The 72,089-nt window shown below is 38.6% G+C and overlaps 1 protein-coding gene across 1 annotated transcript; it reads right to left on the bottom strand.

Annotated features, from left to right (window-relative positions):
* Positions 1–31,805: 31,805 nt before the first annotated feature.
* LOC122745802 (leucine-rich repeat-containing protein 14-like) lies at positions 31,806–70,052 on the bottom strand. The gene is made up of 6 exons (XM_043991257.1): positions 69,969–70,052; positions 52,604–52,717; positions 49,385–49,446; positions 41,954–42,361; positions 35,682–36,308; positions 31,806–32,373 (listed from the first exon to the last, which is right to left on the bottom strand). Exons 1-6 carry the CDS (start codon positions 70,050–70,052, stop codon positions 31,806–31,808), a joined length of 1,863 nt encoding a protein of 620 aa, XP_043847192.1.
* Positions 70,053–72,089: the final 2,037 nt, after the last annotated feature.

Raw genomic sequence — 72,089 nt, 5'->3', positions numbered from 1 at the left:
ATAACCATTGGAGAAATGTAATCTTTAACCACTCTCATGTTCTACCTTACATCTATCAGATTTTCAAAGATTACAAAACAGATACTGATGATTGTTGGAGGGGATATGGAAAGAGGAGCTGTGAATTGTTAAGCCATTTCAGGAAAGCATGCTAAAAGTCACTAAACCATATATACTTTGACTCAGTGAGAAGACTGTTAGTCTTATGTACCAAAGAGATCCAAGGAAAAAGGATTCACTTGTATCAAAATATTTATAGTGGTGTTTTTGTTGTACCAAAGATGTGGAAACTAAGGGAGTGTCCATTTGCTGGAGAATGATTGAACAAATTATATTGTATAAAACAATGAAAGAGATTCAGAAAAACCTGGGGAGATTTTTATGAATAGATGCAGAATAAAGAGAAAGTAGAAATGGAACAATACAATGATTAAAACACCATAAAGACTGATTGTGAAAGACTTAAGAACTACATTGGCTAGCAAGCCATCAGGAAGACAGATGCAGAAGCATAGTATTTATACCCTAACAGAGAGGTGATGGGCTTTAGACAATCTTTTTGTTTTGTTTTGTTGTTTTTGCAGGGCAGTGGGGGGTTAAGTGACTTGCCCAGAGTCACACAGCTAGTAAGTATCTAGTGTCTGAGCCCAGATTTGAATTCCGGTACTCCTGAATCCAGGGCTGGTACTTTAAACACTGCACCACCTAGCTGCCCCCTCTTTTGGACATGGTTATATGGATTTGTTTTACTAGACTATGTTTATTTGCCATAAGGGAAGTTGTGGTTTTTTTAAAAAAAATTTTGAGAGGTGAATTTGGGAGGGGTTATTATAATTAGTTGGCCAAGCAAATGAGTAGGAAAAAAAAAATCACAATCCCCATATTATGTAAATCAAAGATACTCTCCTGCCTGTGAATTTCTTTCCTTCTGCCAGAGGGTTGTTATATTCAGAGGGATATTATATTCTGAAGGTATGCAATAACAGATTTTAACTAGATCTTTAAAAGATTGTTTGCTTAATTACAATAATAAATAAGAATAGCAAGTAGCAAGTTTACCTATCCTTGATGACTATCCAGTTGAGACTGCATAGTTAAATAGCACCTCTTCCTGAAGGCCTTTTCTCATCCCTCTAGGTGTGAATACTATCTGATCTAAAGGATGCCAATGGCTATATTTGTTTTGTATGTTCTGATTTACACAGTGCAATTGTAACTCCTTGTCTTGAAGGCAGGGAGAATGATTTTTTCTTTATATTCCCAGCACAGTTCCTGGCACATAGTAAAAAAGATCTTAAACACTTGTTCATAGATTTTGAGAAGTCATTGTAGAGGAAATAACAATTTCAGCCATGGGGACTCTCTATGGACTGAGTTCCTTTGCCCATTGTAGACTTGTATCCATTTCATAAGTGACCTTAACTAAATGCCTTGTTTCCTACAGAATAACAGGATCAGAGAGCTGCAAGGGACTCATATCATTGAGTCCAATGTCCTCATTTTACATATGAGGAAACTGAGACCCAGAGAGGTTAGGTAACTTGCCTACAGGAAGCATCAGAGCTCAAAATTCAAAAACACATCTTGGGTGACTCCTACCCTGACATTATTTCCACTGCTTCCCTGCAATGACTTTAGAGTAGCTGTGGAAATGTGCCTCTCCATTTAGGAATTAAACCTGTTCTGCTTGGCCTAAGGGATGAGATACCACTGAAGAATTTTCTTGTTCTCTTGAAGAGTATTTATACCCTTGCAGAGTGTTTCAGCATGGGGGAGGAGTAGTTTCCCAGACTTTCTTACCTAAGCAGATACTCCAGGTGGTCTGAAAGACGAATGCTGTTGAAGGAGATTTCCCTGAGGTGTCTCAACTTGCTCAATTCAGCAGTAAAAATGTCAAATTTGGCCTGTAGCTCAGACTCTAGCCACCATTCCTCATTGTTATTAAAATGAGGGAATTTTAAGCTTTGAACATTTAGGAAGACGGTGATCTGTGTCATAAGCCACCCAATATCTTTCAGCTTCATAATGGTATAACTTAGGTCCAATCTGCGGAGTGGCAGAGGATCCAAAAGAGCCAGGAATTTCACAGTTTCATTAAGACAGAGGTAGGCATTGTAGAAATCTCGACAGGTCAGCTGGAAAGCACTGTTGGCATTGTCTTGGAGAGCTTCTTCTAGAAGCCTCGCAGAGGCAGAGCTCACCTGGAGGTCCACTAGGAGATTCACACGTGCTTCTTCTGGGAAAGCTGGGGCCCGGGATGGTTCTGCCACCTGGTTGCTCACCTGATTCTGGGAGTCAGATGCCTCCTCCAATAAGGTATAGATTTTGGCTCGGTTTATTGAATTGGCCCACATCCTCATGAGTTTTAAATTCCAAAAAAAAACATTATGAAGTAATCCTGTCATGTCCAACTGCTGTAGCCTCCTGAATCAAGGACAAAAAACATGTCAGAATTTGGCCCAACAATCCCTGTTGGTTTCTGTTTACCCTTAGCCCAGGATGACCAGCTAGGTGAAAAAACAAAATGCCTTCCTCCTTGCACTCGCTCTTCTATCAAGAGGTCAGTAATAAAAAATAAAATAAAAATATTATTATTATTATTATTATTAATAATAATTTTAAAAAGAGGTCAATAAGTAGGAAGACCTGAGTTGAAGTCTGCCTCTGACCCATACTATTATCCTGGGAAAATCGCTTAACCTCTAGGTGCTCTAGCTGTAGTGTTCTAGAGTTAACTCTAAGACTGTTGGTGGCAGAGTAAGGTGCCAACCAGCATTGAATAATTCAGTTTACTTATCCAAGAATTATCTAGGTCAATCCAGTTCTTATCTCCATTGAGATTGCTAAAAGGTGAGGCAACTCATGTCTTCTCCCTAAGCTTCCCAATCTCACCACAGCCCAATAGTCACCCACACTTGCATCTACATGCACAAATGATGATAATGAGAAGCTTCTACCTAAAACCATCAGCAAGCATTATTTGTAATGGGGACAAGCTGGAAGCCTTCCCAGTAAGATTGGGAGTGAAACAAGGATGTCTATTATCACCAATATTATTCAATATTGTATCAGAAATGCTAGCAACAGCCATCAGAGAAGAAAAAGTTGAAGGAATCACAATAGGCAATGTGGTAGTAAAACTATTTTTCCAGATCATATAATATACTTGGAAAATCCTAGAGATTCAACCAAAAAGTTAGTTGAAACAATGAGGGTTTTGGGTTTTTTTTTAGTGAGGCAGTTGGGGTTAAGTGACTTGCCCAGGGTCACACAGCTAGTAAGTGTTAAGTGTCTGAGGCAGGATTTGAACTCAGATACTCCTGACTCCAGGGCCAGTGCTCTATCCACTGCACCACCTAGCTGCCCCACAATGAGTTTTTTTAAAAAGCAAAGTAGCAGGATGTAAAATAAACCCACATAAATCAGGATTTCTATGTATCACCAACAAAATCCTGCAAGAAGACAGTAAGAGATACCCCATTTAAAATAATTGTAGAGAGCATAAAATGCTTGTGAATATACCTGCCAAGACAAACCCAGGAACTACATGAACATAATTATAAGATGCTTTTTATACAAATAAATTCAGATTTAAATAGGAGAAATTAATTATTCCTGGGTGGGCAGAGCCAACAAAAATGACATTTCTACTTAAACTCTTCTACTTATTCAATGGCATCTCAATTAAATTACCAAAAATTATTTAATTAAACTAGAAAAAAATTTGGAAATACAAAAGGTCAAGAATATCAAAGCAATTAATGAAAGAAAAAAGGGTAAAAAAGATTTAGCACTACCAGATCTTAAATTATATTATAAGGTAGTAATCTTCAAAATTAACTGGAACTAAGAAATAGAAAGGTGGATCAGTGGGACAGAGTAGACTTAAAATACATAATAGTAAGTGGTTATAGTACCCTTGTGTTTGACAAATGTAAAGATTTAATTTTGGGGGATAAGAATTCATTATTTGGTAAAAATTGTTGGGAAAATTGGAAAGCAGTCTGACAGAAATATTCTACCATTTACCAAGACAAGATAAAAATGGATGTATGACCTAGATATACAGGGAAAAATCCCAAGTAAATTACAAGAACATGAAACAGATTACCTATCAGAATTATGGATCAGAGAACAATTTGTGGTCAAACAAGAGAGAGAGCATTGTAAGATGTAAAATGGATAATTTTGATTACATTAAATTAAAAAAGGTTTTGTACAAATAGAACCAATGTTGCCAAGATTAGAAGGAAAGCAGAAAAATCAGGGGAAAAAAATCTTTAAATCTTTATTGGATAAAGGTCTCATCTCAAATACATAGCAAACTTTGTCAAATTTATAAGAATATGAGTCATTACCTAATTGACAAAGGCCAAAGGATATAAACAAGCAATTTCTCTCTCTCTCTCAGAGTTAAGAGAATTTGGACCTCAATTCTAAAAAATTAATATTAAAAGTGGATAAAATTTGAAAAGGAAACCCAACACAACCCAGGCACACAAGGAATAGTTTAATGGAGGGGAAAATGGGGAGGGAGAGAGGGAAACATGATATCACTTATCTGTACTGGCTCAAAGAGGGAAGAACACACACACACACACACACACACACACACACACACACACACACACACACACACTTAGGTATTTTATCCAACAGGGAAGTAGGAGGGAAAAAAGATAAGAGAAAGGGAAGGGATAATAAAAAGGGAGGGCAGATTTTGGGAGGCAGTGGTCAGAAGCAAAGCAGACTTTTTTTTTTTTAGTGAGGCAATTGGGGTTAAGTGACTTGCCCAGGGTCACACAGCTAGTAAGTGTTAAGTGTCTGAGGCCTGATTTGAACTCGGGTACTCCTGACTCCAGGGCCAGTGCTCTATCCACTGTGCCATCTAGCTGCCCCAAAGCAGACTTTTGAAGAGGAACAGGGTAAAAAAAAAAACATAAAAGAAGAAAGGTAGAAGAAAATAAGATGAAGGGAAATATAGTTAGCAATCATAACTGAACGGTTTCAACTCATCCACAGCATGGAAATGTATAGCAGAATTGTATTCAAAATCAGAATCTAAACCCAAACACCAGAATATGGTGTTTACAAGAAAATGCTTGAAACAGAAAAACAGAGTTAAAACAAGAGAATGAAGCAGAATCTATAATCCTTCAGTTGAATAAAAAAGACAAGGATAGAAATAATGATCTCAGACAAAACAAAAGCAAGAATAGACCTAATTAAAAGAGGAGGTCAGGGAAACAACATTTTGCTAAAAGGTGCCATAGAGAATGAAATAATAGGGGGGCAGCTAGGTGGTACAGTGGATAAAGCACTGGCCCTGGATTCAGGAGTTCAAATCTGGCCTCAGACACTTGACCCTTACTAGCTGTGTGACCCTGGGCAAGTCATTTAACCCCCATTGCCTCACCAAAAAAAAAAAAAAGAGAGAGAGAGAGAGAGAAGGAGAGAATGAAATAATATAAGTTCTAAACATATATGCACCAAATGAAAGAGCATCCAATTTTTTTTTTAAAGTGAGGCAATGGGGGTTAAGTGACTTGCCCAGGGTCACACAGCTAGTAAGTGTCAAGTGTCTGAGGCTGGATTTGAACTCAGGTACTCCTGATTCCAGGGCCAGTGCTCTATCCACATCCACATTCTTAAAGGAAGAGTTAAATGAATTACAGGAGAAAATAGTAAAATTATATTAGATGGGGACTTCAATTTACTCCTCTCAGAACTCAATAAATTTAGCCATAAAAAAGTAAGAAAAAAGTTGAGAATAGAAGGGGTTTTTTTTGTTTTTTTGTTTTTAATAGAATTTTTTAAAAGTTAAATAATAGGTGTCTGAATGGGAATAGGATGGGAACAGAAAGAAGAAAACTTTTTTCTTATCTCTATAGTATATTCACAAAAATTACCATTAAGTTGTATAAAAACCTCAAAAACAAATGAGGAAAAGCAGAACTACTTAATATACTCTTTTCAGCCCATAATGCTTTAAAAATTACATTCAATGAGGGGCCTTGGAAACATAATTTAAAAAGTAACTGGAAACTAAACAATTCTAAAGAACACATGGGTCAAGGAACAAGTCATATAAACAATCAATAATTCCATTAAAGATAATTATGGGGGCAGCTAGGTGGCACAGTGGATAAAGCACCAACCCTGAATTCAGGAAGACCCGAGTTCAAATCTGGCCTCAGACACTTGACACTTACTAGCTGTATGACCCTGGGCAAATCATTTAAACCTCATTGCCCTGAAAAAAAAAAAAGATAATGACAGCAATGAGACAGCATACTAGAATGGTATGTGGGATGTAGCCAAAGCAGTACTTATAGGGAAATTTATCTCTCTAAGCATTTCCATCAGTAAAATAGAGAAAGAGCAGATCAATGAATTGGACATGTAACTTTAAAAATCTAGAAAAATAATTAATTAAAAATCCTCAATTAAACATCAAAACAAAAATCCTGAAAAAAATCAAAGGACAGATCAATAAAATTGTAATTAAAAAGCCATTGAACCAATACAAAAACTAGGAGATGGTTTTATGGGAAAAAACCCCATTAAAATAGAAAACCATTTCTTAATTTGATTTAAAAAAGAAAACTAATGAAGTCAAGTGGGCCTTAGGAAGCATTGTTAATAATAAGGCTAGTCAAAGTGATGAAATTATACCTGAGATATTTAAAATCCTGAAAGATGATGCTTTTAAAGTCCTGTATTTAATGTGCCACCAGATTGGAAATCATTAGTTTACATCTCAATCCTACTTAAGTACAATGGTAATTTAAACATTTCTTGGCAAACAATCAGGCTCATTTCACACAGCAACAAGGTTATGCTTATGATTCTGTAAGCTAGGCTTTGGCAATATGTGAACCCACAATTACCAGAAGAGCAAGCTGGTTTTGAAGAGGCAAAGGAACTAGAGACCAAATTGCCAACATTTGATGGATTGTGGGAAAAGCAAGGGAGTTCCAGAAAAACCATACACTTGTACTTCATTGATTATAATAAAGCTATAGATTGTATGGATTACAGCAAAATGTGGTAAGTTCTCAAAGAGGAGGAATGTTAGGGTGGAGCCAAGATGGTGGAGGAAAGGCAGTGACTCTCCTGAGCTCTCCCTAAAACCTCTCCAAATACCTTTAAATAATTCCATGAAATAATTCCTGGAGTAGCAGAATCCATTAAAGGACAGGATGAAATAATTGTTCAGACAAAGACATCTTAGAAAATTGGCAGGAGATGTCTGCTGCACCCCAGGAAGAGTGGAACACAGTCCAGTGAAGGCTGCGCCATCACAAATTGGGCTCCAGAAAACCAGGAACAGGCCTTGGGAGCCACTGAATCACCAGTGACATTGACTGCTTCTGGAACTCTCAGACCAAGGATATTACAGGGGTCTCTTTGCTAGCACTGAGGCAGGACTCTGTTGCTTTACCCATACTTGGATTCAGGTTACAGTGTTGGATGGCAGTCCCAGGGTGAGGAGGAACACTAGTGCACTAGAGTTTGTGGCTGCAGTGGAGCTGAGAACCTTCTCACAGTTGCAGGTCAGAAAAGAGGGCTTGTGGTTGCTCATAGACCAGAGTACAGGCCAGAAGAATAAACACACCTCTCCTTAAATCATACCAACATGGAAGAACTGAAATTTTCCAGGTTCCTACAAGTATCTCTGAGAACAGTTGCACAAAAACCCTGAAACTTGGGACGATGTGCCATTGCCCCTGGAAGCAGAGCCATATTTTTTTAAAAGAGTTGGAAGTGGGGCAGCTAGGTGGCACAGTGGTTAGAGCACCGGTCCTGGAGTCAGGAGTACCTGAGTTCAGATCAGGCCTCAGACACTTAACACTTAGTAGCTGTGTGACCCTGGGCAAGTCACTTAACCCCAATTGCCTCACTTAAAAAAAAAAAAGAGTTGGAAGAAATAGGCTGGGAAAGTGAGCAAACAGAAAAAAATTCTGACCATAGAAAGTTACTATGGTGACAAGGAAGATGAAAACACCCTCAGAAGAAGATAACATCAAAGCTCCTACATTCAGGGTCTCCAAGAAAAGTATGAATTGGTCTGAGACCATCAAAGGACTGAAACAAAAACCCAGCCCTTTGAAAAATCAGGAGAGAGAGAGAGAGAGAGAGAGAGAGGAAAAATTGGGAAGAGAAATGAGAGTGATGCAAGAAAATCATGAAAAAAGAATCAGCAGTTTGATAAAGGAGACAAAATTACTGAAGAAAATAACACTTTAAAAATCAAACTAGGACAAATCATAAAAGAGGTAGAAATAGCCAATGAGGAGAAGAATGCCTTGAAAAGCAGGATTGGTCAAATGGAAAAAGAGGCACAAAAATTCACTGAAGAAAAGAATTCCTTAATAATAAGAATTGAGCAAATGGAAGCTAATGACTGAGAAATCAAGAAACAATAAAACAAAACAAAAGAATGAAAAAATAGAAGACAATGTGAAATCTGATTAGAAAAACTGACCTGGAAAATAGATCCAGGAGAGAGAATTTAAAAGTTATTGTACTACCTGAAAGCCATAATCAAAAAAGAACCTAGACATCATCTTTCAAGAAATTATCAAGGAAAACTGCCCTTATATTCTAGAACCAGAGGGTAAAGTAGAAATGGAAAGAATCCAGGGATCACCTCTTGAGAGAGATCCTAAAATCAAGACTCCCAGGAATACTATAGCTAAATTCCAGAGCTCCTAGGTCAAGGAGAAAATATTGCAAGCACCCAGAAAGAAATAATCAAGTAGCATGGAGCCACAGGGAAGATCATACAAGATTTAGCATCTTCTATATTAAAGAATTGGAGGGGGAGAAAAAAATTGGAGGTCTTGAAAACAATATTCTGGGGGGCAAAGGAAGTGGGATTACAACCAAGAATTACCTATCCAGAAAAACTGGGTATAATCCTTGGGGGTGAGTGGTGGCTGGGGAGAGAGGGTAAATAGGCAATAAAAAAAGAGGACTTTCAAGTATTCTTGATAAATTTGACTTTCAAATACAAGACTCAAGAGAAGCATAAAAAGGCAAACAGGACAAAGAAATCATCAGGGATTTTAAAAAGATTAAACTTTTTACATTCCTACATGAGAAGATGATACTTGTGACTCATAAGAACTTTATCATTAATAGGATAGTTAGGAGTGTATGTGAGTGAGTGTGTGTGTGTGTGAGTGTGTGTGTGTGAGTGTGAGTGTGAGTGTGTTGGAATGGGGTAAATTAACTCACATAAAAGAAGCCACATAAAGCTTATACAGTGGAAGGGAAGATAGAGAAGGTGAAGGAGAGTGAGAGAAACTTACTTTCATCAGAATTGTCTCAAAGAGAGAACATACACATTCAGTTGGGTATAGAAATCTATCTTACCCTGCAGGAAAGTAGGAAGGGAGAGGGATAGGAGGGAGTGAGGTGGGTGATAGAAAGGAGGATAGATTCAGGAAAGGGGTAGTTAGAAGCAAAACATTTGAGGGACAGGGTGAAAGGGGAGAGAGAGAGAGAGAGAGAGAGAGAGAGAGAGAGAGAGAGAGAGAGAGAGAGAGAGAAAATAAATGGGGGGGATAGGATGGAGCAAAATACAGTAAGTAAAAGTAATTGTGGAAAAAATTTGAAGCAAGTTTCTCTGATAAAGACCTTATTTCTCTTAGAGAATAGACTCAAATTTATAAAAATAAGAGTCATTCCCCAACTGATGAATTATCAAAAGATATGAATGGTTTTCTGATGAAGTAATCAAAGCTATCTATAGCCATATTAAAAAAATACTTTAACTCACTATTGATTGGAGAAATGCAAATCAAAACAGTTCTGGGCAACTACCTCATACCCATTAGATTGGCTAATAGGATAGAAGAAGGAAATGACAAATATTGAAAGGGATGTGGGGAAAATGAGACATTAATGCACTGTTGGTGGAGTTTTAAACTGATTCAGCCATTTTGTAAACCAATTTGGAATCATGCCCAAAGGGCTATAAACCACACACATTTGACCTAGCAATACCACTACTAGGTTTGCATCCAAAAAGAGAAAAAAAACAAGAAGGAAAAGGACCTATAGGTACAAAATATTTATAGCAGCTCTTTTCTGGTGGCAAAGAAATGGAAATTGAGGGGATATCCATCAATTGGGGAATGGCCGAACAAATTGTGGTATGCGATTATGATGGGATACTAATGTGCTACTAGAGCAGGATGCTCTCATAAAAACCTGGACTTACATGGACTGATGCAAAGTGAAATGTACTGTGTACAAAGTAACAGCAATACTGTAAGATGATCAGCTGTAATGATTTAGCTATTCTCAGCAATACAATGATCCAAGCAAACTCTGAAGGACTTATGAAGAATGCCATCCATCCATACCCAGAGAAAGAACTGATGGTGTCTAAATACAGATTGAAGCATATTTTTTAACTCTGTTTTTCTTGAAGTGTTTTTGCCAGCTTTCTTTCACAACATGACTAATATGGAAATGTTTTGCATGACTACACATATATAACCTATATTGAATTGTTTGCCTTCTCAAAGGTGATGGAGGGAGGAAGGGAGAGAATTTGTAACTCAGTTTTAAAAATAGGTGTTAAAAATGTTTTTACATTTTTACATTAATTGGGGAAAAATAAAATACTAAATAAAATCAAAGAAAAATGTTTTAAAAAGATCTTTAAAGAGATCATGGAAGGGGGAAAGGGACCCACATGTACAAAAATATTTATAGCTGCTCTTTACGTGGTGGCAAAGAATTGGAAGTTGAGGGGGTGTCCATCAATTGGGGAATGGCTGGACAAGTTGTGATATATGAATACAATGGAATACTATTGTGCTATAAGAAATGAGCAGGAGGAGTTCAGAGAAACCTGGAGAGTCTTACGTGGGCTGATGAGTGAGATGAGCAGAACTAGAAGAACATTGTACACAGTAACATCAACATTGAGTGTTGATCTACTGTGATGGACTATATTCTTCTCACCAATGCAATGGCACAGAAGAGTTCCAGGGAACTTGTGATGGAAGAGGATCTCCAAATCCAGGAGAAAAAAAAAAAGAACTGCGGAGTATAGATGCTAAATGAACCATACTATTTCTTTTGTTTTTGATGTTTTTTTTTTCCTATTTTGAGGTTTTCCATCATCGCTCTGATTTTTTTTCTCTTATAACATGACTAATGCAGAAATAGGATTAATGTTATTATGTGTGTGTCTATATATCTATATATATCTATATCTATCTATCTATATATATATATCCTATATCAGATTACCAGCTGACTAGGGAAGGGGGGAGGGAGGGGGAAGGAGGGAGAAAAATCTGAAATTGTAAAGCTTGTATAAACAAAGGTTGAGAACTATCTTTACGTGTAATGGAAAAAAAATACTTTATTAATTAAAAAGATCTTTAAAAAAAGAGACATAGGAGTAGTATATCATCTTACTTGTTTGAGGAACCTGTATGCTGTCCAAGAAGCAAGAATTAGAACCAAAGATGGGACTGTTGATTTAAAATTTCAATATAAGTATATAAGTATATAGTATATAAGGCTGTATACTGTCACTTTCTTTAACTTATATGCAGAGTACACTATGAAATGCTAGACTGGATGAATCAAAAGTCAATTACCTGGGTCAGCTAGGTGATAGAGTGGATAGAGCACTAGCCCTGGATTCAGGAGGACCTGAGTTCAAATCTAGGCTCAGACACTTGACACTTACTAGCTGTGTGACCCTGGGCAAGTTGCTTAACCCCCTTTGCCCCACAAAACAACAACAACAACAACAAACCTTGTTAAAAAAAAAAATCAATTGCCTGCCGGTAAAAAACATTAACATGTCTCTCTCTCTTTTTTTTTTTTTTTGTATTTCTCCCTTGTACACACTTTGTTCCAGTTAACCTGGCCCAGTAGCAGCTGTTCTTTCCTTTCTGAACTCTGAGCTTTTTCCAGAGCTGGTCCCTATGCTTGAAATACACTCCCTTCCTCATGTTTATCTCATCATTGCTAGATTTATTCTAAGTTTCAAAAAGAAAATACTATTTACCACTCAGAAGATGTCCTATTTTTAGCTTTAATTCTCCTAACAACTTGCTCAATTTTATGTTTTCTTTTTTGCTTATCTTTCTGTTAAATTTGTCCAACTCAGAGAAGGATATTAAAATTTCCTATTAATAATTGGTTGCAATTTGTGTTCTTGCAATTGAACTAATTTTTCCTTAGTGAATTTAGGTGTTTAAAGTTTTACTCAAGTGCCAATTCTTGTTTGTGGTCTTTTCCTACCCCATCTAGCTGTCTCTATCTAGAGATTGCTTTGTATCAAAGCATCTGTATACATGCTGTATCCATTTCCCCCTTGAATCCCAGAGTATTCTTGCACATAGCATGTGCTTAGAAAATGTCAGCTGAAATGAATCCAGCAGGGTCTCTTTCCCAGAATGGGATAAGACCTTCTCAGGTACCCCGAGAACAAACCTGTGTGGGAGCCTCTTTGAACCATCGTTGATTATGTTCCTTATATAGCTTATCACTCCCATTATGATTATTTCAAAAGTCTTTCTTCTTGTCCGATTATATGGGAAACTCCACTGACAGTCTGGACAATACATAGAGTAAGTCCATGAACATCTCTGACATGACTTCAGCAGCATCCAGACTTTAAGTTGTGAGAAAGGCCACGTTTTCACCAGCTCATGCAGCAACATTTCCTTCCTATACCTGAAAGCCACCTTGAATAGGATGTTGTACAGGTCTTTGGGAATAGTTTCCAGGACTTCACATATGACTCTCTCATCCTGGACCAGTTGCCGAGCACTCAGGTACATCAGGGAATACATGGCTAAGGGCAGGGAACCTGGGATGCTAACAAAGAATGAGCAGTACCTGCAAACAAGAAAGGTCATAGAGCAGAGAATCAGTTCTAAGAGACTTACAATTCTAGCTTACCTCCATACTCGCACTCATCCAACTCCATGCAACTACAGCATCTGTTCTCTGGTATAATCATCAATCAGTATTCAGTTTCCCAGCCATTTAATGAAAGGCTACGATGTATAGTAAAGTCTTGAGCTAATGTTGTGCTCAGACTTTCCTCCCCCTTATTCTTGCTACTGACGTTGATCTGCGATTGTCCTATCCTAGCCATTTGCTTCATGTACTGTGTACCTCCAGGCTCTTCTTTCAGCCCAATTCCTCCAAGGTAGCAATTACTTTCCTTTTGGTGGGAATGAGCACTCCCACTGGTAGAGCCCATTAACTGCCTCAGCAACTGTATCATAGTTGACACTTATTGAGTAGACCCTTCTACCAGCATCATTTTCAATTTCCAGTGACCTTGATGTCTATCTATCCTGGAATATTCACATAAAAGGGTCAAAAAGTGACTGAGAAGTGAGAAGACTGGTTAGGGTAGCAAGAGAATGTAAGGTGCTTGAGGTTATGGCAAGTCATTCAATAAGCATTTTTTAATGCATCTACTCAGTGCTATGCACTGTGCTAAGCACTGGGGATAGAAAGAAAGGCAAAAGGAGTTCACAATCTAACAGAGAGGCAATATATAAACAATCATGTACAAACAAGTAATATACAAAGTAAATCAGAACAGGGAAAGTACTAGAATTAAGGATATGGAAAGGTTTCCTGTAAAAGGCATTTTAGTTGGGAATTGTAGGAAGGCAGGAAAACTAGGAAGCAGAAATTAACAGGGAGAGCATTTCAGGCATGGTGTATGGTCACTAAAATGCCCAGTATAGAAAACTGGAAAACAGTATGGCAGAAACTGGGAATAGATAAACATTTCATACCACAGACTAAAATAAGGTCAAAATGTGTACATGATTTACACATAAAGGGTGATACCATAAGTAAATTAAGAGAGCATGGAATAGTTTGTCAGATTTTTGACAGGGGAAGAATTAAGGACCAAGGAAGATAGAGAACATTACAAAATGTAAAATATATAATTTTGATTACATAAAGCTAAAAAACTTTTACACAAATATAACCAATGCAACCAAAATTATAAGGAAAGCTTGTTTTTGTTGTTCTTTTCCTTCATTCTCAAAGAGGACCATGACATTGGGAGGAGATGTCAAGATTTGCAGTGAATTGGATTTAAGTGAGGGAGGGCTGTGCAAAGTCAACAACTTCACTCTATTCTGCAGAGCCATCTGGATCCAGAGGCAAGATATATTATCAGGACATCTGGAGATTGACCCAGATATAAGGCAATTGGGGTTAAGTGACTTGTCCATCATCACACAGCTAGTATCTGAGGTGAAATTTGAACTCAGGTCCTCCCAACTTCAGGGCCAGTGTTCTATCCACTCTACCACCTAGCTGCCCCTAAGAAAAGCAGAAAACTGGGAAAGAATTTTTGCAAAAATATCTCTGATAAAGGCTTCATTTCTCAAATATAGAGAACTGAGTCAAATTTATAAAGATAGAAGTTATTACCCATTTGATAAGTGGTCAAAGGATATGAATAGGCAGTTATTAGGAGAAGTAATCAAAGCTATCTATAATCATATGAAAAATGCTCTAAATGATTATTGATCAGAGAAATGCAAATTAAAATAACTGAGGTACCACCTTACACATACCAGAGTGGTAAATATAACAAAAAAGGAAAATATTGGATGTTGGAGGGGATATGGGAAAACTGGGATGCTAATCCATTGTTGGAGTTGTGAACTGATCCAACCATTCTGGAAAGCAATTTAGAAGTATACTTAAAGGGCTATAAAACTGTGGATACCCTTTGATGCAGCAATACCACTGCTGGCTTTATATCCCATAGATATCCTAAAAAAGAGAAAAAGACCTATTTGTACAAAAATATTTATAGTATCTCTTTTTGTGGTGTCTAAGAATCAGAAAACAAAGGAATGCCCATTAATGGGGGAATGGATAAACAAGCTGTGGAAAATGATTGTAATGGAATAGTATAGTGGTATAAGAAATGACAAGCAGGATGATTTCAGAAAGGCCTGGAAAGACATATGAACTGGTGTATAGTGAAGTAAACAGAACCAGGAGAATGTTGTGCACAGTGACAGTAATATTGTTTGATAAAGAATTGTTAATGACTTAACTGTTCTCAGCAATACAGTGATCCAAGACAATCCCAAAGAACTAATGATGAAGCATACTATCCACCTCCAAAGAAAGAACTGATATTGACTGAATACAGGCTGAAGCACACTATTTTTCACTTTCATTTTTTTCTTTTATTCAACTTTTCTTATACAAAATGACTCATGTGACAATGTTTTACATGATTACACATGTATAACCTATATCTGATTGCATATCACCTTAGGGAGGGGGGGAGAGAAGGGAGAAGACTGTTGGAATTTAGAACTCAAAACTTTAAATAAATGTTTATTAAAAAATAAAATTGGGGGGCAGCTAGGTGGCACAGTGGATAGAGCACCGGCCCTGGAGTCAGGAGTACCCAAGTTCAAATCCGGCCTCAGACACTTGATACTTACTAGCTGTGTGACCCTGGGCAAGTCACTTAACCCCAATTGCCTCACTTAAAAAAAATGCCCAGAGTAAAGAGGTGAAGTATCTTTTTTTAAAGAACAGCAGGGAGAGCAATGCCACTGGATTGAAGAACGTGTGGGGAGGTATATGGTGTAAGAAGACTAGAATGTAGGGCATTTCAGGTTATGAATACCTTTGAACAACAGAAGATTTTGTATTTGCTCTTGCAGGTAATAGTGACAGGGGTGGGTAGAGATGGTTGGCAGAGAGGTAAGAACTGGTTAAGTATATGTGAGAGTCATCAGCATAGAGATGATAATTGAAACTAGTAGAACAAATGAGATCACCAAGTAAAATATTATAAAGGGAGAAGAAAAGAAGGCCCAGGACAGAACTCTAAGGGTCACCCACAGTTAGATGACATGACCTGGATGAAGATATATCAATGGGGACTAAGAAGGAGTGGTCAGATAGGTAGGAGGACAACCAGCAGAGGGTATTGTTAAGAATCAAGAGAGAAGAGAGTATCAAGGAGAAAATGGTGTTCTACAGTGTTAAACATTTGCAAAGAGGTAAAATAGGATGAGAACTGAGAAAAGCCTGTTAGATTTTGCAATTAAGAGAACATTGGGGGGAAGCTAGGTGGTACAGTGGATAGAGCACTGGCCTTGGATTCAGGAGTACCTGAGTTCAAATCAGGCCTCAGACACTTAACACTTACTAGCTGTGTGACCTTGGGCAAGTCACTTAACCTCAATTGCCTCACTAAAAAAAAAAGAGAACATTGGTAACAGTGGAGGGAGTTTTTGCTAAATGATTAGGTTAGAAGAAAGACTAGAGAGTTAATATTAGAGAAGAGACATGAGCAAATGGATAGCTGTTCTAGACATTTTTTCTGATCTCCATGACCTTAGTCCTCTCTAAACAGAGATCATATGCCAAAGATGAAACAATGTTGCTTTTTTCATTATGTAGGACATGTAGAATACAAAAGAAGGTAAAAAATTCCTATGAACTGAAGTTACTGACCCTGAAGTAATTTAGCATCCTTCTCTCACTTCTTATTCAATTGGAGTGAGGATGCAATAGCAAACCCAAGAATATAACACAGGCTTATTAAAAAGTAAAAACCCATACCCCATAAACTCCCTTTTCCAGTGCCTTGGAAGACATGGCTCAAGGTTTGGGAAATTTATTGTGGCTATGACAGACTGCCAGGTGGCCACATTACCTCAGGAGCAAAAGCCATTTAAGTCTAGGTAAGAAACAAAGCAAAGAATGGCTTCCTTTACCTAGTCAAAACAAATGAATGAATGTAGAAAGAAAGGAAAAGAGAAAGATCAAGTAAGCAAAAACAAAGAAAACAAAAATGAAACAAAAAACAGAATCAGCAAACAAAGCCTGGACAGTTTATTTCAATCAATGAAAATTATCTAGATCTGTTGAAGCCAGAGCACAAAATGTAAATGGAAAAAAAATCCATTCATTACTCCTTAAAAGAGATCACAGAAGGAAAAATCTTAATAATATCATAGTCAGCTCTAACTTCAAAGGCAAATTACCATAAGGAAATAAAAAGAAGCAATTCAAGTACCAAGCACCCAGGGGTTAGGGTGACACAAAATTGACAGCCTACATCATAAATGAGTGGAAATCTTGGATTACACTTTACAAAAATTAAAAGATAAGGACTTACAAACAAGAATAACTTACCCCACAAAGCTGGGTAGAATTCTATAATGGAAAAAAGGTGGATCTATAATTTAACATTAGACTTTCAAGTGTTCCTGATGAAAAATGCTAGAGCCGAGTTGTAACTTTAAAATACAAATACAAGAGTGAAGTAAATCTGGAAATATAAACTCAACTGAACAATTAGAAGGAGATATATGATGATTTTGTTTTTTGTTTTGTTTTGTTTTTGTGGGGCAATGAGGCTTAAGTGACTTGCCCACAGTCACACAGCTAGTAAGTATCAAGTGTCTGAGGTAGGATTTGAACTCAGGTCCTCCTGAATCCAGGGCTGGTGCTTTATACTGCACCACCTAACTGCCCGTATAATGATGTTGTGATAACATTCAAAGAGGAGAAGTAGAAACATGTCCTTTGAGAATCTCAATGTCTTTGATAGAAAGACAAAAAAAAAAGAAAAAGAAAAGAAAGAAAGAAAGAAAGAATATTTGAGGCAAATTGATTCTATTCTGGGAGTTTTAAGAGTGAAATGTTCAAGGATGGAAAAAGGAATACATTGATTAGAAAAGAGAAAAAAAGGGATTTCAACTTGCAAAATTTGATTAAGCAGGTGGCATGAAGAGATGAGTATGAAAAGAAGAAATGTTTTGGAAGGGGAAATGAACACAAAGCTCACCTTTCTCAAAAGCAAAGAGTGTTGGGGGCACCTAGATGGTGCAGTGGATAAAGCACCAGCCCTGGAGTCAGGAGTAGCTGGGTTCAAATCTGGCCTCAGACACTTAACACTTACTAGCTGTGTGACCCTGGGCAAGTCACTTAACCCCAAATGCCTCACAAAAAAAAAAAAAAAAAGGAAGGAAGAAAGAAAAACTAGAGCCAAAATAATAGAGAAATACTAATTAACAACCTTATAATAAGAAAAATCAATCAGAAAAGATAAAGTATAACAAGGGAAGGAAAGAAAGAAGTGGAAGAAAGAGAGGAAGAGAATTCATTCCTCCTCTTGCCCTCCCAACATCTTTCCCTGATCCTTACCTTCCCTCCCCACTCTCACAGCAATGCCAGCCAAAAGCACGTGGCAATAAGAACATGTGCTTGCCTAGGTGGTTCCAAGTCATCTGATTTTATACTTCTTTACTAGTGGACATGATTTATCTCTTTACTACACTTTTACAATAAACTGCAAGATTTCAAGGTAAGGACCTCTTTCTTCTCTTGTCATCTTTGTATCCCCAGTAGCTGGCACAATGCCTAACACATAGTATGAGCTTTAAAATGTAAGTTGAATTCATCTTAGTACTTCTGTTAACTAGTTACTGTCTCCTCAGGAGACCAATTTTCAGCCCAAACACTTTAAAAGCTATCTCAGAGTCCATTTTTCTATGAAATAAAGACAAGAATACTTCTACTTACTTCACAGAGTTGCTCTAGGAAGGAAATTTCTAAAGTTTAAAGCACTAGATAAATGTATGCTAGTATGATGAATAACTTTGAAATTGGAATAGTCCTCGAAAAGTCAGAAACAAATGATTAGCTTCCTCTTAACCCTTCCCCAAGGGATCCCTTGTGCTCCCAATTATCTTGTTTCCAGTCCCAGCCTTGATCCCTTCTGATAGTGCCAAGCCTAAACTCTCATGGTAACCCAACAACTTTCTATTCTCTTCTTATAGAATCCTAAAGAGTTATAGAATTAGAAAACAACCTAGGGACTATCAAGTCCAAATCATATTTTACTTATGGGGAAAAAGGAAAAATGTTTGCTCAAAGTCACAATGAGTTAGCAAAATAACCACAATAGGAGCTATGGCTTAATACCACCCCTCCATGACTCTCTTTATTTCTGTTACTTCTTTCCATCCCTGACAAAAGCTTCAGCCTCACACACATTAGAGGCTCAATGATTGTACCTGGAGAAATTGGGTGTGGAATAAAGGTACAACCTCCTGAGGAGACCCTCGGAAGGTAAAAGACCCAAGAGTCAAAAAGGCAGCAAAGCTATTCCTTTTCTGATACTGCTTCCACCTAGTATCTGCATTGCTACCCTTGAATACCCATGTCTTATAGTCATTTTATTTGTGGTCTCTTCCAACCACTCACTCACCTGAAGTCTCAGGAAATATTCTGACAATAAAGTGTAATGATCAGATAGTACATATACCGAACCAGGTTCCTCTGGCACTGCTTTAAGATGCAATGAACTCTGCTTGATCTGAGGCCTTCTTAATTTAAAGCCCCTGTATCAACTCTACTCTTCTGTTACATTAAGACACCTGTACCCAACTTCCTTCTTAAGTGTAGATGCTAAAGAGATTACAGCTGGCTTCACTTTAGCTGGAGCTAGTTCAGTTACCTTTCTATTCAGTTAGGGGTCCAGTCCAATTTCTGTCTTGTGAGAAAACTTTATTCAATTGTGGGATTTGGGAAAACAAACTTCATTGCATTGCTACAAAACTCTGTATACCACTTAATCATACAAGTGGTATGCCACTATACCACAACTAGTTCTGTATCCAAAACAGATCAAAGAAAAGGGTAAAAGGATTTATTAATACAAGGATATTTATAGTAGCTCTTTTTGTGGCAGCAAAGAATTAGAAATTGAGGACATCATCAATTGGGGAATTGCTAAAGAAATTGTAGTTTATGATTGTGATGGAATATAATAAGAAATAAGAAATGACAAGCAGGATAGTTTCAGAAAAACCTGGAAAGGCTTAGATAAAAATGAAGTGAGCAGAATCAGAACATTGTTCACAGTAACATAATTATTGTAACAATGATCAGCTGTGAAAAACTTAGCTACCCTGATCAAGAGCAAATTCCAAAAGGCCCATGTTGAAAAATGCTATTCACCTCCAGATAGTGAACTGATGAACTCTGAGTTTTGACTGAAGCATCTTTCTTAATTTTTATTGTTTGTGTATTTTATTTTGAAATATGTATAATATGGAAATATTTTTCATTATTTCATATGTATAATTGATATTATATTGCTTGCCTTATCAAGGGAAGGGAGGGGGCAAAAGGAAGGAAAGAATTTGGAACTCAAAATTTTAAAAAATGAGTTAATTTTAAAAAATGTTATTGGGAAATATTCAATGATATAAATAAAAATACATTTTGAAAAGAGAATATATTGTGGAATATGGTGTAAGGTGTTAGTCTGCACCTAATTTTGGCATCACTGCTTTCAAATTTTCCCAGTAGGTCTTAACAAATAAGGAGTTTTTCCTAGGTGACTTATGTTTTCCATTTTATCAAACACGGGGTTATTGAGTTTTATTGTTTCTGATTCTTACTTTTCTAGTCTGTTTCATTAGTCTATTTCTTTATTTAAAAAAACCATTATCAGATGGTTTTGATGGCTGCTGTTTTATAATACAATTTGAGGCCTAGAGATGCTACCCTCTTTATCGTTAGTTCTTTTCATCATTTTCCTTGATATTCTCGATCTTTTTGATAATATTTTGGTCAATTTCTATAAAATATCCCATGTAATTTGATTGATTAACATTGTAATCTTTTCATTTTTCTTATATTAGCATGGCCTAATAATGAGCACCAAATATTCCACCATATATTTAAATTCTTTATTTGTTTAAGGAGGGGCAGCTAGGTGGCATAGTGGAGCCTGGAGTCAGGAGGACCTTAGTTCAAATCTGACCTCAGACACTTGACACTTACTAGCTGTGTGACCCTGGGCGAGTCACGTAACCCCAATTGTCTCACCAAAAAAAAAAAGTATTTCTTTAAGGAACACTTTGTGATTGAATATATGCATCTTTTGTGTACTTTGGTAGATTGATCCACAGATATTTTATGCATTTTTTAGTTATTTGGAATGGGATTTCCCTTTCTATGATTACTTCTATCATTATGTAGAAATGAAGTTGATTTTAGGGAGTTTATTTTATAGCCTGCAACTTTGCTGAAGCTATTGTCTCGATTAGTATCTTTGCTGATTCCTGAAGATTTTCCAAGAATAACATTGTGAGATGAGCTAATAGGGATAATTTTATCTTCTTCTTGTCTTTTATCTCCTTTTCATACCACTAATATCTTTCTTTTGTCCTAATGCTGGCATTTCTAGAACTGAGTGGACATCCTTGCTTTATTCCTTTATTTGCTGGAAAAAGTTCTACTACATCCCTATTGCATATAATGTTTGCTTTTGGTTTTGGATATATGTATTTCATGATACTATGCCTTTACTAATATTTTTTAGCATATATATGCATTATATTTTCTTAAAGGCCTTTTCTACATCTATTGAGATAATATTAGATATTTTAGTTTTTAATGTGATTAATTATGATGATTGTTTTCATAATGTTTAAATATCCTCGTAAACCTGGTATAAATCCTACATAGTCATCATGAATAATTTCTTGGATAAGTCACTAGTTTGTTTTAAAATTTTGAGTCAATATTCATTTTATTGGCCTAAAATTATTCTTCTTTGTTTTATCTTAGCCTGGTTTAGGCATTAGTACTATATTTGTCTCATGAAAAGATAGGGTATTTTCTTTTTCTAATTGTGAGAATAATTTTTGAAGTATGAGTACTAATTATTTTTTTTTAAGTTTCTTAGAATTCTCCTGTGAATATGTCAGGATCAGAAGTATTTCTCTTTGATAGTTCCTTTTTTTAAAAAAAAAACCTAGTTAAATTTTCTTTTCTGATATTGGGTTATTTAGGCTCTCTATCTGGTCTTCTGATAGTTTATTTTTCATTTTTCATTTTTCAAGGTATTCCTCTATTTCTTTTGTGTTCCCAGTTTTGTTAGCATATAATTGTGCATAATATGTCCTCGTTATTCTTTTAATTTCTTCTGCTTTTGTGGTAACTTCATCTTGCTCATTTGATATTTTTTTTAAACTTTAAACACTATTTGATATTTAATTTAATTTTTTTCTTCTGAATTCTCTCTCTTCCCTTTCTCCCTCCCTCACTGATTGAGAAGTCAAGAAAACCAAAATCCATTGTAAATTTTTGTAGTTTTGCAAAACAATTTTCTGCATTATTAATGTCCAAAACAAACAAAAAAAGAAGACTAAAAGGAAGAATATATGCTTCATTGTGTCCCTTGAGTCCATCAGCTCTCTACCAGGAGGTAGATAGCATGTTTCGTCATTAGTCCTCTGGAATTATGATTGGTTATATGTTGATCAGAGTTATTAAGTCTTTGAAATAGATTATCTTTACAATATTGCTATTATTATATAAATAATTTTCCTGGTTCTTTTCACTTCACTTTGCATCAGCTCATAGAAGTGTTTCCAGGTTTTTCTGAAACAACTCCCTTTATTATTTCTTTTGAAACAATAGTATTCCATGACATTTATATACCATAACCAAATTGATGGGCAATTCATCAGGTTTTAATTTTTTGGTACCAGGAAAAAGGCTTTTATAAATATATTTCTACACATAGGTCCTTTTCCTCTTTATATTCAAAACCATTCAATTTGCTTCCTGTGAGCCTTTCTATCTCTTATTTGGTCATGAACTCTTCCCCTACTCATAGATGACAGGTAATTTCTTCCATACTCTACTAATTTGCTTATTATGTCTTTCTTTCTACATAAATCATGTACCTTTTTTTTTTTCTTTTTTTGCTTATCTTGGTATATGGAATTTCTAGACTGTAGCCTCTAGGTGATTTCTGTCACTGAATTGTAGCGCCTACCCCAGGGATTCGTCTTTTCTACTGTGCCTGACTCCCAAAACAACACCAATAATTCCATGTGTCAGAGAGGACTCTACTCCAAAGTAGAACCCCTCTTCCACCTTGCCCTTACTTATTCAGCCCACCACTCATCTATACTCTTTATTGTTGACCTTTTTTTCTTCATTTGTCATGAAATATGCTCCTTGTGTCTGTTTTTCCATCCCTTCAGGTGCTATTTATCTTCAGGGGTTCTAACTCCCCATCTCTAGGACAAGTAGACTTTTGAAGCACCAAATTTCGCAGGCCTCATCCAGTGTAATGTCTTTATCTCCCTTCACTGACTATCTCTCTTCACCCATAGGAGCATTCGTAAGTGGAACCTACTCTCACCTCTTTCTTTCTTCCCCTTTTTCCAACTTTCTCTCTCTTCCTCATCTACTCTGTTGTATGCTTTTCTTTTTCTGAGACCACAGAGGTCACCCCCTCCTCATTGCTAAGCTTTAATTTGACACCCTCCTCTCTGTCTCCCTCTTCATCTCCCATCCTTTAATGTGCTCTCTTATGTTGTAATGTAGTCATACAAATAAGCATCGATTCATCTGTAGGCAGGATGTCAGTGTCTGTCCATAATGCCACCTATCCACTTCTTTGTTGTAACCTATAGCAGATTTCCACCTTCACCCCATCTTCCTTTATACATTTAAAAAGAAGTCTCTTACTGATCTCTCTCATGTCACTCTGTTGCTATCCTTGAATGCTTCATTTATTCATTCCTCCTGCATTGGGGTATTTGAGAAACATATAATCTGATTTTCTTTCTAAAAAGTTTTCAAACTCTTCTTTATTATTCAGTGTCCACCTTATGTCTTGTATGGTTAAGCTCAGATTTGTAGGACAGGTCAGTCAACTCTATCCTGAATACTGAGATCCATTGTTCTTAGGAACACATTGTTCTCCTCCTTTCCCTAGTAGGTGCAGAATAGTCTTGCTTTATTCAAATGTCTTTTCCTTTATATTTCATGTTCTTTCTCCTGATGGTTTGCAGAACTGGTTCTTTTTGAATTGATTTGTTAAATTTAGTCACTATATGTCTTAGAGTTTGCAGCCTTTGTTTGTTTTTTCCCCCTTTCTGGAGGCAACTGGTGAATTCTTTCAATTGGAATTTCATTTTCTATATTCAGAAATTTTGGGTAGTTCTCCCCTATTATTTCCTTCATTATGGTGTTAAGGTTTTTTTGTCCTGTCATATTCTTCTGGGAGATGTATTATCCTTAGTTTGTCTCTATGCATTGTGTCCTTGTATGTTTTGCTTGCATTTTATGAGCATATTTTCTTTGAAAATTATTGGACTTTGCTTCTCTTCTTCTAAATTGTCCTTCATTTTCTGTGTATTTGCATTCCCAATCTAATACAAAGATTAATTCATTGAAAAGTTGTGAGATTAACTTCAATTGTAAAGAAGTTTCCGGGATGGGATATATGAATATATCAAATAATCTATTTCAAAATAGTGCATATCAAGTAAGTTATTTATAATGAAACACAACTTCATGTTCAAATGAATAACCCTTAGTAAAAGTGGATCTCTTTTTATGGCATTTACAAGATAGACCACAAGACATTCTTCTCTTAAGATAATTAATTGTGCTGTTATTCTTTTCATTAACACAGAAATTAGACAATTATGATATTAACCTCACTAAATAACAGAATTATAACCTGGTTTCACAAGTCTTTGCATCATTTGTCTAATTATCCCCATACCAATGTAAGAAATTAAAGGACTTAATTCATACAGGACTATATAACTAGTCACAGGTGTCAAGGCTAAATATTTTATTACTTTATTGTGTTTATACTAAGTATCTAACATGATTATAGAAATTTGCCATAAAAGAAGAGGGACATGGCTATTTGATAAAGGAAAATGTTCCCCTGTCTTGATGTCAATTCCAGGCCTGAGTCATATAGATAGCCAATTACATTGAGTCAGACTCAAAGTCAGCCAGGTGGGATAGTTTCCATTTAAGAGGAAATGTCATACTGGGGAAATCGAGTCAGAAGAATTCCCAGAGTAATTTTCCCAACCTGTTCCATGAGAAAGCCACCATAAATTCATGAATGTCAACCCCATAGGGTTGCTATCATGGATCATTGGCTTAGCAACATTCCTTGATGATCATACCTGGAGTCAGACTCAGAATAATATCAATTATCCTATAAGGTCTTAAATAGCAAGATCCAATAATCAGAGCTTTAGGTGGATTCAACTCTCAAGGATCACAGGGATTGTATATAACAAGTATTGACTATAATCTCACATGGGTAACAGTAAGAGAGTCATCATGAAAAAATCACAATTTATCTTGATATAACCAGTACTCATGATAAATAAATGTTTTTTTCATCCCCAGGTTCAACGTAATACAAATGATTTGACTTCAAGATGCTTAATAACAAACAACAAAAGACATGGGATCAGATATGTAAATGTAATAATCTCAAATTGTATACAGAGAACAATTTATATGAAATATTGTCAACAGTGAAACATGTTCAGTTATTAACCATGTTCAAATGGACATACATATAGACTACTGCTCTCAAAATCCCTTTAAATAATGGGAACATCTTTAAGGTGACTCTTAAATAGTTTGCTCTATACACAGGTTTTAATCCCAGATTAAATAACAAACATAAGTAAAATCAAATTTCCTGTTAAGGTAACCCAAGATAGTTCATAAGTTACTACTCTTCATTAACATAACTGACTATGCTGAAATCCTATTCCTTAAAAAATAAACAAAAGATGTTCCTGGATTTAACCTCACAACTTAATAAGAGCAATATTGTTCAATGAAGAACTGTGAATGACTTAGCTATTCTCAGCAATGCAAGGATCCAAGACAATCCCAAAGGACTAATGATGAAACATATTACCCACAGACTGAGGAATGCTATTTTTCACTTTCTTTCATTCAAGTCTTACACAATATGACTAATATGCAAATGTTTTACATGTTTGCATGTGTATAACCTATATCAGATTGATTATTGCTACATGGAGGGGGAAGGAAAAGGAGAAACTGATAGAATTTGGAACTCAAAACTAAAATGTTTATTAAAAGTACCACTGCTAGGTTTATATTCCAAAGACATCCAAAAAAAGGGAAAAAGACCTATTTGTGCAAAAATATTTATAGCAGCTTTTTTTGTGGTGGCTAAAAATTGGAAATCAAAGGGATGCCCATCAATTACGGAATGACTAAACAAGCTTTGGTATATTATTGTAATGGAATATTATTATACTATAAGAAATTACAAACAAGATGATTTCAGAAAAACTTGTAAAGACATGAACTGCTGTATAGTGAAGTGGACAGAACCTACTATCCAATTCCAGAGAAAGAACTAATATTTATTCAATACAGACTGAATAATGCTAATAAAAAAGTGTCCTGGTATGTTTTCAGCCTTCTTCAATGTATTGATCAGCTGTGCTGAATTTTTTCCCCTCCTTTAAAATTTTTTTTTTGGTCTTTAAAATGCTATTTGTTATATGGATTGGCTCTCTGGGTGGGGGAGAGATACCATAGATAACTATGATAATGTAAAAAACAGAATACATCCAAAAAAACCCCTTATCCTTTTTTAAAAAAAGAATGCACTACTATGCTTATCTTCCCACAACCCTTCCAATGTTATCTATTTTTTGGTCAACTTTGTCATTTTGCAGAATCTGAGGTGATGCACCATATCCAGATTGTGCAGTGCTTCTGCCAGGAGCTTGGTAGTTATTTGGTGATGGAGGGAGGCTGAGCAAGAACCTTAAAAATTCTTCTTTATAGAATATTCATTGGGATGGAGCCAAGATGGCAGAGGAAAGGCAGTAACTTCATGGAGCTCCCCACATGGTCCCTCCAAATAGTTCCAAATAATGCTATAGATTATTCATCTGTTTTTTATCATGTTTGGGTCTTTGGTATCCTAGCCCCTGGAGACAATTGAAATTATTTTCTCTTTTGTGCATGATTCCTATTTTGGAGAGGTTTAAGAAGTTCTGAGGATTGGAGAAAATATTTAGTTTCCGTATTATTGGTCATGTAATGTCAAGTTCTTAATGAATGCTTTAAAAAGTTCATCTTGAGTTCATCACCACTGTGTCAGAATATGGGTAGCATGCTTTATCATCAATCCTTTGTAATTGTGGTTGTTCATTGAATCAATCAGAGTTCCTAAGTCTTTCTTTTCTTTCTTTCTTTCTCTTTTTATGGTGGAGCAATGAGGGTTAAGTGACTTGCCCAGTGTCCCACAGCTAGTAAGTGTCAAGTGTCTGAGGCCAGATTTGAACTCAGGTCCTCTTGAATCCAGGGCTGGTGCTTTATCCACTGCGTCACCTAGCTGCCCCATCCCTAAGTCTTTCAATTGTGAAATTGAAAAATGATACCCAATTTATTATTTTGTATTATTTTCAATTTATTATTTATTAATGATCAATCCACTATGTATTGGTAGGCTTCATCATTTGAGTTTGAGCTCCCTTAAGCCTGTAACTTCAGTTGCCTATTATGAAATTTGGAAGTTGATATTCTATGATTAATTATTGATTGAGAATTATATATAATGAGAATCAATATTTGTAAACCAAATTCAGATTTGATTGTGTAGTCTCCAGTAGTAAAATCTGTAAGAGTTTAACTTCCCTATTCCCATGGGCTAAAGTCCAACTGCAAAGATTCAAATCTGCAAACTTCTGCTTACCATGTGGAGTAGATTGGTCAATCTGATCAAAGGATAATTGTCCACCATGAAACTTTCCAGAGGATTCTAGTAATGGGATGTTAGTACACCTGGAAAGTAACTGATGTAAGCAGCACTAATCCATCAGGAGTGAAATATGTCTGTGTAGTCAGTGTAAATGCTTTAAAAGAGTTGCTGTATCAAATGCATTCTTGACTACTGAGAGGTTTTGGATTCAATTTTTTGGTATTTGCTAGACATACTAATACATTATTCAAGCTCAGAATCTCATACCTCAGTTTCTCTCTATTGCAATTTAAAAAATCATGACACTAGGTTGTTATAGTATAACACCTATTCCTATTAAAAACACGAGAATGCATAGGAATTAATGGAGCATTTCTTAAAACACTAAGTGGTATCTATGTAAAACTAAGAAAAAGCACTATTTTATATGGGGATCAAGTTGAAGCTTTCCCAATAACATGAGGTGAATCAAGGATGCCTATTATCACTACTATTCAATATTATATTAGAAATGCTAGCTAAAGGGGGTGGCTAGGAGGCACAGTGGATAAAGCACCAGCCCTGGATTCAGTAGTACTTGAGTTCAAATCCGGCCTCAGACACTTGATACTTACTAGCTGTGTGACCCTGGGCAAGTCACTTAACCCCCATTGCCCTGCAAAAAAAAAGAAAAGAAATGCTAGCTAAAGCAATAAGATGAGAAAAAGAAGTTGAAGGAATTAGAATACTCTTTACAGAAGATATACTTAGAGAATCCTAGGGAATCAACTAAAAAACTAGTTGAAATAATCAATAACTTTAACAAAGTTGTAGGATGTAAAATAAACCCACATAAATCATTAGCATTTCTATGTAATATCAACAAAAGTGCAGCAAGGATACTTTAAAAACTTTATTATTCTTTTTTGGGGGGGCGGACTGTTTTCTTTTGAAACAGCCATGGAAACATTTCACCTAACTGCACATGTAAAATCGATATCAAATTTCTTGTCTTTTTTAGGAGGGAGGATTGAAGGAAGGGAGGGAGAGAATTTAGAACTCAAAATTTTAATGACTGAATGTTGAAAATTTTTTGTTATATGTAACCGAGAAAAAAAAATTAAATGTAAGGAAATTTGTTGACTATATTTTGTCAGTTAAAATGAGAATGTCTGTTGGCATCTTATTGATTGCTGCTCTGCACATTCTTGCCCTATTATTTGGCCATGCTCCTGTATATTTTTCCTTTAATAATCTTAAACCTTGCTTTTAATTTGCTGGAAGGCAAATGTTTTGTTGATCTCTTTTGGTTTAAAAAATGGTCTTCTGGGGCAGCTAGATGGCGCAGTGGATAGAGCACCAGCCCTGGAGTCAGGAGTACCTGAGTTCAAATCTGGCCTCAGACACTTAACACTTACTAGCTGTGTGACCTTGGGCAAGTCACTTAACCCCAATTGCCTCACTAAAAAAAAAATAAATAAAAAAATGGTCTTCCATTTGCCACTTCAAAATTTTGTGCTTCTTTCATTTCTCTATGTTTTATTTTGGTTTTGCACATACCACTATTGTTCTGTGACTCTACTGCTTCATGAATCCCTGCCCGTCCCCCCCCCCCACTACTGTTTTATTTATTTTAAATTCTCCTCATGGGCATCTTCTAAAATTCCCCCTCCCCATATCATCTAACTTCCAACCTTATATATTCTAGATGTTTCTTGAGATGCTATTATGATTCTCAACCACTCTAGGGGTTCATGTGGCATGTGCTTTCCCTCTTACAGCTGTGGAATTATTATAGTCTTCTTCCCATCTTGGGCTTTTACTTTGCTTTTTTTTACATTACAACAATTTTGTTGTTATTTCTTTGGCCTATTAGTTTCTCTGAAAGAACTTTGTTCCTCCTTTTTTGTAGTTGATCTAATTTGGCTTATATGTCACTGTTTCGATCTGGTACAGGTAAATTTAGGCTTAGTCAAAAGCTTGAGTTCTGACCCAGGAATTTTCTTCCTAGCATATTAGAGGAAAAGACCCCACAGAATTTGTCTTGAAAGAGAAACAGACCATCTCATCCTGCCCACAGCTGAATCAGAGAACCTTCTTTCCAACATTCTTGGTAAGTATTGATTCAAACTGGTTTTTTTTTTTTTTTTTGAGGCCTCAAGTAAGGGATCACTATTTCCTAAGTCTGATAATCTGATGTTGGGAAAGCTTTATTTGATAGAATGCTTTTCTTAAGATCCAATTTATAATTTGACTTTTTGAAGTTTTCATTAATTGAATTTAGGTCTGATTGTATATTGGCTATATAAAAACCATTTTAATAAAAATATCTATAGCTGCTTTATTTGTATTAGCCAAAAAATGTTTGACAAAGAATAACAATGTCATGTTATATTCATATAATTAAACTGTTTTTTTAAAAAATAATGACTATTGCTATAGGTATCAATTTTGGTGGTCCATATTAAAATGAGCTCTACAGGGAAGCAGAAAGATGGGAAACAATTTTAATAGCCAGTGTTTCTGATAAAGGTCTCATTTCTAAAACATATAGGGAACTAAATAAAATTTATAAGAATGCAAGCCACTCCCCAATTGAGAAATGGTCAGAAGATATGAACAGGCAGTTTTCAGATGAAGAAATCAAAGCTATCTATTGCCATATAAAAAGAAGACTCTAAATCATCATTGATTAGAGAAATGAAAATTAAAACAACTCTGAAGTACCACCTCACATCTATCAGATTGGCTAATATGACAAAAAAGGAAAATAAGAAATGTTGGAGAAGTTGTGGAAAAATTGGAACATTAATGCATTGTTGGTGGAGTTTTGAGCTGATCCAACCATTCTGGCAAGCAATTTGGAACTATGCCCAAAGGGCTATGGGACTGTGCATACCCTTTGACTCAGTAATACTACTAGGTCGGTATCCCAAAGAAATAATAGAAAAGGGAAAAGGAACGATATGTACAAAAATATTTATAGCAGCTCTTTGTGGTGGCAAAGAATTGGAAATTGAGGGGATGCCCATCAATTGGGGAATCGCTGAACAAGTTGTGGTATATAAATGTAATGGAATACTATTGTGCTATAAGAAATAATGAGCAGACAGACTTCAGAAAAACCTGGAAAGACTTAAATGGACTGATGCTGAGTGAAGTGAGCAGAACCAGGAGAACATTGTACACAGTAACAGCAACATTGTGTGATGATCAACTGTGATAGACTTAGCTCTTTTCAGTAGTGCAATGATCCAAGACAATTCCAGAGAACTCATGATGGAAAACGTTCTCTACATCCAGAAAGAGGAACTATGGATTCTGAATATAGATTGAACCATACTGTTTCTACTTTTTGGTTGTTTTTCTTTTATTTTTTGAGGTTTTCCCCCTTTTGTTCTGATTCTTCTTTCACAAGATGACTAATGCAGAAATATGTTTAATGTGATTGTACATATATAACCTCTATCAGATTGCTTTATGTCTTGAGGAAGCAGGGAGAGAAGGGAGAAAAAATTTGTAACTAAAAACCTTATGAAAACACATGTTGAAAACTATTTACATGTAACTGGAAAATAATAAAATACTTTAATGATTTTTAAAAAATGAACTCTTCAGATAACATCAGGGAAAAGACCCTCATTCAAGTAGCTTAAGGCAAAGTCCATTATCTAGGTGTGGTTTGATCCCATCAGTCCTTCACTGACGTAGACAAAAAGGGTCTAACTCCATTTCTTTGGTTTCTTTGGGTTTGTCCTGGACAAGAACTGAAATTTCTCAAGAACTGGACTTTCTGGAGTGGGAGGTGGGTGGGAAAGAACTGAGAAACTGATCTCTGGGTCTCCCCAAGAAATCCATTATTAATTATTTTCTCACAAAACGATACCTTAAGATACATTTATTTAAAATGATAAAACACCAAAAGATATAATGGGTTTTTACATAAAATGATCAGAAGAATGATTGGATATACATTGTCTTAAACTTGAGATAAAATAGTAATTAAACATTTGTTTCTTAGTTGTCTGCTAGTTCTTGTCATTCTCCTTTGTAAAATGCTGAGTTTTAGATGAAATTTATTCCTTATTTTGTATGTTTGATTATCTTTTGTGGTTAAAATTGTATTAAAAATTATCTTAATGAGTAATTGAACTATCACCATTATCATCTTGGAAGTATGAGATTCTCTTCATTTATGGTGGTCAACTCATTACTGCAGGTCAAAAAAGTCAACTGTGTCAAAGGTAAGCTCAGAAGGATGTATAGTGGCAGACTGTCCTATTATGATTTGTATCTCCTTCATTTGCTTCAGGGCAGAGGAAAACCTGTCATCATCAATGTAAGGCTGTAATAACTCAGGAAGAGGACCATTTTGGGGCAGGTTTTGGCAACAATCCAGGAAGATTGGAACTGATATTACCTTCAGGTTGAGAAGCTTGTGCTGGCATGGCCCCAGGAAACCGAACATACTCCTGCTAGATAGTGGGTTGCCATACAGACAAAGATAGGAGAGCCTGCTACAGGAATGTAGCTGGGTCAAAATGATATAAAAGTCAGTGTCCTTCAACCCACACTTTGCCATACTGAGCCACTTCAGGGAGTTTGAGACTGACTTTAGAAGTTCCAAGAAGGAGTCTAGTTTTGTGCTTATGTTGTTCCCTTCAAGATCCAGCTTTATGAGATGGGTGCTATGGTGACTTCTGGCTAAGTAGGCTATGTCTTGGTTTGTCAGAGAGCAGTAAGAAAGTTGAAGGCTCTTCAGGGAGCACTGCAGACCACTGGAAGTAAAATAAAAAATAAAAATATATTATTTAGCAAAATCCAGAGAGATACTTCTACCTCCACTTCCATCCCTGCTTATAGAATGACTTCAGCTTCTAGACTTCCACCTGTGTTTGGCACATTTGCCATGGAGATGGGAGATTTAGATGTTGACTAAGGTAAGGGTACAGAACAGAAACAAAAGAGAACAATGAGGAAACTAGCTAATACTGCAGGCTTTAAAAAAAATTAAAGCAAAACATTTATTCAGTGACCACCAAAATGAACCTTTTAGGATAACCAGAGTAGGCCTATGTGTAGACTCTGGGAAGGTTCTTTTGAAGAAATGAAAAAAATTCAACCCTGAAAGCTTAATGTGAGAAAATAATAGGGTTTTAGGAATGCCCAAAGCCCTTCCTCTTCCCCCCCCCCCATTGATTGGATTAAGATTGATTGGATTGATTGATTTTGCTAATTGACTCACTTGGAGTTAACTTGATTGGAATCACACCTACCTGAAGGCCTGGCCCTCAGGAGGGTGTGTACTCTGACCTCAACACGGGACCACCCTCAAGTCCAGTGTACCAATGGATTTGGTTGATGCTAGCCAATTAGCTTGAGGCAGTGTGTAAGGACTGCCTCTCCTCTGGACCCATAAAAAGCTTCCACATGCAGTTACTCTGAGTTTGTCTCAGGAACAGGCTGGTGGTGGAGGACTTGGAGGAAGAATCAGGCCAGACTGCAGCTCTAGGCTAGATAGGCCTTTTCTTTACTTTCTGACCCAGGTATTCTCTTTTTACTAATACTTGGTATGCTTTAATAAATGCTTAATGCCCCAAACTGTTGCCAATGCTTCTAATTTATAAGTAACAACTATATTAGGAACCCCAGATACTTTTCCCCAAACTTGGGACAGAAATAAGGTGACCATACATATAGTTTTACTCATCACATGAGGAAGGTTTGAGAGTGTCCTGGAGACATGGGGCATGTCACTCTAGAAATATTAGAATCAGAAGCAAACTCTCATCCAATTTAATATTTTCATCTCACATAAAAACAAATGGGAGGTTCTTATGTGGATTGCTGAAATCCACTTAATCTGACTTTTGGGAAGAGCTAATGTCCCAGGGTTCTGATCTGTCCAACATCATCAGCTAAGACTATGATGGCAGCATGGATAACTTATTAAAATATCAAAGTAGTGGGGCAGCTAGGTGGCGCAGTGGATAGAGCACCAGCCCTGGATTCAGGAGGACCTGAGTTCAAATACTACCTCAGACACTTACTTAACATTTACTAGCTGTGTGACCCTGGGCAAGTCACTTAACTCCAATTGCCTTGCCAAAAAAAAATATCAAAGTAGTGGCTGTAGAGGCTAATGGAAGGATCTTCCATAAAAAGGCCTAACTGATCCATGTGGTCAGAAACCTAGCAATGTTGATCAGAGAGGTTCCATAAGTTCATTAAGCCCATACTGATGTGCCTAAAGTGTCAAGAAGATGTGAAGTTTAATCAGATGAACATGGAAGAGGCCAGAAGAGGAGACTACAGGGCCTCTTAAAGTATTGTGGCAGGCTAACCTACCTGATATGCCCTTCAGAGTGATGGAGGAGGCTAAAAGGGTTAACAGATAAAACCTATCAATAGTACCTAAAAGGGTTAACAGAGAAACCAAGGCTTGTGTTCTTACAGTAACACAAAGGGTTTGTCCCTATCAACCCTCACCATCAACAGAAGCTTAGACAGTAACTAGGAACCATTAACCATTAATAGCCATTAATATTCCTAGATGACAGGAAACCTAGAAACCAGATCTTAATGTCATGGGGGTGCAGAGCACCCCAGAAGTTCTCTGGGGCACATCAAGGAAGCTTCTCCTTGAGAAACTAAACCAGAGGACAGATAATGCCTAGAGAGATAAGCTGAACCAAATCGGACTGAGCTAGCTTCGGATTCCTACCCTTCATTCTGGTCTCCCTTACCCTGGGGAGATAAATTTGGGTGTGGCTGTGGCCTTTCTGTCCTGAAGAGGGATCCATAGCCACCCCTCACCCAATTCCTCTAGTCACTACCAGTGGGGGATGGTCCTCCACTCCTTACCCCATTCCCCCAGCTACCACCAGTGGGGGATGGTCCTCCCTCACTAAAGGAATTTTCCACAGTCAAATGGTGACCCCTCCCCCCATCAGTCTTCTATAAAAGTACCTACCAGCCTCCTGTTCGAGGAGATTTGGTACCTCTGAGGATGTGCTTTGTGCCTATCTCCCCATGAGAAGTCCAAGGATTTCTGTCATGGTTTCCCTTCCCCCACCCTTCCCTTGCCCCTAAATAAACTACCACCTTATTCTAACTACTTTTGTGTGCAAGAGGGTGTAATTCTTTAAAGAGGAATTCCTAAGAACCCCAACCCCTACCCCAACCTGTACCCCACTTCCCCCATTACATTAAATAACGAGATATCACGGATACCCTCTGGGTCTGACAAGTTTAAGCATGTCTTTAGGAACATGCATAGAAAGGGCCAAATATGTCCTTAGGTTCACTTTATGATGTGTAAACCCCCAAAACACACCTCCAGGGAAAAAGGTACCTGCCTCATGGGTTGTCTTAGGACTTCAGGAAGTCTGAATTAGGATAAGACATCCCATGAACGTCCCACAAGGAAGAGACTAAAGATAATGAGGAGTTAACCTACTTTTTCTCACTATAAATATAACTATTCTTTCCCCTATTTGAGACACCTCCTGGTGGTCTCCCTGTAGTCAGCACAGTATTTCAATAAAACTTGGGAAACTGAGTCCCTGAGTCTTGTAATTCTTTGGGACACCTCTTGATCAATGTGATCAATTAAACCCACCCCCCACATCAAGGGCATATATTCTGGGTTCAAGAGAAAAAGTCTCTACAAACATGGAGGATGGGGCTGGGGAACCTGACATCACTTGAACCTTACTTTCATCTGAATTAGTCAAAGGAGGGTTGAACATGCATAGAAACAGAGTTGAGTGAAAAAAAATATTAAACTACAAAAGAAAACTACAAAAAAAATATTAAACTAATATGGACTGGTCATGAAGAAATCCAACTCCAAATAATGGAGATTGGCTTGCCATGAGAGGATAAATAGTTAAGAAAAAAGTCCAATCTTAGAGGGAAAGAGAGAAGAGAAGTAGAGTCAAAGCAGATCATCTGTCAGTTCTACCTCTCCTCTATCAGGATGGCAAAGATGGCAAAACAGATAAGTGTAATTGTTGGAGGGGAGATGAAAAGAGAAACAAAACAATGTCCTACGGCCCTGGGGTCATCTCCCAACCCCACTTACCTAAGCAGATTCTTCACTTGATTTGAAAGACAAATGTTACTTAAAGTAATCTCCCTGAGGTGTCTCAATTTGCTCAGCTCTTTAGCAAGATGGTTAATGGCGAAGTTTTGACTAGACTGTGGCTCCCATTGCTCATTCTCATTAAAACTAGGCAGTTTCAAGCTCTGCAAGTTTTGGAAGGTTGTGATCAGAGACATAATATACCAGATATCCATCAAAACTATAATGCTATTACTTAGGTCCACTCTTCGGAGTGCCAGAGGGTTCAGAAGAGCCAGGAATTCTATATTATCCTGAACAAAGATGAGGGAAGTGTAGAAATCTCGGCAGGTCAGGTGGAGAGGGCTGTTGGCATTATTCTGGAGAGCTTCTTTTAGAATCTGAAGAGAGCAAGGGCTCACTTGGAGATCTACCAGGATATCTATGTATGCTTCCATTGGGAAACTTGTGACTGGAAATGCTTCTGCCGTCTGGCTCCATGCCTGGCTTTGTGAATCATTTGTCTCCTGATGTGAGAAGTTGTGGATTTGGGCTCGGCTTACTGAGTTGGCCCACAGCCTCATGAGTTTTAAATTCCAACTAAATTTTTTACTAACTAATCCTGTCATATCCAGCTGTCGTAAACTCCTGCATCAAGGACAAAAAAGAAAAAAAAAAGTTATAACCTGGCCCCAGAATGCTCATTGAATTTTGCTTATCTTCATGACAGGAAAAGCCAGTTAAGTTCAAAATGCCCTGTTCCTTGCATCTCCTTCTATTAAGAAGTCACCAAGCAGAAGAATCAACTGGGTTGCAGTCAGGAATGTCAAAGCTGGTTAAGTGACCGGGAAGACCTTTTTGTTTTACCCCATTAGTCACTGGTTCTATATACTCTTTTGGACAGAATGGGTCTTTCCTAACCATAGTCTTATTCACCCCCACAATGGAGATGGATGCCCCAGAATCTAACATCAACTGAAAAACAATCACAGCTCTGCATGCCTCTCTTTGGGTATCTGTCACATCGTGGAAAGAACAGGTTTCAAGGTTGGCCTCTCACACATATAGACTGGAAAAGTCACAATTGTCATGGGGTGCAGAGCACCCCAGAAGTTCTCTGGGGCACATCAAGGAAGCTTCTCCTTGAGAAACTAAACCAGAGGACAGATAATGCCTAGAGAGATAAGCTGAACCAAATCGGACTGAACTAGCTTCGGATTCCTACCCTTCATTCTGGTCTCCCTTACCCTGGGGAGATAAATTTGGGTGTGGCTGTGGCCTTTCTGTCCTGAAGAGGGATCCATAGCCACCCCTCACCCAATTCCTCTAGTTACTACCAGTGGGGGATGGTCCTCCACTCCTCACCCAATTCCCCCAGCTACCACCAGTGGGGGATGGTCCTCCCTCACTAAAGGAACTTTCCACAGTCAAATGGTGACCCCTCCCCCCATCAGTCTTCTATAAAAGTACCTACCAGCCTCCTGTTCGAGGAGATTTGGTACCTCTGAGCCATGTGCTTTGTGCCTATCTCCCCATGAGAAGTCCAAGGATTTCTTTCATGGTTTCCCTTCCCTCCCCACTGTTCCCTTCCCTTGCCCCTAAATAAACTATCACCTTATTCTAACTAGTTTTGTGTGCAAGAGGGTGTAATTCTTTAAAGAGGAATTCCTAAGAACCCCAACCCCTAACCCCAACCTGTACCCCATTTTCCCCATTATACAATCTTTCAGTGCTCTAGGCAAATCCCTGAGAACATTGGTGGCAAAGAAGTTGGCAACAAGCATTGATTGTGGGACTTAGCTCATCCCAGAGTTCTCCAGGTCTGTGATATCCTAGGTTCAGCCCTTACTCCCTTCAAGAATGGTGAAATGTGCATGCTTTCCTCCTAAACTACCCAATCTCATCCCAGTCCAACACAGGACCCCATTCAGGCAGTAATGAAAACACACACACACACACACACACGTACTCTGCCCTAATCTGGCTTCTATGTCAGGCTTTCTGATAGTCAAAGACCCCAGCCCTTACTGCCTTGGGCTATCCCCAGGGCCATAACACTACTCATCTTTTTTTTTCCACCCCTGATAATTCCTCCAGGTATTTTTTTTGGGGGGGGCTGGGGCGGGCAACGAGGGTTAAGTGACCCCAGGGTCACACAGCTAGTAAGTGTCAAGTGTCTGAGGTCGGATTTGAATTTAGGTCCTCCTGAATCCAGGGCCCATTCTTAATCCACTGTGCCACCTAGCTGTCCTCCTTAAGTTGACTTCTAAAAGTCTCCCAGGGCAGAGCCACACTGCTTGCCATAAAGTCAGGAAATTAATGACTGGACCAGATCTTGAAACTTCTAACTGGCTGTTTCAGTAGATCTCTTCCCATCCACCGATACCCTCTCTGGAATCATTCCCTAATGATCGACATACTCTCATTGCCTCTTACTCTACTCATCCCAGTTATACTGAAGCCCCAAAGAAGAAAACCCTCTCTGCAAACCTGGCTGCCTACTCCCTCAGTTCCAACTCCCTTGCAAAATATACCACTCCTTATGCAAACACTTCTTCACTGGCCCTTCTAGAACACCTTTTCCATAAGTAACAGGCTTCCTTTCCTTTTTCCAACTCTTCCTTTAGCTTCTTCAATTTCTGGCATGCATTGAGATGTGGCTCCCTCTAGATTCCATTGCATTCCTGGCCTTGGATTGACTACTACTGTCTCCTCTCATAACTCATGACTATGTCTTGGTGGGGGAAGTCATAAGATTCCTTGCTCCTTCTCCTCTTATCACTTAGAAACCACTGCTCCTTGGAGATTCACACTATTGAAACTAATCACCTAGCTGAGATCCCAGATGTATCTCCTGACCAGTAGGCATTCTTCTCACTCCAATTCCTGCCTTCATATTATAGGAATTGTTGATGATCTCAGTCTTTTCAGCTCCCATTATTTTCTGTCATTCCACCTTAACTACACTTAGAGGTTATCAACAACCATAACTTTGCCACCACCTCGGTGTTCGACTTTCATGATCATGAATTCTGAAAGTTCAATTACTCATCGAAATCTCCCATCATTCCATTTCTCCCTTCACCTGGTAAATCCTAAACCTTGAGTATGGTGAAGTCACCTTAAACTGGCTCCGCAGAACCAATTGGTAAAATTACAACAAGAGCATATACACCTCAGAAATTGGTAATTGCTTCAAATCAGGGTTTCATTTATGGTTTTGTTGATTATCTTGTCTTTAGATAGTGATGGAGAAAATACAAAAAATAAACTTAAGAACATGTCACATGTGCATTTTTTCCCCTGGAAAGAGTTGTTCAACATTGGCTTAAATACTCTGTTCTTTTGATCTTGAGGTGCTACTATACATATGTAGTATCTATCCACATATCCCAAAGAGATCATGAAAAGGAAATCCCCAGTGGAACTCTAACCCAACTGTTTATAGTGGCATTCTCTGTGATAGCAAAGAACTGGAAACCAAGTATGTGTCCATCGCTTGGAGAATGACAATCTGTGGCACATAAATGCAATGGAATATTACTATAATGTAAAAAATATAATAGAGATAGACAAGCAAAGACTTAATTTGAACTCAAGCAAAGTGGAGTAAGTAGAGTCAAGAAACTGAGACCATGACTACAACATTATAAATTTAAAGAACAATCACCAGAAGAAAATTAGAAAATGAGAGCTCTGCAGATTTTGATTTCATTTGAACTGGGCCTTCACTCCTGCATGGGAATGATTGTTAATCCTTGAAAGATTCCTGCATGGGAATGATTTTTATTTCTTCTTTCTTTCTTTTTTTTTGGGGGGTGGGGTGGGGTGGGGTGGGGTGAGGCAATTGGCGTTGAGTGATTTGCCCAGGGTCACACAGCTAGTAAGTGTCAAGTGTCTGAGGCTAGATTTGAACTCAAGTCCTCCTGACTCCAGAGTTGGTACTCAATCCACTGTGCCACCTAGCTGCCCTGATTTTTATTTCTTGTAACACTATTTGTCTGCTTATCCACCTGGAAAAAATACTGACTCATACATGAGGTCTTCCCTTTTACCCCTCAGTGATAGCTTTATTCCCACCCTGAAGGAAAAAACTGTTAACTCTGCATATACTTAAATATACATGTTGTCTTTTTTTTTTAAACAAAATGTAAGCTTTCTGATGGTGGAGATTATTTTTCTTTGGTATTTTTTATCTCCAGTGTCAAGTGTAGTAAATGGTAAGGAAAGGCACCAGACTGGTCAAATAATTAATGTAGGGAATTCAATATGTATTCAATATGGGAAACTCCCCCTACCTATGCATCTCACCACCTTCTCTGCAAATTCCTGTGAGAGAGTTGCCTGGAACATTGACAGCTTAAGTGACTTGCCCAGTCAGTGGTATCGGATTGAGTATTAGTGATATCAGAACCAGGACTTTCTGGCTGGTTCTAAGGCCAAATCTGTATCTGGTATCTTAAATGCTTATTACCAACTGACTGGCAGCCATCTCTAAATGGTTGCCCTTTGGTCTTTCAGGACCACAATCTCAGTGTATCCTTGACACTTTTCTCTTCCCTTATGCTCTGTAGCCAGTTTCTTGTCTTCTCAATTCTTTGAGCACATTTCTCTTTTTTTGTCTCCCTTTTTTCCATTACACAATCCCTATCTTAGTTCCAGCTAATAGGACTGTTTGAATAGCTTCAGAATATCTCCCTGCTTCCAGACTCTCCTCACTCCAATCCAAACTCCACACTATCTCCAAATCTACCTTTATTAAACCTAAATCTGTTATCACTTCCCCAGTCAATCTTCAGGGGCTCCCCATTTCTTCTAGTCCAAGATACAAAATCCCTAGCCTGAGATTTGAGTCCTCTACAATTTAACTCTTTTTTTTTCCTAGTCCTTTTTTTGTATTCATCTCATGGACATAAACTATGCCAGTCAACCTGGCCCACTAGCAGCTATTTCCTCCCTTCTGAACTGAGCCTTTCCAGAACTGGTCCCCATACTGAAAATATACTCCCTCTTCACTTTTTATCTCATCACTGCTAGCTTTTTTTCTAAGTCTAAAAAGAATATACCATTTCTAGCCACTAAGATGATACAATATGTTTTTAGTTCATTTCTCCAGAAACTTGTTTAATTCTATATTTTCCTTTTTGCTTGTCTTTGTGTTAAATTTGTCCAACTTTGAAAGAAGCACACTAATATTCTTTTGTAATTTAGTGTTCTGGCAGTTCAGTTAATTTTACCTTAGTGAAGTTAGGTGCTCAAAGTTCTACTTCTCTCTCTCTCTCTCTCTCTCTCTCTCTCCCCCCCCCACCTTCCTCCATCCCTCCCTCCCTCCCTCTTTCTCTTTTTGTGAGGCAGTCGGGGTTAAGTGACTTGCCCATGATCACACAGCCAGTGTCAAGTGTCTGAGGACAAATTTGAATTCAGATCCTACTGACTGCAGGACCTGTATTTTATCCACTGGGCCACCTAGCTGCCCCATACTCATTATTTCTTGCTTCTGTTCTTTTTCCATCCCCCTGCAGCTGTTACTATTCTCCCCATTTTGAGATTGTTTTGTATTAAGTAATCTGAATATGTGCTGTATCCATCTCACTTTTGAAAACTACAAAATTTACTGAGAACTGACTCACCACCCAGTCCCCTCATGCCCAGACAAATGAATTGCCTGGGGCTTAACCAATCTTTGTCATTTCCAGACTCTTGATGGATTTATGGACCTTCCCCCAAGCAATTTATCCCCTTCCAAAGTTTCCCCACCTTAATCCCTGGACTTTGTTATTATGTAAAAAGAGTCCACCTACATTAAGTAGTTTCTATTTAGAGTTAGTAGCTCCTATACTTAATTTAGGAGCAGTCCTATTGTTTCTTTTGTTAAAGGTTCATTTACATTAAGTAGTTGTACATCACTCTGTGGCAATTTTTTGATTCCCTTTTTGTTCTGTTACCCCATAGAAACCCGGTCCTCTGTTCCCATCTTTGGGTATTCCTAGCTTCCAGAGCTTTGCTATACCAGGAGTTATAGTTCCTCTGCCCTGATTAAAGACCTTATTTCTCCTATATTGATTGTTTCCTTAATTTCCAGGTTAACACTTTGAATCACCACCCTAGTGTCATGGAGAAAATGGGGTAGGGGTTTTGGGAAGGGGATAGGGGTTTGGGGTCCTTAGGAATTCCTCTTTAAAGAATTACACCTTGCATAAAGTAGATGGTTAGCAAATGTCAGCTGAAATGAATACAGCAGAGTCTACTTCCCAGAGTGGGGTAAAATCTTCCCATGTACCTGAATGACAAACCTGTGTGGGAGCTGCCATGAACCATCGTTGACTACTTTCCTTATATAGCTCAACACTCCCAAGAGGATGGCACCAATTTTATTTTTGTTCAAGTCATCATACGTGAGAGGCCACTGACATTCTGGACACTTCCTAGAAGGAGTCTGGGAACAGCACCCACATGTCTGCATCAGCTTCTGGAACTTAAGTTGTGAGTAAGGCCACGTCTTCACCAGCTCACAAAGCAGTTTTTTCTTATTGCCTTTGAAAGCCACCCTGAACAGGATATCATACACGACCCAGGGTATACATGCCAAGTCTTCACAAATGGCATCCTCATCTTGGACCAGTTGCTGAGCACTTAGGAAGGTCAGGGAGTACATAGCTGGGGTCAGGAGACCTGGGACCCAAACACAGAATTGACAATACCTGTGAAAGGGAAAGGTCAGAAAGCTATGAATGAGTCTTAGGGGTTTACCAGCTCAAGCCTACCCTCCCAGTACCATTCATCCCGCTCCATGCAACCACAGCATCTGTTTTTCTAATAGTCATCAGTATTTAGTTGACAAGCCATTTTTGGAGAGAACACCATGTGTAATGATGCTCTGAGCTAATGCTGGGCTCTGTCTTTCCCCTTTCATTGTTGCTGCTGCTGTTTATCTGCAATTGACCTGTTCTAGCCATGTGCCCCATGGATTCTGAACTTCAAGGCTCTTCTATTTCTCCTTCTTATTGAACAGGCACCTATATCTGCACCACTCTCAACTTCCAACATTAATTCTTTCACCTGATCAATTACTGGTTGTCCATGCTGAATGAAGTCACATAGTCTACCAAAAATATAACTCCTATGCTCAAGGAGATCCTAGTCTGACAAATGGAGAGGATGCCTCTTAATAGTTATAGGGTGTAAGTACATTAAAGTGTGAAAAGAAAATTGTCCTTTTAGCTCTATGGAAGAAAATTCTTACCAAGTAGAGAGTTAAGGGAATAAGAAGAGAATACTCAAGGTATTCTGGAGTAGTTGGAGTTTTATTTAGGCTTTGAAGGACAGATAGCAGTTCTGTGGTAAATGTGGAATCTGGAGAAAAGCCTTTTAAGTTATCTGTGGTGATAGTCTAAGAGGTTCTAAAAGAGTGGCAGAGGGAAGGGTGAAGTAACATTGTAAAAGCTGAACAAACAATCTATAGACAATGCTTGGTTGGTTTCCTTAGAGAAGGAAGGAAAGGCAGAGTCTAAGATTACCCTACTAAAAATGGAAGCTCTGTTACCAGAATTTATTGTTGTTGTTGTTTGTTCTTCATTCTTGAAGAGAACCAATGACATCAGGAGGGTGATGTCTTTACTTGCAAGTGAATTGGGTTTAAGTGAGGGAGGGCTGCACAAAGTTACCAGTCTCGCTCTCTCTTTCAGAGCTATTTGGTTCCAGTGGTAAGACATAGATTAGGAATACTGTAGATGGCCCTGAATGCAGTGGGAGACATTGCTCTTTTTAAGATAATGTCTAAGGTCTCAGTTTGTCCAAAGTGAATTCAGTGAATAAGGCTAGGAGAGAAATGAGTTAAAAAAAAAATGGCCTCTTTTACCTACTTAAAAAAAAAATCAATCTGGGAGAGGAAGATCCTCAGGATTTCTAGCCAGAACAGAAACAATTGTTATTTATGCTTACTCTGAGCCATCAAAACTCAAACAATGACCAACTGAAGCTGGGATTTATTATTGGCCAATCAGTGAGAGCCAGAGTGATTTGGGTTTAAGGCATAGTCAAGTAACTCCATTTGAATCTGAATGGGCTTTATCAAAGCCCTGGGTTAGTAAAATATTGTTTTGCTCAGAGAAAACATGCCTTAATCTATCTTTCCAGAATGTCACTGGCAACACCAGCTTGCCTTGGATCACTTCCACCATTCCTCATCTTGCTTACACATGTGCTGCGGAATGATGGTGAAGAAAATTTTGCAACTCTGCTGAGTCTACTACAAATCTATGTTACATAACCTGAACTAGGTCTTCACTGCTGGTAGGCAACTCTACTATACCTGTCTTATTAACTTATAATCCCATACTTCCTAGCTACTTTTCAAAAACTTTAATTTTTCTTCAAACCTCCCATGATTCTCCTTCCACCTACTATTTTAGCTGAGAATCTTGCCTCATATTTCACAGAAATAAATTGATGCCATTCAATATGAACTCCCTTTTCTCCCCTCTTCCTCATCTATCACTCAGGTGCCTTCTGCTACTTTCTCTTCCTTTACTCTTGTTTAATACAATGAAGTAGTCTTGACCTTACCAAGGTTAACCCCTCTACTTGTTCAAGTGATCCCATTCCTTCCCATCTCCTTCAATAGGTTTCCCCTTATGCACCATCCTTAGTCTTCCACTTTTTTTTCAATATCTCCCTCACTACTGGCTCATTTTCTACTGCCTACAAATTTGTCCCATCAGCCCTGAGAGGGACATATGGATATGACCCTCCACTGAGATGGAAAGTGCCCCCCCCTTCGGCCTAGTGATCTGATCTCAAAGTCTTAAAGTCCCTTAAAGCCCCCTATTTCTCTCTCTCTGTTTTTTCTCTAGAGAGAGGCAATAACGGGAAGCTACTATCCCCCTTTCTAAATATCGGCATATTAACTTAAAAATTGCTTCATAGGGTCTGCACCGAGACATTATGTAGATATGATAAATTGTTGCTGAAATATGAAATTTTGCAAAATAACCTATGGCTGAACCCCTGAGGTTGGGGCACTCTGACCCAGGAGAGAGGGACTTATCGCTGAACATCCCAGGAAAAAGATTTATTGCTGAACCCAATTACCGCATTTTGCTCAAATTAGATGTCTGTATAAAGTATAAAAACTGCTTGATTTCTAATCCCGGTGTGTCACACCTCCTGGTTGTCCCAGTGAGTGTGGTACACCTTTCTTTCGAAAGAAATAAAATCACTGCTTTGGCCTCCTTTCTCCTCGAGTCTCTATTACAGGGGTCAGTGGGTGTACTTCCCATCCCACTCAGCCCTATCCTGAAAAACTCTCATTAAATCTTTTCATCTATGCTAACTTCTGTCCTATATCTATTTTGACCTTTTGTAGCTAAACTCCTTGAAAACACCTTCTGCTTCTTGACCTTATCATTCCACTGAAATTGCTCTCTCTAAAGTTACCAATGATATCTTAATTGCTAAATCCAATGACCTTTTCTCAATCCTCATTCTCCATGACTTCTCTGCAGGCCCCCCCCCCTCCCTCCACCCAGTCAGGGTATGCACAGAAAACCCTGTGCCCCAGCCAGCCTTGGGTACCACTCCTAGGGGTGCCAACGAATTAGCTTGGGGTATGTGGGTGGTCTGCCCAGGTTTCCTGTGAGAGAAGGGTTTTGTTTTTTTTTTTTTTATGGGGGGGGGTAGGGAGGAGACTAGAGGATGAGACAATAAGGGAAAGAGAGAGAAGAGTTAATGGTGGCAGGTGAGAGAGTTGAACACTGACCAGCAGGGGGATAGAGAGTCTGGTGGGTGAGTTTACAGGTCCTGCTTTTCTTTGTCCTTATTTCTACATATTTGTTCCATATCAATAAACCCTGTTTGTTTTTTTGTTTTGTTTTCTGAAAAAAGGCTTTTTAATCTCATTTCTTACCAGTTTGGGAGAAACAGCTGGGGAGGGAGCAGTGTGGGAGAGAGGAGGCTGGGGACCCAGAGGTCCCCCGTTGTTTTCTGAGTCCCAATATTGCAGATAGCCTCTCAATTAACTCTTCCCATATTAAATGTGGCCCTTACAGATTGGTGGCCTGTACAGGGCTTAACAAACTTGGGGGATCTTTTAAAACCCTCCTTACACTGGGAAGTTGGGGGAGAATGCAGGATGTCTGCATTGTACATTACTCAGAGTTTGAATTAGGCATTGGAATGTAAACTTTATGCTATGCATTCATAGCCTTAGGTAAACATTGTGAGAAGCTAGGTTGTTGACCTTGCAAATCCTACAAGGTTGAGCTGTAGGACCACAAGAACAGTAAGTATACGATTCTTTAATTTCCAAAATTGTTCAAAAAGTTCCTAGGGAACACCTAAATTTTGTAATAGACAGATGGAAGAAGAGAATCCCCTAGGTCTAACTTTGGAAAAATAAGGTTTTAGTAATATATTGGTTTAACTGCCATTTTGCTAGTTTTAAATGATTTAAGTAAATAGAAAATGTGAGAGAACTGTCAGATCAGAACAAGAAAGTAACAGATTGTACAGTTTTAAAAGAGATTTATACTGAAGGGAAAGCAAGAAAGTTCAAGTATGTAAGAATGAGAGGAGTGAAGGATAGAAAACAAAGTCCATAATCTGTTTTCACCAACAGTGTGAACAGAAGATTTAAGAGCAAACAGTTTGGAAACTTTTGAGAGAAAAGAAGGTGGGGTGGTACTACTGTCACTTTAAAACCTGGCAGTAACAACACTTAACTTAACCCTTTCTTGGCTCACAAAAAGAGAAAAGGCTTGTGTGAGTTGTGGAGCAACAAACAAACAAAAGGAGTGAAAGTTATGTGAAAACTCTTACATGTGTGTCTCCTGGTAAACTTTTATTTCTTATTGCAACTAGAAGATATAAGCACAATGCAAGTTTGTAAGACTTTACTGTTTTCAGTCTGAATGTGTAGTTAGTTACTCAATATGCAAAACAATTAGGCACATTGATGCTTAGGTTCATCATCTGCCTGCTAATTGTAAGAATTAGAGCGCCACCAACATGCTGAGAAAGATATTACAGGGAATCTCCACCATGAGGAGAAAGCATGTGACTTGGCATCCACATGTGACTTAGCCTCTGAAGTTACCGCCTGTTAGTTGTGTCAATCAAAGCTACCAGCCAGTTAGCTTAGAACTGTGTGAGAAGATGGCCCGGCTTCCTGTTTGATAGGGGGCTTCTGGAAGAAGGGGGAGGATCTTGGTCTTTTTGTGTCTGGACTTGGGCTTGGAGGCAGAGAGGCAGCAGGGACAGGCAGAATAGGGATACTTTATCCACATGTTTCTCTTTTCTAACCCCTAATATAATTTAATAAATACTTAATGCCCGAAGATTGGTGCTATAGGTTTTCTAATTTAAGGCGACCACTCATTAGATTTTAGACATCACAGCTAGAATTTTAGGCCCATACATATTTTTACATACATAGGCCCATACATAATGTTTACATGGTCATGTAATTATTTTACTTCTAGTGATATATTTTTAAAAATCAGGAAGAGAGGTAAAGATATGGACATTTTATGTGATTTCTTTGTGAAATGCAGCTTGGGATTTAAAGGAGGATAGGGCTTAGAAACCATAAGCTTAGAACAGCTCCTCATTTTGAAAGACAGGAAAATAATATCTAGAGAAAGAAGACCTAGCCTGGCTGAAAACTGTTAGGTTATTCTATCAGCCTCACTTACTTTGTGTTGTAATATTTTGGAGTACTGTAATTTGAAACATAAAAAAGAGAGATGATGAGAGTATTTTAAAAGGTCCTGGTTAAAAAAAAATCTTATTATAATAAGGCTAAATTAATTGGGTATTTCCTTTTTGGTTTAGAAAAAGCTGAAATTTCTCCCTACTGCAAACTCATTTGGATGGGGGTGGGGGGTAAAGTTAACTTTCCCCAATTTAACATTGACAAATTCCAATCTTAAAGATTCCTTTTTGGCTTTGAGGATTGAATAAGAGAGATATTTGTCATTTTGAAAGTATTTTATTTCACTAAAATTTGGTGAATATTCCTTTTAATATCAGGAAAAAATTTAAGCTGTTTCTCAAAACAAGATATATCATATGCATTTTCAATTAACACTTGTGTGATTTTAGAAGGTCTTCTATCTTATTTGTAAGCTAATTTATTGCAATGACAATTTGATATTGATGACAATTGTGTCTAAACCTACTGTGATTTGTGAGACTTTATTAATTGAGGAGCAAGCTTTTCTGGGACCCTGAATATTCTGTTTCATTCTTAGGTTTGGTGTATATATTTCTATCATCAGGGTAGACAAAGTAGAAAGTTGTTATTCCAATATTCAATTAATTGTTTATTAAATTAATACTAAAGCATCTAAATTGTTATTGCTTTGTACCAGACTGGGAGTCCTGCCTCAGTTTACCTGTTTCTTACATCTTTCAACCAGAATAAATCAGTAACCTTTTCTTCTTTTAGAAACAAGATAAAGTTGTCAAACAGACTACAGCTATATATCCAATAACTCATTCATTATGACCAAATGGGATTTATACCAGGAATGCAAGGATGGTTCAACATTAAAAAAAATAATCAACCTTATTAAAGACAAAAATATTCAAAAATCACATGATCTTATGAATAGTTCCAAAAAAGGCTTCTGCCAAATTACAACAGTTTTTTTTTTAATTTTTTTTTTTTGCGGGGCAATGGGGGTTAAGTGACTTGCCCAGGGTCACACAGCTAGTAAGTGTTAAGTGTCTGAGGCTGGATTTGAACTCAGGTATTCCTGAATCCAGGGCCAGCGCTTTAATCACTTCGCCATCTAGCTGCCCCCCCCCCAACAGTTTTTTTTTAATGCCAAAAACACTACAAAATATGAGTCTTGAGGGATTCTTTTCTTTTTTAATAACACAAGAAGCATCTATCTAAAACCAAAAGCAACATCATGTGAGAGGAGGCATACAAGAACCTTTTTCAATAAATTTAAGTGTGAAGTAAGGATGCTCCCTTTCCAAATGATTACTTGCTATAGTTCTAGAAATGCTAGCAATAGCCATAACCTAAGAGAAAGGAATTAAAGGAAGAAGGATATGTAAAGAGGAGATAAAAGTATTCCTTTGCTGATGATATGATTGTTTACTTGGAAAATCCCAGGGAATCAGTAAAGATGCTCATTGATACAGTTAAGAGCTTCGGCAAAATTGCAGCCTACAAAATGAATCCATAAAATTCAATAGCATTTCTATATAATAAATACAAAATACCAGAAGCAGTAACGGAAAGGGAAATCTCCTACCAAATAAATATAAAACAAAAATCTGGGGATAAACCTTCCAAAGTGCATAACAATTATATTAATTCATTTACAATGGTTATGTAAGAGCAGGATTTGATATTGCAAGGGAGAGACAGAGAGACACACACAGAGACAGACAGACAGAGACAGAGATCCAGAGAGAGGGAAGGGGGGGTGGAGTGAACAATCAATTGTGATCAAACAAGGCCATTTCAGAGTTCATGGACATGAAAGTGTGTAATTGTGGGTGATGGCAGAATCAGGGTATGACCATCCTTGTTTGTACTTAGGGTAAAGTGGAAGAGAAGGTCACACAAAATAAGTAAGTTGAATAACTCTGAGGGTAGGATGTTCAGTATCAATAGGTATGTGGAAGTCTCCTCATTTGAGGATAGGGGTTGAGGAAAAGGAAAAAGGCTATGAACTAGGCATTCAATTCATTGAAGAAAGAAAGAGTACTTGAAGCCTGTAGATGCGGATACCAGCATTTTGATTGGGAAGTCGATATAGACTGAGAGAACCTTAAGGGAGAAGTGGTTACCGATTCATTGTGGTTGAAGGAGAACCTGGTAGTAGCAATAGGGATCAAGGAATATTCTAACCTCCCCCCCCAATTAGTCAGAAAGAAATTACAGCCAGTGCTGGTGGAAGGGGTGACCAGGGAGGCTGCATCACAAGGAAGGAACCAGAGTTCAGAAAAAAGTCAGAATAAGGAAGAAATAGGAAAGCAAAAGATTTTAAAATGAAAACAAGTTTGTTGCCTGTGGAAGAGGCATTCCAGAGAGCACATTGGAAGGTGTGGGTAGTTTCAGAGTGGGAGTTTGTGGAGGGTGGTTAGGTTGAGGGGAATGGAATAAGATAGAGCATGGGGGGGGGGCAGAGTTTGAATAATGACAGCCAGATTCAGAATGACTGGAATGAATTCAAGTAGGTTTTCATTTTCCAAAGGAGTTTGTCCTCAGGGCATGGAGTTTTCTCAGTACTTTAGGAAGTTGAGGTGAGGAAACAGGTTGTTGTAAGTGAAAAAAAATAGTGTAATTCCCTTTCCTCCAGAGCAGAAGACAAGGTTAGAGACTTGATGGAATGGCTTTTTTTTTCTCTTTCCTGGAAGGGAGGATTCTGGTGTTGAATGGCATGTTGTTTTAAGTGAGGCAGGAGACCTGTCTTGATGGAATGGGATTTTCTTTCCCATACATCACAAACAGTAGATTAATATATGAGGTAATGTTATTTCTTTTCTTCAACATTGAGGTTAGAGACTAAACATGATGCCCTATATAATGGAATTCTGCTTAACTTCTTCCCCTACAAACCTGGAGTCCAGCCAGGTTATCTGACAATGTGGAATAGTGTTTTCACTCCTAACTCCAAAGATGGAAGCTAGAAACCAGGCAGCATACTTGGCAAGATGAAATTGTCTTCTGCCCCCCTTTCCTCAAAGGCAGAAGACAAATGTGCAGTTGAATTATATTTCTTGTCCTTCTAAGTGAGGCTGAAGTCCAGGTAGGAAGCTCAAAGAGTTGGAATGGCATTTGTCTATTGCCTTATCTCTATTTTGTAGTAACATGGTACATTCATTCTTTTTAACAATTTCCTCTTATGATTCATAGAAAGTCAGTAACTGTGCTGAAATAGTGTTACTGTTTGGCATCAACATGACCTCATTAACTCAATGATGGCACATTGAAATACCAACACAAGAGTCAAGAAAACCAGAAAATAAGAATTTATTTTAGCAATTGAAAGGAGTTTTATGATATGTAGTGCTAACATTCTAATAGGAGAATTAGAAACAAGTGTCTCTCTTGAACCTCTAAGTGTTCAAAGCCTGTAGTGAACAGAAAAAAGAAGGAAAAGTTGGGGTAGAATGATTCTTTCTGAGAGTTTTAAGAGGGAAAAGGTCAGGAAGGACAAAAGGAGTATAGTACACTCATGTAGAAAGGAGAAAGGATTGGCATTTGCAATTTCTTGTAAGGGAATGCACAAGAAGAATATAAACACATGGAAGAGTTGGGCAATAGTGGACACAGATGAATCTCACTTGTGGAAGGAAGTATCAAATAGGCAGAGTGTGATGTAAAAATAAACTCAGTGACACAAAGCATGATATTGTTAAGGTTTAGAGGGAGAATTGTACTGGGTATAGAATAGAGGCAAGTAAACCAAACTTCCAGATCCTGATGGAAGAATTAACAAAACTAGAAACTATAGTGTAGTAGGTAGTACCCATCAGTTGGGTAGTGGCAGCACAAACTGTAGTTTATGAATATATGTAGTATATGGATTATTACCAAATAGTAAAAAAGGATGCACAAGACAATTGCACAGAATCCTGGATCAAATGAATTGATTTAAGAGTGACAAACATATCCAAGAGAACAATTTATACAAGCATAAAAAACATTGTCAACACAAACACCTTTGAAAGGTATTTAGGAACTCTGGTAAACTCAAAGGGCAACTGTCTGCATAGAACCTATGATGAAACATACTCCCCCACTGCTGAGAAAAGGGATATACTCAAAGTGCAAAAGGAGAAATAAGTTTTTGGACATAGCCATGGTGTGAGTTTGTTTTGCTTGATTTTTTTGTTGTTGCTGTTATGTTGCTTTTTTCTTTCGGATTTTTTTCCTTAGGAAGGCAGTGGGTGTCTTAGTAATACCAATGCCAAAAAGAATGTGGGATCAAAACATTAAAAAAAATTTAAAGAAGAGAAAGAAGTTTAAAAGATCAGAACAGTATAGAAAGTAATGTTTGGATTTTATTACATAATAAAAATATTCTGGGGTTGTGGGGTGGTTTACAATTTCACATACAATCCTTTTTTTCTTGTTCTGTTGCACACATGGGAATATTCTTTTTTTACAAAAAATTAAGAGCCTTGACTACACACTTTACCAGAAGAATTATATGTAAGATCGGAAAAACTGAAGATATCCAGGGATTGTAGAAGATGATGGTCAAGTAGATTGTAGGATATTAATAGATTGCCATTATACAATGCAATTAAGTCTGAAGAATACAAAGGAGTCTTGACAGACCTTTCTGAAAGAATGTAGTGGCAAAACCAGAACCAGAACATTGGTAAACACACTAACTACAATCCTATAAAAAAGAAGAATGAATCAGAAGAAATAAAGTATAATAAGTGTGACAGTGTTGTTTGATGCAGGCTGGAGCCCAGCATGCATAGCCCAGTACATGCTGGTTATACCTCTTGTTGGAAAGTAGCATAACCCATACAGTGGGCTTTAAGAGTTGTAGAAAAGCCACATTAGCATTACTGTAGTATTCTGTTCTTTAGACTTCTAAGACAGGGAAGAAAAGGAGGAGGAAAGGAGTTTGTTTCTCTTCCTGAGTCACCCAATCTCTTTCCCTGATCCTCCCCTTTCCTCAACCTGCAAGCAGCAATGGCAGCCAAAAGCACATGACAGAACATGCACTCACCTGGGTGAGCCTGAGTCTCTTGATGACTCATTCTGCCATTGTGTTTCTCCATTGAATATTATTCTATAACTATAACCATTGATATGAAGAGATGAACTTTGCCAGTCTTGACAAGTGCCTTAAGAGTTGGGGAGATTCTGGGCTCCCCAGGTGATTTGAACTCCCCCTTAGAGGATAATTTCTACAACTACACTGTACCTCAAAGCAAATTAGCTAAATAGGATCCTGAACCTGAAAGATCCCTGCCTGGCTCTCTAGTAGTTCTGGATCTTGTGAGTCCTGTGGACTTAGCAGGGCTACAGGCTCAATGAAATATCTCTTTAGCCAGCTCACAATTGCCTCTACCTTTTGGGAACAAGGTAAGGGTATTGATGTATTCTTGTAATATATTTTTATTCTTTTGCTTATGAACCTTTTGCTTTAAGTATTTCTTTGGTGGTGGAGAAATATATAACTATGCTATATTCAGTATGTAGTTTGTACATTGACTGATTCTCCCAGAGGGAGCTCTGTTAATGCCTTTTGGGGAAGGAAGGAAGGAAGGAAGGAAGGGAGGGAGGGAGGGAGGGAGGAAGGAAGGGAGGGAAGGAAGGAGGAGGGAGGGAAGGAGGGAGGGAGGGAAGGAGGGAGGGAGGGAAGGAGGGAGGGAGGGAAGGAGGGAGGGAGGGAAGGAGGGTAGTGCTATTTAAGCAATGTATAAATGTATGCCACTGTGATGATTAGCTTTGAAATGGGAAAGTCCTGGAAAAGTCAGAGAAGATTGACTTCCTTTTAGCCCTTCCCATCCAATCCTAGGCCAGCTAGGTGTTACAGTCATAGAACACTGGGTCTGGAGCTTTGCAGGCCTGGTCTCTTCTGCTCCCCCACCCCTCAAAAAAGGAGGTCAGCAAAAGTTAGAAAATTGAAAATGGCTAAATGACAATAAAAAAAACAAACACTAATTTATTCCCCTTTGTCCCCAAATATCTTGTTTCTAGTCACATGGACCATACCCTTTTAAGGGCCTGAGCCTAAGTCCTAATGGTAACTTAACAGCCCCCTACTCCCTTTTCATAGGATCCTCAAGAGCTATAGAGTTATAAAACAACCTAAAGACTGTCCACTCTAACTCTTATATTTCATAAAGAGAAACCGAGGTTCAAAGAGGAAGATTTGCCCAAATCATATTGAGTTAGTAACATGACCTTAATTGAATTCAATGAGGTCAAAACCTCCCTCTTCTTCTCAATGCCTCTCTTAATTTCTGTTCCTTCTTCCCACCTTCTAACAAAAGCATGAGCTTCCCACACAGCAGAGGTTCAATAGTGTCTGTGAAGTAGCTGGAATAAAGGGATAAACTCCTGAGAAACAAGGTAAAGGGCCTAAGGATCAAGGAGGCAATAAAGCTCTTCTACTGTCCTCTCCTCTACCTAAGACTTTGCCTTGCTACCCTTGAATACTCACACTCTACCAGCTTTGTACTTGAGGCCACCTCCAACCATCCACTTACCTGAAGTCTTCTCAGGAAATATTTTGACAATAAAATGTCAGCTAGGACATACACTTAACTAGGGTATCTGGGAATTACACAAAAACACACTCCAGAGTTGACTTTCTCAGGGCCCATTTAATTTACAGCTATTATATCCTGCTGTTCCACTAAAGCACCTGTGCCCAACTCCCTTGTTAGGCATAGATGCTAGAGAGATTACAGCTGTCTTTATTTTATTATGCTGATTAGTTGACATTAAGTACTCAGTAGTTGACTTTTTTCTTCAGCAATTAAAGGGTTTGGCTATGTGGGTGCTTGCTAGTCCCAAAGTGAAGGTAGATGAGGGACAAACTACCTTTGGAATGAATGTTCTACATGCCTGGAGTCCCCTGGGGGGAGATGCAGAGTTTGTGGACAACCAATTAGCAAGGATCTCAGGGTCTCCTGTGTGTTCCTCTGAACCAAGTGCATTGATCTGGAGGAAGGGAGAGTATAAGACCTTTTTTTGGGCAAGGTCCCTGTAGATAGAGGCTTTTTCTTTGGGGAGGTAAGCAAGAAAACAGCAGCATCAGACAGCATGTGGCATGTTATCTGCCAAGAAGAGAAACTTCAGGAGACCCTGGTGCTGCCATTTTATATATTCTCCTAATTCTGCTCATTTTTTCTCCCTATCAATTCATATATTTCTTGCCATGTTTCCCTGAATTCCTCCTGCCTATAATTACTTAACACCCAATAATATCTCATTATAGTTATTCCCCATGATTTCTTTGACTATTCTACAATGAATGGGTCCTAACTCCCTCCACCCCTTTTCCTATTACAATGAATACTGCTATAAATATTCTGGTGTGTATGAGACATTTCATTCTGTCAGTTACTTCCTTGGCATACATATTCATTAGTGGGACCATTGGTTCAGTGGCTTTGAATTGGTTGTGAAATTTCCTCCCAAAATCCAAACTGATTTCTGGAAGAGGTTGTCCTATTCAGAATGACATATTTCTATGTTTCTAACTAACTCTCCATTGTTATATCTATCTATAGCAAGATAAATAGCTAGGACACTAGATAGACAGATAATGCTTTTGGCTTGTAAGGAACTTTCCTCAAAACAAACCTGCTAGTTAGTAAAAGTATCATCATCACAGTTTTAGAGAAGATAGAAACTGAGGTCTAGAGAATTTACCTGACTTATCCAAGATGACATGATAAGAAAGAGACAAAGCTCCAACTAAGGTCTAGGCTTTATGAATCCAGATCTAGTCAGTCAAACATTTTCTGCATGTCTTCCTATGGGATGGGGATACAAAGAAAGGCAAAAGACAACCCTTGCTGTTATGGAACTCACAGTGGTAGGGTTAATGGGGGAAACATTGTACAAATAAGCTAAGTGCAGGATAAATTGGAAATAATCAACAGAGGATAGGCAATAAAATTTCAAAAATATTTTTTATTTATTTCATTAAATATTTTCCAATTACATGTAAAAAATTGTAATGAGTTTGAAAATTTTAAGTTTCAAATTCTCCTCTTCTTGATATTCCCCCACACATTCATTGGGAAGGGAAACAATATGCTATCAATTATATATGTGAAGTCATGCAAACCACATTTCCATATTTGAATTTTGCAAAAGAATATAAAATGCAAAAACCTCAAGAAAAATAAGGGAAGTTTAAAAAAAATGCTTCAATCTGCACTCAGAGTTCATCAGTTCTTTCTGTAGGTGAATGACATTTTCCATCCTCAGTCTTTTGGAATTTCTTGGATCATCATCTACATCAGAGTAGCTAAGTCTTTCACATTTGGTCATCCTTACAATATGTACGATGTTTTCCTTGTGCTGCTCACTTCACTTTGCATCACTTCATATAAGTCTCCACATATTTTTCTGAAACCATCATGCTCATTTCTCTTATAGCACAATATTATTCCATTACATGGGTTGGAAAAGGAAATGGCAAACCACTCCAGTATCTTTGTCAAGAAAACCCCAAATGGGGTAAAAAAGGACTGAACATGATTGAAACAATTGGATAACAACAGTAAGAAGATCTTATCACAATTATATACTATATCTTGTTCAGCCATTCCCCACTTGATGAGCATCCCCATAATTTTTAATACTTAGTCCCCACAAAGAATCTATACATATTTTTGTTCACATAGGATCTTTACTCTTCTCTTTAATCTCTTTGTGATACCAACTTAGCAATGACATTGCTTGGTCAAAGGATAGCCATAGTTTTATTGCTTTTTGTGAATAGTTCCAAATTGTTCTTCAGAATGTTTGGAACAGTTCACAACTCTACTAACAGTAAATTAGTGTCCCAATTTTTCCACATTACTTCCTGCTTTTGTCATTTTACATTTTTGTCATTTTCAGCAACCTGAGATGATGTTATATCATACAATCATTTAAAATTTGCATTTCTCTAAGCAGTTGATATTTAGAGAATTTTTTATGAGATTATACTTGTAATTTCTTTTTCTGAAAACTGTCCTTTTTTATCCTTAGACCATTTACCAATTGGGGACTGGCATGCATTTTTACAAAAATAATGGTTCAGTTCCCTATATATTTGAGAAATAACACTTCTTTGAGAGAAATATTATATAATTTCCCCCACCAGTTTCCTGGCTTTCTATCTAACATTGGCTGCTTTAGGTTTTTTTTTTTTTTTTTCTTGCAGGGCAATGGGGGTTAAGTGACTTGCCCAGGATCACACAGCTAGTAAGCGTCAAGTGTCTGAGGCCGGATTTGAACTCAGGTACTCCTGACTCCAGGGCCAGTGCTTTATCCACTGTGTCACCTAGCCACCCCCTGGCTGCTTTAGTTTTGTTTGTGGAACATTAATCTACCTTTCTATTACTTAACCAGTATCAGATAATTTTGCTAATTTCTGCCTTGTAATATTGGTTAAGATCTGATACTCCTAAACCTCTTTCCTTTGCATTGTTTTTATTAGTTCCTTTGATGTTCTTGACTTTTTGTTCTTCCAAATAAATTGTGTTATTTTTCTAATTCAGTAAAATAGTTTTTGGTGATTTAATTGGGATATGAATATGTAAAACTTATTTTACATGGGACCTAATCTATGAACTCCTAGCTGGCTATCTGATTGCTTTTAATTTAATATGGGAAGAACCAGTTGGGAGTCTCTCCCTCTCCCACTGCCTCTCCCAGCCTGATAAGGAAAAGATTTAAAAACTTCCTTCAATTAAAGGAAAAGAGTTTATTTATGAGAACCAACACGGAAATAAGAATACAAGAAAGCAAGATATACAACCTGAAACCTCGGCCAACGAATGCCATAATTGGGCAGGGGCAGACTAGAAAGGAAAGAAAACACGGGTTCTTTCTAATGCTCAGAGAGAGACACTTTATTGAGGCAAAAGCACTGCCTTTTATCTACCTACAATAACAAAGACATGCTAAAGTCAGTATCTTGCAGGAAGGAGGCAAGACTAAGGATCCAGGATGTCTGGAATTTCTCAAGTCAAATGATAAAGAGTTTACTTAAACATTTTTTATGTTATCTCCAAGGTTAATGCTCCTGGTCACCTTCTACTTATCTTTGACTCAGGAAGGAAGTGAAATGCATGTTTGTAAGGCCCAAGGGTGAGGGGAATGGCCTGAGGGTCTTTTGTATTCAAAGATGGTCCTCAGTGTTCTCTACAAATGAACTCTCCACTTTCTCTTTTAACTTTCCTGCCATTTGCGCTTCTCTTGCCTGAAGGTATGCTGGCCACTGCCACCACTGCAGCCATGCCTCACTTGGACTGGTTTACCTTCAGTCCTCTGCAACTTTCTCAGTCCTCTCCCTTTCACTCTTTTTCTCCTTCACTCCAGCTCCCCTGCGCTTTTTCTCCCGCTGACCTCTCAGCATCTCTACCTTCTCACTAGCTCTCCTCTCTGTGTCTCTCACTATGTTTTTGTAGCTCTCCTGTAGCATCCTCCTCTTCTAACTTTTCTCTCTGTAGCAACTCCCTCTTCACTGTAGTGACCCCCACTTCACCATCATGACCCCCTTACATCTCCCTGTGTCCCTTTTTATTAACCTTCTCTCTCAGGTGAAACTTGGGCTGACCGGCCCACACATGCCAAGCTAATTTGCTGGTGCCCCCAGGCCACACGCCAGGGCTGGGGGCTGGGCAGAGGAAGCTCCAGCACATGCCTGAGGTTTTTTGTGTATATCCCCACTGAGTGGGGCCTGGGCTAGGTGTGGTGTGCAAGGCTTATGTGTCTGTGGTGGTTTCAGGGGAGCAGTTGCACTGGAGGAGGTGTGCCCCATTCAAGGCCAGTTTTAGCTGCCTACAGTACCCCTTTTGCTTCGACAACGGGGTGTTTCCTTGATGAAGCAGTAAAATAACAGAATACCATAACCTATGCTAACAAACAATGCTAATAACAATACAGAAAAGGAAGAAAGGGAAAATTTTGTCTAGAGGGGTAATTCCTCATGGACTCGCACTTTGACAGTGTCTACAGAGGAAAGGACTGTACAGAAAATACACATTACAGATGGTGTATATAGGAAGAAACAAAATGTCCATTTAAAATCCTTGAAATCTTGTCTTTGAAGGAGTGTTAAGATGTCATCAGGAACTGGATTCTGGTCTCTGGTTGTCTCTGGATACTTTTACTTCTTTAACTTGTTGAACTTCTGGATTTTCACTAGTCTTTAGCATAGCATTGTCAAAATGTTCAAACTAAACAATGTAAGTTCTTCAAAATGTAACTCATATAAAACAAATTTAAAATTTAATACATACAGCTTCTTATTGCAGTCTCCCCTTTTGGAGGATACTTATACCCACATGCAATACAGAGTTGAGACAGTTATAACATTAGTAACACTTTTTTACCACTATATGTCTGGATCAAGGCCAAATTTAGTAATGTGTCTGTGATGACACCTGAAAATGTTATGGGAAGGTTACCGTACCATATCTCATGGTTCCAGTAATTGTGCTAGGCCTCAGGTGGATGGATTCTAACCATGCCACCAGACTGAATGAAAAAGCCAAATTAAGTTAAACCAGGTGCATGTGCTGGAGCTTACATGACACCAGGCCATTTTTGGAGTGAGAGATGTGCCCTACATAGCCTCTATTATAAGCAAACTATGAACTTACTGAATGTATTTGGACTAAGGGAATCCTACCTCCAGGTTTCGCTGAATGGCTGTTTTCTCATCCATGGCTGTTCTCTCAGGGCATTTTACATGTACTTGTCTCTCCTCCTGTTGTACATATATTCTCTCCAGGACCTACATCATGGAGCTGAACCATCTCCGTCAAGCTCAGTGTAAGAGCAATTAGTCTCTGAAATGGTAAGTTTCCATAATTCATAAATCTCATATTAATTTCACCAAAGACAATATGATGGTGTGATAAAATAATGGTATTTAGCAGATACTCAAAGACCCACCTGGACTGATTATTTGATCAAATTATATAAAGTATTTCCTTGGTAAATTGATTACCATGAGAAGTATAAATTAATTCTAGAAATACTATTTTTGCAGAAAATATTATTTGGAATCATTGTACATTGTAACATATTCTGAGTCAAAGCAACAGACACAGACAAGAATCTGCTTCTTATATGCTTAACCATAGAACTGATTTTGAGTCTTTTACAGTGCATGACTCTCCTTTTGAAGAATATGTTGATGAATTGAAACAGGAGAACTTCATATATTTCCTTATGAAATGATTCCATGCACTATCAATGTGCTTATGGTATTACCCTTTATGTGTAAATCATGTGCCCATTTTTACCTTATTTTAGTATTTAAGGTGATCACACAATATAGATTTTAAACACCATAATGGTAAAAATGTGTATTATGCTGCATAACTAAGGATATACTTGTAATACATACAATAATTCCAAACCATACCCAGAGTCAATTGGGAAAGTGGTATAATGACCAATACAACAGAATTACTACTCTTTCACTAAGGATAATAAAAGCTATATACATAGTCACAGTGACATATAAATGATAAATGAATATAAATAGCTGATAATATTAAACATTATTACAGAATCTTCATTAGACAAGTAAACCACATCATCTTGTTCCTGAATTTTTATCTAGTACAATGACAATAACAGATACTTGAAGTGATAAACAATTTATCAAAAGGAACTAAAACAGGGGCAGCTAGGTGGCGCAGTGGATAGAGCACTGGCCATGGAGTCAGGAGGACCTGAGTTCAAATCTGGTCTCAGACACTTAACACTTACTACCTGTGTGACCCTAGGCAAGTCACTCAACCCCAATTGCCTCACCAAAAAAAAAAAAGGAACTAAAATATCAGCGAGACTCAATATGTTCATCAGTTGTCCTACAAATCAAACAATAGGGTTCAATAACCCTTTCTAGAAGTTAGAGCCATATGCTCTTGTTGGAGAAGTTCTTCACCTACAAATGGTGCAGGTGGAAGGAAATGGTGAGGACCGAATTGGAGTCAAGCAGGAACAGGAGCAGCAACACCAGTAGACCAAGGCTGTGGGGAACATGAGGGTCAGACCACTGTGTAAAGAATTAATTGTTATTTGAGGGTTTTATGCCTCAGTGTGCACTGGCCTGGGGCTCTGCAAACTGCACAGTGCTCCACCCACTGGTTGTAGCTGTTGCCATGGTGCTGGCACCTCATGTCATCACCACTTGCAGACGCCTACATGGGCCTGGCAAAATTATAATGATTGGAAGCCTAGTGAGGGCAGTCATGTGACTGTTAGAGTGGCCATCCAATTGGCTCAGGGCTGTGTGAAGTGTGCAGGGAGGAAGGAAGTTTTTTTTTTTCTTTCTGGCATTCTGGCTGGAAGTTGGAAGGTGACAGGAGCTCTGCTGTGTATTCTCAGCTGATTCCTGGGCAGTGGTATTTTTCAGGTTGTATAATTTCCCTTTCCCCATTTTATTTCCTTTCCTTTGATCCTACTGATCCTGTTTGTGTTTTTTTTTTTTAAGTTCGTTCTTGTTAAAATAAATCCTGTTCTGTTTTGAGGGAGGCTGCCGGTCTCCTTCCTTGCCCCAATATTGCGGCAAGCTGCTTAGCTAACACTCCCCAATTAAAAATTGGTCCCCACAGCTTTTGGCAAGTCAACCAGGAGTTGATTAACCTAGTGAATTTCTTGAACCCATCCCCCCCCCATTTGGCCATGAGCCAACTAACCTGGGGGACCTTCTTACCCCTCCCCCACTGCCACCTTATGCAATCTCCCTTGCTCTTAAAAAATGTTAAAGTTTATCTTGCTGGTCAGAGAAAAGCTGGTTCATTTTGAACTGCCCCATGATTGAATATTTGGCTCCCCACTTGTATATTCTAACTGGCATATTTTGGGACAGCATATTGTTCTGATTTAAACTATTGGCCTGCTCAATACTTATTCATGGAATTGCTGGTTTCTTCCTCACAAACACAGTAAAAAATCTTTGGAACAATGGTATGGGAGAGTTTATCCCTCCCACTGAGCACATATACAATATTACTGGAAGCATTACAACTAAATTTGAACTTTACTATACTACTATAATTATAGCTCAAATGGCTATAAATTTTATTCTCATTATTGTCATTATTGCAATGTGGTATTTTTTCCAAAAAAGCTGTAAAGAGAGGAAGAGATATGACCATAGTAGACCACGTGTTCAGAGGGATACCAGTACATGTCCCTCTATTGGAGATGACCTGAGTTCAGAAACAGATTTAGACCAGTCTTTAGCATCAGATCAACAGAAACTGCTCCCCCTACAGGATGTTACAGCCCACAGAGGAGCATGGCGTAAAATATATAGCCCATTCAGTCCAAAGGATCTGAGTGCATGGAAGAAACATACCTAGGTTTGATCAGAATCTGAAGTCAGTAATTTCATAGTTAAGGTCTATATTTAATATATATCAACCCACTTGGGCCAATGTCACTTGTCTTATGGAAATTATACTATCCCCAAGTGAAATTGCAGATATTGTCACAGCAGGAAATTCCTTGTTGGCCTCTGGGGAAACATTAACAGAGTGGCCTCTCCAGGAGCCAAACTGGGATTATAACAATCCACAATAATTCCAAGAATTAAAAAATGCTAGGGAAACACTACTAAAAGGAATGGAATCCTGTTCTAATAAATCTGACAACTGGCAAAAAAATTTTTAAACTCCCTCAGGAGCCTAATGAACAACCTAATAGATTTTATGATAGACTTTGTGAAGCTGCTAGGCAATTTACAAGACTGGATCCACTAGACTCAAAAGACTCCTATATTGTACGTAATACATTTGTATATCAATCATTGCCAGAAATCCATAAACTTTTTATGACACAGTGTCCAGGCTGGAAAGATATGGCTGTAGACAGGATTAAAGACATCGCCACCTATATCTTTGAGGTGAATGAAGACAATACGGCTAAGCAAAGCATTCTGGCACCAGCACTTTCAGGTCAGGCATTTAAAGGTCAGGACAAAACCCCTAAGGTATGTCAGTACTGTGAAAAACAAGGACACTCATTGAGAGAATGTAGAATTAGAAAGCAAGAACTCAGGTGGTGAGAAACTGAGGGTCTGGAATATTTTTTCAGGAGAAACCAGAATAATTATGGAAATTTTTACCAGGAAGGAAAAAACCAAGATAATTACAGACCTTATTACAACCAGAATCAGTATAATCGTAGACTGTATCAGGGAGGTACAAAAGGATAGAATCAGAATTGGGGTAACTCAAGAATCCCTCAGAGGGAGACTCACGACTGATGGTATCCAGGGGAGGAGTTGAAAATAAATAAAGAAAGCTTTACTTTTCCAGATCCTGAATTTTGGAACCCTCTTGTACCAATCCATTCACCTCCCCAGAGTAACGAACCCCATGTGACCCTCAAAGTTGGGGACACGTATTATGATTGTCTGTTAGATACAGGAGCCTGTAAATCAGTCTTAGTGCGTAAATCAGACCCTGGATGCAATGCTATTGGATCTTTAAACGTGGTAGGAGTCTCAGGTAAGACCCAAAGAGTGGCAGAATTAACCCCTTGCATGGTATCCATGAGGCCTTTAACTGTAGAACATTCATATTTACTTATGCCCGATGCCCCTGTAAATTTATGAGGTCATGATCTCCTTTGTAAACTTAGAGCAATCATATCTTGTGCTCCAGATGGGGCAGTCTCTCTGCAGTTACCAGAGGATACTCTTCATTTCTTACCAATTTTGATTGCAGATGCTCAAGGAGCAGTAGGGGATACATCCAAAATCCCCTCTGACATTCCTGAGTCCCTATGGGCCTCATCCTCTACTAAAGTGGGGATCCTTAAATCTGCTATGCCTGTTACTATTAAAGTTAAAGGGGGACCACCTCCATCCATTCCACAGTATCCATTGTCTAAAGAAGCTATAGAAGGGATCACCCCTATAATTGAGGCTCTGAAAAGTCAGGGTATTATTGTCCCATACCATCATTCTCCATGTAATACTCCCATTTTGCCAGTTAAAAAACCCAAGCCTGTCCCAGATGGCAAACCTGTTTATCATTTTGTAGAAGATCTTAGAGCGATGAACAATTATGTTATTCCTAGACATGCTATAGTCCCTAATCCTGCCACCATAGTTTCTTCAATCCTATGTGAGGCTACATGCTTCACAGTGGTAGAACTCTGATCTGCCTTTTTCTCTATATCAGTGCATAAGGACTTCCAGTATTTATTTGCCTTTACCTGGAAAAATACACAGTGGATCTGGATTAGACTCCCACAGGGATTTGTGGACAGTCCTACATTATTTTCTCAAATTTTACAACAGGACCTGGCCTCTGTTACTTTTTTTTTTTTTTTTTGCGGGGCAATGGGGGTTAAGTGACTTGCCCAGGGTCACACAGCTAGTAAGTATCAAGTGTCTGAGGCAGGATTTGAACTCAGGTACTCCTGAATCCAGGGCCGGTGCTTTATCCACTGAGCCACTTAGCTGCCCCCCTCTATTACTTTTAAAGGTTCCACTTAAGTGCAGTATGTTGATGATTTACTTTTAGCCTCCTCTGATCCTGACACCTGTCAGGAAGACAGCCTCCATTTATTATTAGAACTATAGGGGCAGCTAGATGGTGCAGTGGATAGAGGACAGGCCCTGGAGTCAGGAGTACCTGAGTTCAAATCTGGCCTCAGACACTTAACACTTACTAGCTGTGTGACCCTGGGCAAGTCACTTAACCCCAACTGCCTCACTAAAAACCAAAAACCAAAAATCAAAACCCCCCCCCCCCCAAAAAAAAACCAAGAACTATAAAAGAGAGGCCACAAGGTCTCTAAGTCAAGGGTGCAATGGTGTTTACCTCAGGTAGAATATTTGGGCTTCATTCTGGCTGCTTGAACTTGCTCTGTCTCTCCTAAGTGAGTCCAGGCTATTCAACAACTCGCTGCTCTCTCTATTAAGAAGTAGTTAAGGGCCATTCTCAGAGCAGCTGGGTATTGCAGACAATGGATACCCTCTTTTGGTGAAATTACTAAGCCTCTTATAGCTCTAACCAAAAATTCTGTCCCAGAACCTTTACAGCTGAATTTCCAGCATCTCTCAGCTATACCGGAATTGAAATAGGCCTTGTTATCAGCACCTGTACTAGGACTCCCAGATTACAGTAAGCCTTTTATTCTTTTCGTGCATGAACAGAAGGGAGTGGCTTCTGGGGTCCTGACTCAATCATTAGGACCTGTCCAGCGTTCAATAGCTTATTATTCCAGACAACTTGATTCTGTGGCCTCTGGGGTGCCACCCTGCTTCAGGGCAGTGGTGGCTACAGCCCTTTTGGTAGAAAAAGCCTCTGATTTGGTCCTAGGTAATCCTCTTACAATACAATGTCCCCACGAAGTAGAGGCTCTCTTACTACACCATAGAACACAAGCCTTTTCAGATCAAAGGCTGGCTAAATATGAAGTAACCCTACTAGGTCATGAAAATATCACTTTAAAATGCTGTACAGTCCTTAACCCAGCAACACTGCTCCCTAACTTACCACTCTTGGGGGAGCCGTTGCATGACTGTGTCTCTTTAGTTGATATGGCTGAGAAACCCCGTGATGACCTTTTGGATACACCTTTAGAGAACCCTGATATTGTCCTCTATACAGACGGTTCTTCGTTTATGAAAGATGGCACCCATTTCACTGGGGCTGCTGTAGTTTCTGATTATATTATCTGGGCAGCTTCTCTGCCTTCACATTTTAGTGCACAAGCTGCTGAACTTGTGGCTCTTACACAAGCCTGTAACATAGCCAAAGGGAAGAGCGCTACCATTTATACCTACTCCAGATATGCTTTCTGTGTATGCCATGCTGTAGGCATGCTTTGGCTACAGAGCGGCTTTCTAACATCCTCCGGCAAAGCTGTTGCTAATGGAGACCTTATCAAGGACCTCCTATCCGTCCTGAAACTTCCCTCTGCTCTAGCAATTGTACATTGCCCTGCCCACACAGGGAATAGTGATCCTGTTTCAACAGGGAATGCAGGAGCTGATTCAGCAGCTAAGCTCACTGCTTTAGAAGCCCTTGAACATGTATTTAACCTCTCACATTCTGAGGATGTTTCTCTCCACCTAACTTATGATGATTCTGAAGTAGAAAGGTGGAAAAAGAGATTCAAGGCTAAACAGATCAATGGAGTCTGGATGTCTTCAGAGGGAAAACCACTTCTCCCCCAGAAATTCTATTACCAGGTATGCCTCTCTATTCACAAGAAAGGCCATTTTGGCACACAAGGCATTGTGGACTCAGTTAGAAGGACCTGGTTAGCACCAAGTATAACTAACACAGCATCTTGAATCTGTTCGGGCTGCTCCACATGTCAATTTTACAATCAACATGCCTCCCATGCTAAAGCATATGGAGGGTGCCCTTTGGCATATATACTTTTTGAACATCTACAAATTGACTTTATTTCTATGCCCAAAGCAGGACAATATAAAATTTTGCCTTGTTATTGTTGACCAGCTCACTCGATGGGTGGAGGTTTTTCCTGCCCCACGAGCAACTGCTGACTTTGTGGCCAAAGCTCTCCTTAAAGAGATTGTTCCTCACTTTGGGCCACCAGAATACATTGACTCTGATAGAGGTACACGCTTTACAGATTCAATTCTCTCCCAGATTTATTCTTTCTTGGTAGTAACTCCTAGATTTCATACTCCTTACCACCCTCAAAGCTCAGGCCAAGTTGAACGTATGAATAAAGAGCTTAGGAGCATGACTGGAAAATTATGCACTAAAACCCATTTGAAATGGCCTGATGTTCTACCCTTGGCATTATTCTATCTGCAGAGTAGACCAAGAGGTGAACTCCACATATCTCCTTATGAGATGCTTTTTGGTCACCCTCCTATCCAAGCTAAAACTTTTTCCCCAGTCTATACATCACTGGTGGGAGGTGATACTTCTGTTGCTTCCTATATACAGGAACTACAAACTAGGCTACATGAACTCCATGAAACAGGAGTTGCTGTACAAGCTGGTCCTTTAGATTTTTCCTCGCATGATTTAAGTCCTGGAGACAATGTATATATTAAGAATTTTCAGTGGACCAGTGGGACCCAGCCCGCTTGGGAGGGACCTTTTCAGGTATTGACAACTCCTACGGCTATTAAAATTGGAGAAAAAATCTTGGATTCATTGTTCCCACGTGAAGCCTGCACCATTTGTGGGTAAAGTAATTTCAGGTAAAACTCAACCAGCTGCTAAAGAGAAAAGAAACCAAACGGAGCCCAGGGGTAATAGACAGTTCCGATTCACTGAGTTGGAAACCCTGGGACTCAAGCTCCGTAAGGTATCAGGAGATGGAAATTGTCTTTTCAGAGCCCTCAGAGACCAGTTCATTTGAGAAACTATCTCAAACACAAACAAGAAACTTCTAATTATATGCTCAGTCATAAAGAAGACTTTGGGTCTTTTATAGAAACAGATATTCCCTTTGAAGAATATGTTGCTGATTTGAAAAAAGTTGGTACTTGTGCTGGGAACAATGCCATTGTAGCCTTTGCCAAATATAACTAACTGAATGTAATCATTCACCAGTTGAATGAACCTCTATGGCAAATTTGTGGCACAGAAAAAGCTGACGCTAAAGAACACCATATTTTCTACCATAATGGTCATTATGACAGCATTAGAAGAATCAGTGATGATTCAGAAACCCCTGCCACTTTGGCATGCAGAGAACTGGGGAACCAGTTTAAAAAATGTGGTATACCCCAAATTCTAGCATTATAAGGCAAAGGCGAGTCACTGGCGCCTTAAAACCAGTTGCTTCAGGCAGGTGGGGCTCGTTAGCTTTGGTAGGCAACCCGCCTAAGGGAAGGTAATCCTGATTTTAAACCTCCCCTGCCTTGTGGCTATACCCATATATGGGAAAGGCTTTGGGAGTTAACCCCAAGGAAAAATCAGGCGTCGGAGTCCCTTAGGCAGTTAGATGTTGGACATCACATCCCTCTGGCAACTCCTATGGCAGCACTGGTGCCAAACTGTATTGGCTCTGCCTCTCCTTTGGATCCACCAATGTCGTGGAGAAGGAAAACCTGCTGCATGGGAAACAACTTGTTTTCCATATTGATCCGCCCAGGTCAGCATCCTGGAGAGGATGCTCCAGCTACTCCTCATGGGGTAGATACAATATGGGATGTGGCAGTTACTGGTTATAAGTCACTCAGGAGCTGTGGCTCCTGTATCGGACTGCACAGCCACACTGTGGCCTGTGGCTCTTCAAGGCACTGATCCATGGTCGTCCACGACTGGTGGAGGCCTACCATAAGCTCTTACCTTAAACAAGCTTTTCCTCCTACAGGTGAAGAACTTCTCCACCAAGAGCACATGGCTCTGTCTTCTAGAAAGGGTTATTGAATCTTATTGCTTGATTTATAAGACAATTAATGAACATATTGAGTATCGCTGATGTTTTATTTCCTTTTGATAAATTGCTTATCATTTCAAGTATGTTATTGTCATTGTACTAGATAGAGAATTCATGGACAAGATGATGTGGTTTACTTGCTTAATGAAGATTCTGTAATAATGTTTAATAATATCAGCCATTTACATTCATTTATCATTTGTATGTCATTGTGATTATGCATACTCTGGGTATGGTTTGGGATTATATATATATTTCAAGTATATCCTAAGTTATGCAGTTTTGTATGCATTTTTACCATCATATTGTCTTTGGTGAAATTAACGTGAGATTTATGATTTATGGAAACACTATTTCAGAGACTAATTGCTCTTACAATAAGCTTAATGGAGATGGTTCAACTCCACGTTGCAGGCCCTGGAGAGAATATATGTACAATAGGAGAAGAGACAGGTACATGTAAGATACCCTGATGGAGGCTGAGAGAACAGCCAAATACATCCAGGAAGTCCATAGTTTGCTTCTGAGAGCAGCTATGTAGAGCACAATTGCTGGACATAATCCAGTTTCTTCCCCTTTCACTCCAAAAATGGTCTGGCGTCATGTTAGCCTTAACACATGCACCTGGTTTAATTTAACTTGGCTTTTTCACTCAATCTAGTGCATGGTCAGAATCCATCTATCTGAGGCCTAGCACAATTATTAGATGTCTATGCACCACAAGATGTGGTATGGTAACCTTTCCATGACATTTTCAGGTGTCATCATGGACACATAACTAAATTTGGTCTTGATCCAGACATATAGTGGCAAAAAATGTTAATAATGTCATAACTGTCTCAATTTTGTATTGCGTATGGATATGAGTACCCTCCAAAGGAGGGACTCTAATATGCTGTATATATATCAAGTTTAAACTTATTTTGTATATTTTAAAGAACTTTCATTATTTAATTTGAACATTTTTGGACAATGCTATGCTAAAGATTAATGAAAATCCAGCAGTTCCAGAGAAAACCAGAATCCAGAGACAGCCAGAATCTAGACCAGAGTCCAGTTCCCCTGATGACATCTCAACCCTCCTTTGAAGACAAGATTTTAAGGACTTCAAATGGACATTTTTGTTTTTCCTTCTGTTCCTATATACATCATCTATAATATGCATTTTCCCTTTCCTATATTGTTATTAGTATATTGTTTGTTAGCATTGGTTATGATATTCTGTTATTTTAAAAAATGTATTTATTGTTTATTGTTTATCATTCATTGTTCCATCAAGGAAACACCCAGTATTTCTTGATGAAACGAAGGGGGGAATGTAAAGGATTAATTGTTATTTCAGGTTTTTATGCCTTGGTGCACACTGGCCTGGGGCTCCGAAAACTGCATGGTGCTCCACCCACTGGTTGTAGCTATTGCCATGGCGCTGGCACCTCATGTCATCACCACTCACCGACGCCTACATAGGCCTGGCAAAATTATAATGATTGGAAGCCTAGTGAGGGCAGTCATGTGACTGTCAGAGTGGCCAGTCAATTGGCTGGGGGCTGTGTGGAGCTTCTGGGAATGGGGAGGAGAATTTGCTATTCTGGCTGGAAGCTGGAAGGCGACAGGAGCTCTGCTGTGTATTCTCAGCTGATTCCTGGGCAGTGGTATTTTTCAGGTTGTATAATTTCCCTTTCCCCATTTTATTTCCTTTCCCTTGATCCTATTGATCCTGTTTGTGTGTTTTTTTTTGTCGTTGTTGTTAAAATAAATCCTGCTCTGTTTTGAGGGAAGCTGCCTATCTCTTTCCTTGCCCCAATATTGTGGCGAGCTTAGCTAACACTCCCCAATTAAAAATTGGTCCCCACAGTTACTATATACATCATCTGTAATATGTACTTTCCCTTTCCTATATTGTTATTAGTACATTGTTAGCATTGGTTATGATATTATTTTTCAAATTTATTTATTGTTTATTGTTCCATTAAGGAAACAACCTGTATTTTTTTTAAGTGAGGCAATTGGGATTAAGTGACTTGCCCAGGGTCACACAGCTAGTAAGTGTTAGGTATCTGAGGCTGGATTTGAACTCAGGTACTCCTGACTCCAGGGCTGGTGCTTTATCCACTGCACCACCTAGCTGCCCCAACAGCCTGTATTTCTTGATGAAACAAAGGGAGGAATGTAAAGAATTGTTATTTGAGGGTTTTATGACCCCATTTTTGGCTAGAATTAAAAAAAAAACCAACCGGTTTACGCACTGGTCTGGGGCTCAGGCGCTGCGCCTCCATAAATGGCATGGTGCTCCACCCACTGGTTGTAGCTGTTGTCATGGTGCTGGTGCCTCACGTCATCACCACTTGCTGATGCTTACATGGGCCTGGCAAAATAATAATGACTGGAAGTCCAGTGAGGGCAGTCTTGTGACTGTCAGTCAGGGCTGCCAGCCAATTGGCTTAGGGTTGTGTGTGGTCAGCCTGGGGTCTGCTGGGAAGAAGGGAGGAGATTCGCCATTCTAGCTTGAAGCTGGAAGGCAACAGGATGCAGCCGTGTGTTCTCAGCTGAATCCTGGACAGTGGTGTTATTCAGGTTGTATCATTTCCCTTCCCCCATTTCATTTCCCTTAATTCTACTGATCTTGCTAATGTTTTTAAGTTTGTTCTTGTTAATAAATCCTCTTCTGTTTTTGAGGGAGGCTGTCAGTCTCCTTCCTTGCCCCAATATTGTGTAGCCGCATAGCTAACACTCCCCAATTAAAAATTGGTCCCTATACCAACTAGCTCCAAAGAGCTAGCTTTGCCTCAAAAACACAAACTCACCACCACCTGAAATCTGTAGCTCCAAGGAGAATTAGCTGTGCAGTTTCTTCTGTTTTTGTCTGAAGGTCAAACACCAGCAGGTCCTCTGTCTGCCTTCCTTCCCTGTTTCTCTCAGAAAACTCTCCTCAGAAAAACTCCCCTCTCCCTCTTCCTCTAACTGCCTCTAGCTGTCTCTCCCACAGGAAGGGGCAATTTCTTAGCCATGCTGAGTCTCCAATTGGCTCAGCACACCCACATGGGCTGTCCCCATTATAATTTGGCTAGGTCCATGTGGGTATGGGGGAGTAGGCTTAGTTTCAATAAATGTTCCCTGTGGTCAGAGTTCCTCTTGTTTGTTCAATTATCTCCCAAAGTACACACCCATCTTCTCTTAGGCTTCTAAGCTTACATTTTTTTAGTCTGACAATAATGAAGCAAAGATAGGGTTACAAAAACCCCAAATCACAATCAATTCCTTACATTCCCCCCTTTCCTTTGTTAAGAAACACGGGGTGTTTCATTGATGAAGCAGTTAAAAAAATAACAGAATATCATAACCTATGCTAACAATATGGTAATAACAATATAGGGAAGGGAGAAAAAGGGAAAATTTTGTCCAGAGGGACAGTTCCTCATGGACTCGTGATTTGACAATGTCTACAGAGGGAAAACCTCTGCAGAAGATACATATTACAGTTGGTGTATATAGTAACAGAGGGAAGAAACAAAAATGTTCATTTGGAGTTGTGATGAAATAATGGGATTTAGCAGATACTCAAAGGCCCACCTGGAGATTAATCAAGACTGATTGAATCAAGTGAGAGTGATTGACTGCTGATTAAGCCTACTTCAAGTTAATTGGATTGTATCAAGTTAATTGGATTGTGATCACACCTGGCTATCCCTTAAGAAGGTATAATTCTCAGAAACTAGACTATGAACTCAACTTGAGAACACCTTCAAAGACAATGGATTTGGATGACGCCAACCAATCACCTTGAAGCAGGGTGTAAGGACCGCCTCTGTTCCAGATGTATAAAAAAGCTTCCACAAACAGCTTGGGGAGGATTGCTGATTAAAACAGGCTGGAAAAGGGTGTTCCTGATTAAAGCAGGCTCGTGGAGGAGGACTTCAGGAAGAACCCAACCAGGCTGGAACTCTAGGCTAGGTAGGACTTCTTTTTCATAACCTTCTGAACTCTTTGTAAATATCTGTATGCTCTAATAAATGTTTAATGCCCAAAGACTGGTACTGAAACCTTTTAAATTTTGGTGACCACAATTAAGATTTTAAACATCACAGTTTGGCAACCACGAAGGGATCTAAAGGACCCTCCCACCCTCCCTAGTTTGGCCATGAGCCACCTAATTTAGTGGACTTTCTCTTAAAACCCCCACTGACTTTGCCTCATTTGCCTAATCTCCCTTGCTTTAAGCCTCTAAAAGTCTTGCTTTAAACAGAAAAGCCAGCCCAGTTTAAAGGGCAAGATGCTCGAATATTCTACTATCCCTTTGATTTTTCTCATCGGAATGTATTGGGACAGCATAACGTCCCGACTTAGAGGAATAGTTT

The sequence above is a fragment of the Dromiciops gliroides genome, chromosome 1 (assembly GCF_019393635.1).
Source record: "Dromiciops gliroides isolate mDroGli1 chromosome 1, mDroGli1.pri, whole genome shotgun sequence".
Taxonomy (NCBI): domain Eukaryota; kingdom Metazoa; phylum Chordata; class Mammalia; order Microbiotheria; family Microbiotheriidae; genus Dromiciops; species Dromiciops gliroides.
Note: the sequence above shows the minus strand (reverse complement) of the source record. Positions and strands in the feature narration are given on the sequence as shown.

Coding starts and splice junctions, on each gene's coding strand:
- LOC122745802 (XM_043991257.1), bottom strand. CDS start 70,052: ATGACAACAGCTACAACCAGTGGGTGGAGCACCATGCCATTTATGGAG. Junction 52,718..69,968: donor CCAGACCAGTGCGTAAACCG/GTTGGTTTTTTT, acceptor TGTTCCCAAAAG/GTAGAGGCAATTGTGAGCTG. Junction 32,374..35,681: donor CAAGTGAAGAATCTGCTTAG/GTAAGTGGGGTT, acceptor TTTTACTTCCAG/TGGTCTGCAGTGCTCCCTGA.